Source organism: Lemur catta, chromosome 5 (assembly GCF_020740605.2).
Source record: "Lemur catta isolate mLemCat1 chromosome 5, mLemCat1.pri, whole genome shotgun sequence".
Classification (NCBI taxonomy): domain Eukaryota; kingdom Metazoa; phylum Chordata; class Mammalia; order Primates; family Lemuridae; genus Lemur; species Lemur catta.
Genome location: NC_059132.1, coordinates 107,434,577 through 107,506,665, shown reverse-complemented (window position 1 = coordinate 107,506,665; position 72,089 = coordinate 107,434,577). Strand labels below are relative to the sequence as shown.

Sequence of the window (72,089 nt, the reverse complement as noted above, 5' to 3'; positions counted from 1 at the left end):
CATTTCAACTAACCACATACTTAAAAGGCTACTTAAAGGGAAATCTTTAACTAAAACATCATCTTGACGATCCAAAACATGGGCTACATTAGAAGGAAACTGATGTCACAGTGATCCTTCCAGAACTTCCAGCATGGCAATGTGTTCAGCATTCTTATACACTTTTAGAAATTAATGATTATCATTTCTGCTAAGAAGTAAAACACATCATTTACCTTGGAATGTGGCCAACTGGTTAATAAAATTGGGGTCTGTGAATGACCTTGTTTAGGATCCTAAGACTATGGTTTCTTTAACAACATAGGTACTGCCTTGTGTATTCTCCTTTCAAATCTACATATTTTTAACTCAGATTGTGAATTTTAGAAAAAACATTCATATTGTCAACAGGACATGTTGGCAGAGGGGGCCGGGCGAGGCCTTTAGAAGAACCGATGTAGAAGTCCCAGCTGCTCTAGTTGTGAGCTGTGTGAACTTGGGCAATTTCCATAATCCCTGGGAGCCTGTTTTCTCACTTATAAAAACAGGGTGATAGTTATATCACAGACTGGTAAGGGTGTATGAGAATTGCCCTGCATTTTGTTTAATTTCCTTTTAAAGGCATCTCCTCAACTGAGCGGATTTGATTTGATTGCCCTTTCTAAAATAATAAACAAGGCCCCTGCTCCCCCCCAGTAATAACTCGAGCTCCAGTTTACTGCTCCTAAAGAACCGCAGCCCACAGCTCTGCAAGCCAAGATGGGCTCCTCCATTCTCTCACATTTCCTGAGCACTTCCCGGCCCTGGGCCTGCGGGCCTGAGCAGGCAGATAACCACGGTGCTCTCGGGGTTAAACTCCAGCAGAATCTGTCTGGATTTAGAGCAAGTAAAATATCCAGTTTTTTCAACAATAGATTTTCTCTCAATTTTGCAATTTGTTTTGCTCTTTTCTTTATCTAATGCCCAGAATGTCAAATCAACAAAAGTCAAGAGGAGCCTTCGTCTGACCCCCAACCTCAGCATTTGTTTGGCATTCATGTTCTCTCCTTGTCTTTCTCTCTTGATGTGTGAACAATTCTCAAGCCGCAATTTTTCTTTGCAGTTACCATTCTGACCTTATTTTTTCACAGTAACTGCCTCCAAGCTCAGCTCATCAAACTTTCAAGGCAGTGTCCTTTGGGGAGCTCCCCCACCTGGCCTCGTCTGTAATATCACCAGAGGCAGCTTGGGCTTTGGAAATATTTTGCAACGACAAACAAAGATGAATACGCCCTACACGGAGGCACATGGAACCAAGATCAGGATTTTTCACCAGTGGCCAGGGAAGGCAGACTCCACAAGAACACCGAGGGAATCACAAGTTAAGGGCACCCTTTATCCCCCCACATGTTTGTCTCATGAATTTGACAACTTGTACTCTGCAGAAAATGAAAGATCACTATCTAAGTGAGCAAATGTTAGTGAGGAATTGATTGGGGTCAGTAAGTATCTAAATTGTGTGCTTTCCCCATCTTTTGTGTGTGGTGTGTCCTTTCTGCTTAACAACCTTGCTACTCACGCAAGCACACTTAATATTTGCCTAATATTTGCACAATGGCTTACTGTAAAGAACATCTGCAGCATATTTAATGGGCCTAGTTACTTAGGCTAAGGTCATGTGAGGGTGTGTTGGAGGTGTTCCCTGCTCAGATATGGACATCTCCAGAGCAGTGGCATTGTCTCTGGAACCCGAATCACTGGGTGGGAATCCTGACTCTCCTACTTCTAGTCCTGCGACCCCAGAAAGTTAATAAACCTTTCTGGACTTCCATATCTTCATTTTAAAATGTGAATACTAATAATAACTATCTCAGTGGGTGGTCAGCATTATTAAATAAGTCAACATTTCAAAGTGTTTGGAACACTGTCTAGCACATACTAAGTGCTTTATAAGAATTGGCTAAATAAGTAAAATTTCAAATAACAAAAAAATATGACAACTAAAGCCAACTGATGAAGACTAAGTTGGAGGATGGACCTCGGTGTGTAGCTTGGTGTAAAAAACTCCAATAACAGAGCTATGCCTTCAATTTAAATATGAATGGCCTCTCGTTTCCCATAAAAAATTAAAATTCAAAGGATGAATCCTGAGAATGTTCATAAAGAATATATTCACATGGACCAAAACTAGAAGCAACTCAAATTTCTATCAACGGGAACTGGAGAAATGAACTAACAATGGTATATTCATATAAGGTAGTACCCTTGAACAGTAAAAGGAATAAGCTACTGATATGTGCAAAACACGGATGAATCTCAAATACGTATGTTGAGCAAACTAGTACATGTTATGTGATTTCTTTTATATGAAGTTTAAGGTCAACAATATAAATATATGATGTTAGAAATTAAAAGACTGATTGCTAGGGTTGGGGTGAGATAGAAAGTAGACAGGAAAGGGTAATGAGATAACTTTCCAGGAAGATGGGAACATCACCTATCTTTATTTGAACGATAGTAACATGGGAATATACAGTTTTGGGGAAAAATAAACCTTCATTACATATTCATTTAAATCTGTGCATTTTACTCTATGTGAATTATACCACAATAAAATAAAAATGACACTGAAAAAATAAATCCATCCTAGTTTCTGGCAATGGCAGGCTAGTTAATATAGAACAAACCTCCCATTGTAGACAACAAAAGTTACTGGATGAAATATGAAAACCTTGTTCCCAATGGCCTCAACAAGCTATATAGAAAGTGAGAAATCTCTGGACCAAGAATTCAGGACAAGAGAAAAATCTAGAGAGGAGAGCATGGAATCTGGGACCACTTTTGCCCGGGGAACACTTGCCTATGAGGAAGGCATGATGCAGTCCTTCTAACAGTCTCCTGGGGAAAGGAGAAATGAAAGTTGGAAGACAAGGCCTACCAAGACTGGGACCATGGTAAAATAAAGTGCTGCACACTTCGACTTGACATGCAAAGGAGCTGAGATCTAAGAGTAAGAATGAACCATAAGTAAACTGGCCCCTTTCAATGACTGCAATCTACATGGTCTAGAAAATTTCAGTCTCTGAAGTTGGTTTAAGATGACTGGAGATTGCTGGTACCCAGAGGCACCTTACAGAAACGAACAACGCTATCTGGAGGAAGGTAATACTCTAAGCCTTAAATTATGTCTCCATATATTTTTCAAACATGTCTAACACTCATTCAAAAACAAGGAAACACACAAAAAGATAATCAACTTGAATGTGGACCGGCACAAACAACAAGCAACAGATACAGACCCACAGGTATTCCAGGTAGCCAGATTTTCAGAACAAGGATACATATCAAGTATTTTACTAAGTTCATAAAGATAAAAGCCAAACCTCAACGTTTCAGCAGAAAACTGGAATCTTTTAAAAAGACATCACAGATTTAAAAGCAAAGAATATAAAAAGAAAAAAAGAAAAATCCTAAAACTGAAAAACTGTCTAAAACTAGTAACTCCATGGATGGGTGTATCAGCAGATAGATGTAATTAAAAGTTAGTACCTCTGAGATAAGTCGGGAGAAACTATCCAGGATGAAAGAGACAGAAGAAAGGACAAGAGGAATATAAGACACAATTATAAACTCTAACATATATTTAATTGAGGTCCTAGATAGAAAAGAAAGAATGGTCAGAAGCAAAGTGTAGAAAGACAATGGCTGAGAATTTTCCAAAACTAATGAAAGGTGTCGACCCAAAGTTGTCCAAAGTTCAACAACATCAGGTGCCCATGGATCACAGGGAGCACGGAAGATCCATCGGATCCCTTGTCTAACCACTGACTGTTGAGTGGCTTTTGTGGTAAAAAGCGCACCACTGTCAGACTGAAAATGGTCCAGAAAGCAGAACACGTGTCACAGATTAGTTTCAAGGGCCACAAAGGTTAGCTGATTGGATTGTTCTATGGTTTGAATGCTTGTCCTCTCCAAAACTCATGTCAAAATTTAACTGTCAATGTAACAATATTGTAAGGTGAAACCTTTAAGTGGTGATTAGAATACCAGGGCTCCAACCTCATGGGGAGGGTGTTAATACCTTAACAAAAGGGCTTTCAGGAGGGGGCTCTCTCTCTTGGCTCTTCTGCCATGTGGGAAGCAGCTTTTCTCCCCTCTGGAGGAGGCAGTGTTCAAGTGCGCTGTCTTGGAAGCAGAAACTGGGCCCTTACCAGACACCAAACCTGCCAGCGCCTTGACCTTGAACCTCCCAGCTTCCAGAACTGTGAGAAATAAATTTATGTTCATTATAAATTACCCAGTCTGCATTATTTTGTTATAATGGCAAAAATGGACTAAGACAGATTATAAAAACAATTTCATAAACAGAAAAAAGTGCTAATGGTGGTGAGTCACACCTGATAGCTTCAGGAGAAGGTCAAAGTCTGATGCAGTCAGTCTGCTAGGAGTGGGCAAGGGTCCACCCCATAACCCGCAGCCTTAATCATTGGGAGACATGTCTGAGACAGTGATAGCCTCTGAATCAAAAATGCAGACTCCTATTAGCGGATTAACAAAATGTGGTATATGTATACCATGGAGTACTACTCAGCCATAAAAAGAAATGAATTAATGCTCTTTGCAGCAATATGGATGGAACTGGAGACCATTATCCTAAGTGCAGTATCTCAGGAATGGAAAACCAAACACCACATGTTCTCTCCAATAAGCTGGAAGTAACTGATGGGCATACAAGGGCACAGAGGGAAGTAAAAGTCACTGGAAATCAAGAAGGGGGGAGGGGTAAAAACCTACTTAAAGGGTCCAATGAACGCTATTTGGGTGTTGAGCACACTAATAGCCCTAACTAAAGCAATATAAAAGCTATCCATGTAACAAAAACATTTGAACCCCATTAATATTTTGAAATAAAAAATATGTAGACTCCTTTGCTAGTCCCCAGTCTGTGATGGTGGATATGTTGCCATGTCTGGCGTGATGATGAATTTCAGCAGCCATATTTGCAAACGGGGTGGTGTGGACTCAGTCAACAGCTTGAATCGTCCTCATCTCATTGGTCTCATCAGAATGGCTCTTACCATGGGTGTCTAAATGAGTGACACAGATGGTTCATTTGGTAGTTGTGATTTTGTTGCCATAGTTTGTGGCCCCAAAGAGGAGTGTCTTTAATTTGCCATCTTCAGTTTTCCAAGTGGCAGACCAAACAGCTAGGTCAATGGCAACAGTCCAAGAATCAATACAAATATAACAAGGTTGATCAAAAGGAGCACTGCACTGGCCAGAGCTATGAGATAGTAAATGAACTTCATCCACCGAGTGGAGGGCTCACGTCCATTTTCAGTCTGCACCATTGGCACCGAGGCTGAACTGCCTTAGCATCCCAGCAGACGCCATCTGGCTTCAGCTTAGCCAAACTGTCAGGGAACCAGGCCCAGGCACTTAGATGGTTATGAAAACAAAGTACAGCTATATGTATGACTTTCATAAATATCATGTTGAGGAAATCACTTCCCCATACCCCCCAAAAATTACTATATAATTTAATTTATATAAAGTTCATATATAGCTGTGGTCCCCACCCCTCAGGCCAAGGACCAGTATCAGTCTGTGGCCTGTTAGGAACCAGGCCACACAGCAGGAGGTGAGTGGGAGGTGAGCAAGCGAAACTTCATCTGTATTTATAGGCACCTCCCTTCCCCATCGCTCACATCACCACCTGAGCTCTGCCTCTTCCCCCCACTGCACCACCCCCATCCACCAGTCCGTGGAAAAATTGTCTTCCATGAAACTGGTCCCTGGTGCCCAAAAGGCTGGGAACCACTGATAGAAGGTAAAAGTGACCCAAGTGTTCAGGGATACACGCTTCAGTGGTAAAAGCATAACAGTGCTCACCAGCTTAGTAGTTATCTTTGGGGGGCAAGAGGGACGGGAGAGAGGGGGCCACATCTTATTTCTTGAATTTGGGCAATCATTTTATAATAATTTGCTGAGATATACATTTGTTTTATGAATTTTTCCATATGTTGTTGAATTTCAAATTTTTCAAAAAGGGAAAAAATCCTTTCGCATGTTAATACATAAAGGAGTTGGATTCTAAAATCAAATTCACTTGCTCTTGTGAATTACCAAAGTAAAACAATTCTTAAACTAAATGAAGATCCAAATATGACTTTCCTAATTTCTTATTCCGCTCATCTTCAGTCAGAGGAATTCTCAGGAACTGGATGGAGCTGGGATTCCTATAACAGGGGCAGCCTTGGTTCTCAGTTGAATGACTGTAATATCATCAGGCATTGAAAGCTGCATTAGCTCAATGCCAGGTCTCTGGTGTTCCTCATTTATCAGAGAGTTCAAAGAGCTCATAGGACATATGAGATTATCAGAGCCCTGGCCCTATACCCAACAAATACAGAAAACAAGCCAATTCTCTGCTGCTGGCACTTATCCCAGGAAAAATTACAGTTTTACAACCCAGTATTAGTATTTCCAAAAGCCAAGGCAGAAATTCAATAGCATCTGAGAGTAGGAAGTTGGATACAGAAAAAATGTGGGTTTTATCTTCACCAGATCGTCTGTCAAAAGATGCCAATTGTACACCATCCACAATTTTCAACTTAAAGACAAGAACTTTTGGAGAAAGAGTTCAATTTTGGGGGTGCTATAAATTTACCATATCTGGATAGTAGGGAGCTCACCCGTACCTACTATCTCCTCTCACAGAGTGACATTTTTGACTAACGTCTTTTTACAAAGATCCAAATGCAACGAAGACATTTCCAGTTACCAGGTCTTGTTTAAGTTTCTTTTCTTTCCATCTAGTAAAATACCATAATTTCCATTTCCCTTTTGAGCCTCATATTTCTGACACTTACAGTTTTGTGTGTGATCTCTGTAAGGTGATAGGTCCTCCAGAGTCTCTTGTAAGCAATCATTTTTACTCTTGTGCCGCAGAGGCTGCGGCCACTGCCTTTTCTTATGGAATTGCTTAGGTTTAAGAAACTTGTATTTAGAGAAAGTGTTCACCAAGTTCCAAATATTCATTCTAGCTGGGAAATCACCCCCAATAAACTCCTGAACTAAAGCTGCCTTGGGAATTTTTAATGCCTGCTCCCTGAGACCCCAGGGAGCCCCATGTAAATCTCTCCAGATACTATATTTCCACTACTTTTAATTCTAAAATCTTCTCAAGACAGTTCCCTCAATCTGGGTGGTACAAGTTGACCAGCACTTGGTTCTAGACTTTATTCCCACCATGTCACTTCTAAGTTTACCTATTGATTATTTGAGTATTTTTATATTTGACCCCACAGATAAGCCGCATGAATTCAATGTTATTGTTCCACAGTGCAGTTTGCACCTTAATGTCGAATTTGAGGCATCCCAACTTTAAGGCTGGAAACTTACCGGTGTCTAGTAGGAGCAAAGCAATCAGAAATCCTGCTTTATATTATGTTATTCAGTATGAAATGTCCTATTCCCTTAAGTACTAAGTTTTACAGTTGTTATTTCTTACATTTTACTTTGACACTTCTTGTTTTATTTTTATTTTTAAGGTATCTCCTTAATCTTTCAAACATACATTTTGGTTTGTGATTATCTTTCAAATTTTTTAGAGCAATTTTTGTGAAACCATGGATAAGTCAAAAATTTGTGTGATTTTCGAATATGAGTTCCATCGTGGAACCAATAGAGCGCAGACAGCTCAAAATATCAGCAAAGTGTTTGGGAAGGGTGTGGCTAATGAACGCACAGTACGTTGATGGCTTGAGAAGTTCTGTTCTGGTGATTTTAATCTTGAAAATGAGCCAAATGGGCGACCTGAGACTAAGGTGGATAATGATGAGCTAAAAGCTGTAGTGGAAGCGAATCCAGCTCAACCTGCATGTGAATTAGCAGCAAGGTTTGACGTTACTATTCCAACAATATTGCACCGTTTGAAACACATGGGCAAGGTAAAGAAGCTGGGTAGATGGGTTCCACAGGAATTAAATGAGTATCAGAAGAGAAATCGTCTTGAAGCTTGCCTTTTTTTGCTGTTATGACACAAAGGTGAACCATTTCTACACAGTATTGTTATGTGTGATGAAAAATGGATTCCTTTTTTACAATCGCAAGCATTCAGCACAATGTCTGGATAAAGATGAAGTGCTGAAACAGTCTAAAACTGAATATTCATCCAAAAAAAGCTAATGGTGTCTGGTGGTCCAGTGCCGGTATTATCCATGACAGCTTCATGAAACCTGGTCAATCGTTTACAGCGGATTTCTACTGCAACCAACTGGATGAAATGATGAGGATGCTTGTGATTAAGCAGCAAGCATTAAGAGATTGGTCAACAGAGACGGCCAATCTTCTTGCAAGACAACACTCAACCACATGTCGCACAAACAACGCTGCTCAAACTACAGAGGCTGGACTTGGAAACTATTTATCCACCTTATTCACCAGACCTTGCACCAACTGACTACCACTTCCTCCAGGCTTTGGACCACTTCTTGCAAGGAAAAATATTCAATTCTCAACAAGCTGTGGAAAATGCCTTTCCCGATTTCATTGCCACTTGCTCTCCAGGCTTCTTTGCTGCTGGCATAAACAAGCTACTGCTAAGATGGCAAAACTGTGTCAATAGTTTAGGTGCATACTTTGATTAATTGTACTGCTTCTTGTTTGTGATATAATAAACTACACTTTTGATTTGAAATTGGACATTTTCTATTTAATGACCTAATAAAAGCAACAGATACTTTCTGCCTCCTAATATCTAAAAGGTCTGCATACAGAAAGAACTTTCCGTATAATGAATCTTCACTCTATCCCTCACACTAGTGTCTGTTGAGGTGCCTTACTGTGGAAATGTGTGCCAAGTGTACCTCAGGAAGAGCGTTAGCAACCTGCACCCGGAGACGGCACCTTTGCTGATGCCCTTGTGCTTCTGTTTCAGAACGATGATGCTGCCCAAGCGCTATTTGCCTAGAGCCTCTCACAATTGTAACTCTACCCTCATTAGGAGTAGCCACTCCCCGTGGACAGAACAGCGTGGACGTAAGCCACACGCACCGTCAGATCAGCACCCGCGTGAACACCTTTCCTTAGGTCCGAGCAGCTAAAGGCCAACCGCACCACTGCCAAGGCCGAGCAGCCCAGCGAAAGCCTCTGCAGGCCACGCAGCACAGCTGCAGTTTGCCTTTGGCGGGCCCTGTGCACTTTTGCCTTTAGAGGCTCTTACCATTAAAAATTTAAAGAAGTTATTAAAAATATTAAAAATTACATTTTACAACTGCATTGGTACAAAGACAAATCCAAGTGGGATGCTATGTATTTCTTTTCCTCAGAGCTTAAAGAAATGAAAACATTTTTGTGGTCCCTTAATGGTATCCCGGGCCTTAGGCACTATGCCTGTTGTGACAACAGGTTAAGTCAGCCCTGGCACCAGGTCACCATCCCTGCCCACTCACTAAACTCTAAGCCCCAGGCCCAGGCTTTGATCACTCCATGATGGGTTTTGTTCCTAATAACTTATTTCTCAGGGATCTGGGGTAATGGAACAAAATGGTCACGTTTTCAGGGGGTCCAGTAAATAACACCTTTTATCCTCCCACAGAAAGAAGACAGGAAGATGAGGGTTAAAATATCACCTCTATTACCAATAGAGGCCAGGGTGGAGGATGCATCCATTTGACTCTTACATTTACTGTAACAATTAGGAAACGAATCCCCTCAGTCGCAGGCAGTGCTGGACTGGAGCGGGGGCTCCTGGCCCGGGGAAGAGCTGGCTCCTGAGGGACAGCGGAGGACACCTCCCGGTGAGGCGCTAGCTCCCGCCAGGCGGAACATGGGACACAAAAGCTGAGGTGAGCATGTCCAGATTTTTCTCCAAACATTTGTCAAGCAGATTTGTCGCTTGCTGCCTGGGTTGGAGAGAGGGGAAGTCAATACAGAGGTGGAGAGAGGTAGCAACTGAGTCTCTGCCTAGGAAAATGCTCAGCTCAGAAGATGAGTTCCCCTCACAAGAGGGGATGGTAAGAATGTGCAGGAGCTCCCAAAGGACTGGCAGAATAGGAGAGGAACTATGCTCAGTATCATTTTGACGTTTTAAGTGTATTATACAAGCAGAAGAATGAAGGAATGAAAGCAAAGCTTTCCGGCACACACTCAGTGAACCAACAATCTCATTAACATGGTTCTGCCCAAGTCCTTTAAAAGAAAGCCGGTTAAAAGCACTTGAATCATTTTTTTCAACACATATGATAGAAAAATTGGCATTAATTCTCGATATAGTTTAATAAACAATTATTATATCTATACATATATAAAGAGTAAAAAAATGATTCTTTGCACCTGAGTTTCTGTTGCTAGGTTGAGTAGCATTAAAAACAAACAAAGCAGGAAAAAGAAAAGTCTCTAGATGAAATTTCCCTTTTTTGTTATGGAAGGATTCTGGTCTAACCCCATTCTCAAATCTCTGTGATGTTCATTATCCAATCAAAAAATATTCATTAAGGGCCTTCTGTGCGTTAACTGGGAATACAGTGACAAACAAGACAGTCTCTGTCCTCACGGAAGTTACATTCTTGCATCTTAAACTAGGAGGGACTCAAAAGGCTCAAACACTAAATGGAAATTATGCCATTTGACCCATAGTCAAACAAACAAACAAAATAAATATTATTTGTAAAAAGTTAAGAAGAAAAAGAGTAGCTTTGATTTCTTCGGACCACTGTGACTAGTAAAAATGATATTTATTGGACAGTCACAGATCATAAATATTATTGCCAATCCCTTTTTCTCTCTCACATCTGCATGTAGATGTAAAAATACATCCTCATAAACGGACAGCAAAGAATTACCATAAAATCAAGTCTCAGTGAAAGAGGAGGCAGCTTTGTTTAGTGGCAGTTTAATTGAAATAAATATCTCCAAACATGCCACTTTAGAAGCTTTACATATTAATATCAAATCTAGAGGCTTTTTGCTTACTCAGTTTTATCTCATAACATAGTTTATCAATTCACATCCAGCTTGGCCAAAACAAATTAGTCTTAATGGAGTGTTGATCTGTTTCATCAATAAATGTCTGGGAAGTTTCCTAATCAAATTTATGTTTTGGCCTTTTATAATTGTGTGATATGACCTTGTAAGGTGATTATAATTTAAATTTTCTTCAACCAGATACACTTTCCAGTAACCCCACGCCTCAATATCAGGCTCTCTTTGCAATCCATTTCTTTCGTCTTTTCTATCTTGTCCCTGAAATAACCCATTAGCAGAGATAGCTCCATTTTTTATTTAGTTATTGTTATAATGAATGGTAACAATTTTGTGCTTTTCTAGTAAGACAGTTGCTGTAATAATTTTTGTCATTTTAATAACAACATTAAGGTTGCTCTGATACATCACTAGTGTTAATCATAGTTACTGTCTTACTGATGTGCAATTTGATCAGTCTGAACTGGACAATCATTAAGCTGCCATAACGCAAAAACATGTGCCAAAGATTTATATTCATTCATTCGATAAAAGTTTATCAAGTGCCTACTATGTGCCAGCACCATGTTAGACATCAGCAAGCCACGTGTGAGCAAATCTGGTTTCCATTTTGTCGTGGAGCTTGTATACTTGTGAAGAAGTCATATAATACTAATTTGAAAGATAAATAAAGACTGATGAGTGCAATGCAAGAAATGAATGCAGTGTTGTGATAAAGAATAACAGTGGTGACCCACAATGAGGGAAACAAGGGAGTACTTTTGGGAGGAAGCAATATTTAAGCAGAGACCTGAAGACTGAGAGCAAGTCAGGTTAAGTGCTGGGAAGAGGATTCCAGGCACAGGGGAGAAGGTGCAAGGATCTTGTGGCGGGAAAGGATTTGGGTTTCCAGGTGCCTGACGCATGAGTGATGGAAGTGTGGCTCTGGTGGCACTTGACAAGTGGGTAGGGACCACGTACAGACCCTGCAATGCACCACCTGGATTTCCCCTCCAAACCCAAGCATTTATTCTCCCAACTGCTGGTGGTGCTTCCTGCTGACTGCTCTCTGCTGTCGGTCCTCTTTGGAATTGACTTTGATGCTCCCTAATCATTGTCCTGCATGCTGATCTCTGTGTCAGAGACTTCTAGAGAAACCCAAACTGCAACACTGCAATAAGTACATGGGATTTTACTGTAAGTTAAATGGGAAACTACTGCAAGGCTTTAATAAAAGCAAGAGAGGATCACTTTACCTGGTACATATAGAATTAGAGAGGGCAAGAACAGAATCAGAGGGCCAGTTAGGAGGCTATTACTGTAATACCAGTGAGATGATGATGGCTGGAACTAAGATAATGGGAGTAGAAACTGAGAAAAGCAAGATACATTTAGGGGTAGAATTGACAGAACTTGGTGAATGATTGAAGAGTGAGAGAAAGGAAGTCCTCAATAAACAGCAAAGGATGGCACAAAAAATTTTTGGATGTGCAGCAGCAGAAAATTTGGGCACCTGAATTCAATAGTGCTTTGGAAAGCTTGGATACAACTGTGTAAAAGAAAGTACCAAGAAAAGACCTGCTCTAAACATCTTGTGAAATAATATTTGGGCTTCATTTTAGAAATTATCCCCACAGAAATATGTAATCAGTAGGAATTGAAAAACACAGTCACAGATGATTACGTTACATATTCTAGTTCTGTATATTACATGGTGTTTGCCTAATAAATAATTGCCAATTCATTGCCATCTGGCACACTGTAGCTAATCTGAGCTTGAATGTTGTAAACTGAATTACTGAAAGTAAGAAAACATGGTTCATGTTCATTATAATGTACTAGCACAGGCTCAGAAGTCAATAATAGCTTGATACTCCAGAACACAATTTTATACTGATAAGTCTAATGCCACAAAAAATAATGTTTAAATAGGTATTACACAAGGTCTGCATTTCTGAATGACTGTGGAATAAAAGAGAGTAGAAATTAAACAGCTCCATAAAAATTAGGAGCTATTTTTAGCGTAGGTTTGCAGTAACCTAAAAAATGTTTTCTTAAAAATTTTCATACAAAGCTCTGGCTTAACAATTCTTTTTCACTTAGTTTCCTGATGTCTCATACTGTATACACACTGCCAGCTGCTGCTCCTGGTTACAGACAATAGAATCCATGCCAGCTAGTTTGAGCAGAACGGGCTTTAGTAAGTAAGAGATACTAGAAAGCCCACGCGATCACCGGAAGCACAGGCGGAGCTAACCCATGCTGACTTGGGAACACCTCCCAAGACCACACAATAGAATGGGTATGTTGAGGGAGAGGCTGCCTCATCTGATTTCAGACCTACACGCCTCTACTGTGATCTAGAACTGCCCTCCCCAACCCACAGTTAGGAACCGGCCGCACAGCAGGAAGCGAGTGGTGGTGGAGCCAGCGAAGTTCCATCTGTATTTTCAGCTGCTCCCCATCACTTGCATCACCGCCTAAGCCCCGCCTCCCGTCAGACCAGCAAAGGGGTGGAGGGGGGGCATGAGATTCTCACAAAAGGGCAAACCCTACCTATTCTGCGCATGCCAGGGATCTAGGTTGCGTGCTCCGTATGAGAATCATTTAATGCCTGATGATCTGAGGTGGACTTGAGACAGTGATGCTAGTGCTGGGGAGCAGCTGCAAATACAGATTATCATTAGTAGAGAGGTTTGACTGCACAGAGACCATAATAAATCAATTGTTTGCAGACTCATATCAAAACCCTATCAGTGAGGGGCAAGTGACAATATAATAATAATAGACATAAAATGCACAATAAATGTAATGTGTTTGAATCATCCCAAAACAATTCCCCTCCATCTCTCCCACCTCCCACCCATCCCAGTCCATGGACAAATTGTATTCCAAGAAACCAGTCCCTAGTGCCACAAGGTTGGGAACCACTGATCTAGAACATGCTGCCACCACTAACGACTACCCAAACTGTACTGCTTCTGCTGTGATTCCAGAAGCGCTTCACTTATCCTTAAACTCAGAAACACTCAAGCCTACAAATATGGATGTCAGGTCACTGTTTTCTCATGTAGCCAATCAAATCGAAGGCTCATTTAAGCCACATTTGATTGGTGAAATGCAAGTCACATGCATGTACCCCAGTAGCACGGTGTGCAGGGGGAGAGGTGGGAACATAGTTTTTTCGATTCTGCATTGAGGAGGTAGAATGTACAATGTGGGGAACAACTATCAATCACCATACGGAGAAATCATTGAAAAAATTTTTTCATGAACGATAGACATGAATGACAGATGTCCACCATAATTAACAATATAAAGCATTCACTCTTGTGTAGGCTCTGTTGATAATGTCATCAACGTACTCAGTGTTTCACTGAATAATATATACTGACCAGTGAAATATAATAATAAAAAAGATGTAGGAACCAAAGAATTCCATATGCTTGATTTAGAATGTTCCTTATGAACAGTGATTATTCGAGATCTGCACTATTATCTTTAGTAATAAATCAGCTACTCCCTTTTTAGCAAAACCAGATGTTAAAAAGATTTTCAGGAAAACCATAATTGATTATTTGAGCTCACTGGATAGGGTTGCTGCATAAGAGACTAATTGATAGTGTGTCTGATCTGAAAATGACCCATAGTATTAATGAAATACTTCTTTTATACTTCCACGAGGTTCTCAAATATTAATAACTTAACTCCAAGATAAATTAGAGACAGTGAGAAATCTTTTCATGGGATTTGTTCAGACACTCACTACAGTCAGCAAGCTCTGCATGCTGGCGCTCGGGGCTTTCTGCTTCCTTTGCTTCTACCGTGAATCTCTCAGTATAGGAGTTTCCAGAAGTAGGCTAACTGGCATCGGTCCTTCTGGTATCGTCCAAAGCAACTTTCTGAATAGAGTATCTACTAGAGTTGCCAGTAGAAGGCTCTATCCCTTGAATAGTAATAGAGATTTTGCCCCCGCAATTGTGCAACTTTCTTTTTAACAGGTTCTCTTCTTTGTTACCAAAAATTATTGTGTTAGGCAGCAATAAAACAGATGATGAACAAGTCTTCACCAAAGCAGTCTTCCACAGAGACAAATCCCCTCTGGCGTAACAATCCCAAATCGGATTAGAAAGAAAAACACAGTGGAAACATCACACCAGTGTTTCATGGCCTATAAAACAGATTCCCCATCTTTCATGTGCTTGGCTTAATTGAAAAATTGTTACATTTTGTTTTGCCCAGTCTAATAATATGCTGTTTTCTTTAGGAATAATAATTCTGTTAGCATATATATGATAGTTTCCAAATTATCTTATTTAATTCTCATAACACATTAACTGAACAAAAGCATTGTGTGGGCTGAATGTAGACTACAAATAAAAATGCCAAGTTAGCTACTCTTATACTACATTATCTAAAAAGGTGCCTTAAATCATTTGAAGTCATTAAATGTTTGGGTTTACTTAGGCAACAATGACAGACACTAATACATATTTCTTGTTTTGAGGTCTTTACCAAATAGCTCCACTTAAAATAATAGTAGTGGTTTAGTCAACATCTGAAAGTGCATTATGCAAGTGAGCAGCAGAATGACTCACAAAATGGTAAACATATGAAGTAGCCAAAAACTTTAAAATATCGATAATGGGACACAACAAATTAGAAAGGAAGCATCTCTCCCTACAACCTCCTACCTCAGAGTATTTCTTTGAATCCCAAATGAACATGCTGTACAGATATTGTATAATTCTAAATTGATAAACATGCTTTGATCATGCCTACTACTTTTCATTGTGCCACAAAGCTGTTGAGTGTTTAATTTATATAGAACTTTAATGCATTCGTCCAGCTATAGGTATAAAAACCAGCTATTACAGCATTTCCAGCATTGGTTCAGCTTCCTCTTCTTACCCTTTCCTTAAAGACAATTTTGCTTCTGAGATCTCTCTGCATCATCCCACTTCATTTTCTTTCTTCATATCCTTTGTATAAATGGTAAACAGTTTTTCAGCTAGAAGGAAATATAATAGCAAGAAGGTCTCCTAGGTTTCACCAGTACATGGATCACAGGGAGGTTTATTACCTTTAAGAGCTAGTTCCTAACAATAGCTCCCATCTGCATAGCAGAGGGCCTCGGCCCATCCCATTCCTTGCACTGTAGATATCTCAAAGTAATTAATTGAAACCCTGTTAAGCAATTCTCTCTATGAAAGTTCTGTTAGCCCATTTTCATATGCCAGAACCAGTCCGGGACACTACTTTCTGCCCGTGGCTCAGATCACCCATAGATTGGCACTGATGCCTCTCACTCTGGTACCTTTTTGGCACCTTTTCTCTCTGTGCCTGCACCTGTCACCTCACGCCCTGGCCCCAACTGCCTCTCGCTCTGAGTCTGTATTCACCTCTCTCACCATCAAGTAGAAAAACACTTTTTCTTTCTTAAGTACCATTCCTGGCAAGGCAGGATAGGGGGATGTTTGGTATTTAATATTCATCTTTATTAACTCATCCTGAATGTACACATGGGTGTTCTGAATCTGAGACAGCTTTGTTATTAGTTTATGATAAATAATAAGTACGTTGAACTCCTTTCCCTAGAACTTACCCCTGGAGCAAAGGGATGAAAGCAGATGGAAACATATTCTCCATGAGGGCTGGACACCTCGTAGGACAGAGAACAATAGATTTTCTCCTTTCATATACCTGAGAGAGATGGACGGCCTACTCCTCTCCCAAAAGGGGAGAGAAAAACAAAAACACATCTTTGTTCCTTCAAATTGAATGAAAAGGAGGATGGGTTCTCACCGTAACTGTTGGGAATATAAATATGTCTTTCTGAATAAAACCAGGTCCTGGCTTTTATAATCCAGAGATATCTCTTAGGTTTGGGATTCATCCCCTTTCATACTGTGAATACCCAGGACATCCCGGTCCAGGCATCCTGAGACCTTGGGACTTACCTTGGGGACCTCACCCAAGATACATCTCCATGCCTTAGGAAACCAGGGCTTTGTATAGGAGCACTGCGAAAACCAGCGAAGTTTTATTTCCCCCAGAGGGTCTGTGTCCTGTTCCCAGAGCAGAATTGCTTGAATCTGTAGTAAAGAAGTTTGTTGGCAGTAGTGGGTTTTTTTGTTTGTTTGTTTTTTAGAGGCTTTTCATCCGCGCAACTTCTCTACCTCAGAAGCTGGGGTGGGAAGTGGTGGTAATGTCTTGTGCTCACTGCTTCTTTATTTAAATGCATTTTCTCCTTTGGCAGGTTCCTTTTTCCCCCTTGCTATATTACAACTTTCAGCAACACCATTTGTATCCTCCTCCTACCGTCTACAAACCATCATTGTGGGCAATTCCTGAGGCGTGGAGATGTATCTGATATACAGATAGGAAATGTTTGCTTTGACTCCCCGAGAAACATTTTACTCTTCACATACCAGAATTGGATGTATATCTATTTGGCTAATCAATTGCTCTGATTCAAGTTCTTTTCCATGAATTCTTAGATTTCAGGAAAATCAGGAGTTATGACTAAATACGGTGGGTGTCCCCTAACTCTACCTATAGGTGTTCGTGAGCTGTATAGCTCATGGGCAGTTACTATTTAAATCCTAGAGAAGAAAAATAAGATGAATATAGTTTATAACAAAATAGCAAGACTGAGTACAGCATAACTATGTCAGTTGTGTTGAAATTAAATTTAAAAACTAAATTAAATTAAAAAGCTAAAATTTAAGCTTTTTTTCTTTTCTGAAATGACAGATAATGACAATAATCACACGTTATTGTTTGCATTGGATTATCCTTTCAAATAATACTTAGGATGACTCGTGTCAAAGATACTGGTTTCTTCCCAATTCATTTTGTAATGAATAGGAAGAAATGCCCCGAGTGTCAGGAAGAATGAAATCAAGGGGCAATGGGTCAAAATGTGTGAGAAGCACAGCACCCTCAACAAAGACTGAGTTTATCAATAGGACTTAGGATAAAATAATACTCCTCCTCCCTTTACAGATAGAATGGGGTTGTCTCCGTAGGTTCCATGGGAATCCTTAAGACATTCTGAACATGAAAATTTAAGAAACAGGAGAAAGTCCTTGTGTCCGGGCTCCCCAAGACTAACCCACTGGAAGGACTCCCAGGATTCAGTATGTAGTCACACTCACACTTAGGTTTATTACAGCTAAAGGATATAAAACAAAATCAGCAAAGGAAATGGTGCATGGGGAGAAATTTGGAGAAACCAGATACAAGTTCCAAGAGGTTTTTTCCCAGTCGAGCCACACAGGACATGCTTAATTCCTCCAGCAACGGATTTGTGACAAAATGTGTGAAGTTGTTGTCAACCAGGGAAGCTCATTAGAGACTCAGTGCTCAAGGATTTTTTTTTGAGGAGTGGTCACGCAGGCAACTTCTGCCCCGCACCTTATCAAAATTCCAGACTCCAAGAAGGAAGGCAGGTGTGTGGCATAAATACATTGTTTCTACAAACAGTTGAGGTCCAGTGAGCCATTCTCATCATCTAGGGAAGGTTTCACCTCAGTGCAGAGAACTGTTTACAGTCAAGTTCTCAGACATTGGCCAAGGGCCAACCTTGCAAGCAGATCTTTCTAAGAATAGAAGCCTGAGGCCTGTTATCTTAACTCTTTTCTACACAGTTCCCATAATCATTTCCCCCTTTTATTTCCTTTCCAGATGTAGCTGGCATTGTTTGCCAGTGGGTACCCAGAAGCTTTCTATAATACAGGGAATTCAAATAAGTAAAAGAAGGTAATTAACCTCACCAGGTATGACTTGAATTTCTGCATCTTATTCTAGAGCTTCGGTTGTCTGAATGAATTATAACTGGGGCTGCCTCAACTCCAAGTAGCACATATTCTCCTAAAGCTAGCCTTGATGTTGATAGCTCTTTTGCAGGCCCATTAACCTCAGCTGGGACTAGTTTTCTTGGCACGTATGTGCAGTGACACATATGAGCTCCTGGATTCTCCAGTGACCAAATGTCCACCAAGGCATATTAGAGATATAGTTTCAATAGTGAATTTCTAGGTGAGTCAGAAGAAGGCAGGAAGAGAGAAAAGTTGATTTGGCTTTTCAACTAAAAGAATGCCACAGGCTTTACCAGGAGCCAGGTAAACCCTCTCACTTTCCTGAAAAGGATAGTTGTCCAGATAATATGAACAGTGAAGCTGAATATTAATTGCCTAAGGTATCCAAAGAATCACAATAATTTTTAGATGTCTTTGATTGTCTTGAGAATCTTCTTGTCCGTTTTCCTTGGGAGAGTGAGGTATAGATTCTCAGAAACCAATGGTGTCTGGTATAATTTCTGATACCTCACCTAAGGATACTAAAGAAACTATTCTGACATGTGCATGTGGGGCAGGCAGCTGTGAACACATGAGCTAACTTCTCACGCAAGCTCATGGTCAAGTGCACACAGGTGGGCCAGAGACAGTGGCTCAAATGACTAGGTTCAAAAAGCAAATCTGAGAAAGGAGGGCTGAGATGGGAGTGAAGAATCAGAGCACAAAGCCAAGGTGCAAGAGGGTGACAGTGATGAGAGGACAAGTATGGAAGAGAAGCTGTTTGGAGAAATACTATATGGAGATCTGTGGCTGACAATGGCTTTTACAAGCTTCCCAGGGTCTACTGTGTGGATAAATTAGCTTCCTTTGAAGGGCTCAGGGCCAAACAGGCAATACTGATGTAAGAAAAAAAGGGAAATAAATGAACATACTATAACAAAAGATAAAATATATTCTTAAATTTCTTATGTGCCATAGTAATCACTCTTGAAAAAACTTTCAATAGAAATAAAATGACCTGAAAGCAACAGGTTTTTAAACAACTACAGCAAGCCTGAGCTATCATCTATCCTTAGAATTGCGTGCAAGATTGGCTCTTGGCTGGCATCTGTGAACTTGGCTAGTAAACAGTTACCTGCACTGATAGAAAACTTGCCCTAAGTGATAAGAGTAGCTCACTGCGACTAAACTGCAGAAACAATGTGCTTTATGCCAAACACCTGCTTTTGTCCTGAGAGTCCGGAATTTTGGTATGTGCTAGGCAAAAAATGGTTTTCCTTCTGCTTGTTTTTTTTTTTCTTTCTGTTTTTTGTTTTTCTTTTCAAAGAGATTCACAAACAGAAGACTCCTGGAATTATCACATTAGCATAGTCTATTTACCAATCTTGAGTGATTATGGGTCTTTTTAAAATAATTAACCCAACAAGTTTCACCAAAACAACAGTAACAAAAACCTACTGCAGTAATCTCTCACCTGGTCTACCAGTTGGTAGTCTCATCCCTCCCTAAGAAACTACCTATCCATTTAGAGCCTACATGGTCGTTACACGCAACTGATCTAAAATCCTCAAAGGTTCCTTATGGTCTCCTGAATAATATTCAAACTCATTACCCTGGCATTCAAGCCTTTTAGAATTTGTCCTTGGCCTATGTATCCAATTTAGCTTTACACTTTACCTTTTTACCAATTTACACTTTAAATGTTTGTTACTTATACATGACATGTATTCTTTCCACGGAAACTTCTTTAAAAATATGGTCTATGAATTCAAGGTATCTCAATTCATTAAGAATTTTTTTTAGGATCTGCTATGTCAAGGTTCAGTGTCCTGGGCACTGAAAGAGCTAAAAAAAAAAAAAAAAAAAAAAAAAAAAAAGGAAGTATAAGACATGATCCTGACTCTCCATGATAGACAGTATAATTATGATTCCTTTCTGAAACGATTTGAGTCCGTAATGTGCCATATCTATACCTTATTCCATTGCAGGAACTTCCTTAGGTAGCTTGGTGCTTTGTGAACTCTTTAGATATTCCTAGCAACAACATATTTGATGAGATGCTTATCTCTTTAGGTTTATCCCCCTTTTTAAACAGCTTAACTGTCCACGTTCACACAGCTTTTAAAGTATTTCGTCATAAAATGATTTATTCCTCTTTCCTCTTCTTAGCTGGATGTTACAAAAGAAAAATTATTTACAAATAAGAAGATTGAAACTTGACCTTTAATCTAGGGTTCTTCCTGTCCTTCAGAAATACAGTCAGGCATGTCTTCCCCACTATAAATTGACCACGATTTACTCAAGTGCTGGCAAAGCAAGCCAATCGCTCCTTCATCATGGCCACTAGGTTCTGCATAGAAATTATCAGAGTACAAAATACTCAGTTGGAAAGCCCTAAATTTTAATTTGAGGTCTGCAGCATCATTTTAGATATTTAAGAACCTCAATCTCCTTCTTTGCAATTTTGGTGTTTGACTAACTAGAATTTGCATCAGAAAGCATTAAGAGCAAAAGAAGAATATTTTATAATGCTAAAGACTACCATTCATAATGAAGAGGACAAATAACATAACAACAACTTTTTAAAAGCAGAAACTACAGGAGAAGTGAGGAGAAACACAAGAACATGTTAACATTGGAGACTTGAACGCATCTCTCTCAATCTAAGAAAATCAAGATAACAAAAAATTACTAAGGATATAAAAGACATAAATAACAATCAGTAAGGCAGTTCTCATAGATTCCTAACAAATTATGTATACTTTTTTTTTCTGTCCCCCTGCCATCGTCTTCAGCTCCTCAACTCTCCACATAGAACTGATGAATGGCTGCCTGTTTTGTGATGCTAATCTTGTTTAATATGCAATTTCCTTGATATAAAGTCTTAACTTCTTGACCTGGTTTTCTACAACAATAATTTACCTTTCTAGGCTTATTTTTGCCTAATCCTTTACACATACGTCCCTTGTTTGGACCAGACTACTGGCTATCTCTTAGATATACCCAGACTTGCAGTTTGGATCTTTGGGAATATTCTTCCTGGACATCACCATATAAGCATCATTTCTCTAAGGCATCCTATACTAAGAGTAGTAACTAATGTGTATTGTTTAGGCACTGTGCTAAATATTTTGCATACACTATGTTGTCCCACATCATCACAGATGTGATTTCTTCCTCTTTTGCTCTGTAACTTCCCTTAGTATTTATATGTTGTACATTTCATATTTATGTTTTTATTTTATTAACTCTACTTGATTATAAACTTCTTGAGTGTAGAAAGTGATTAGTACACATCTCTGTTTCACTTGCAGAACAACAGGCATTCAGTCAATATTTGCTTTATTGAATAAACTGTGGCTGCCTGGAAGATAAAAACTAAGATTTCAAACTCAGCTAAGGATTTCTCCTTAGCCTATAGTTTATCCATTTTTCATTATTTGGCTCTATGCCATGTGACCCTTATTAGTGCTGTATTCTCAAGGCTTAGAACTATTCCTGGCACATGAGCCACTTAGTAATAATCCTGCCTGTATGGCTGCATGAAAATTAATAAAATGGTAATCAATAATGCAAAGAAGAAAAGACTCAACAATAGACAACATAAGCCAGCATCAGGGTCAGATATTCATCATCTTCTGGTTTGCATCTACCATATTCTAGGACAGGGGTTCTTAACTTCTTATGGATGCAAAATTTTTAAGAAAATAATTTCAGTGGACCTTCTGAATCCCATGTTTATAATTACAAAAGCCCTTAGCTGTGAAAGGAACAAAGGTTTTGGCAGACAGTATACTCAAGATCAGGAATTGGTACAGGCTGAACCCTCAAGCCTCTCAGGGTACTGGAAATGTGATGAATTAGTTGCATTATTTATTGATGGATTGTTAACTTTAAATTCTTATACATTGTGCTGTTACAGCAATTCCACAGCCGTTATGTCCTTTCATAGGGAGGCTATTCTTTTAGTTATCAGAAAAACATCATGTTAAAATGCAAATATTTAGAATCGGTAGCATCAACTGTTATCCTCTAAGACAGCTTTAGCTATACGTAGACAGCAAAGCATTAGTAAGAATCGGACTGAAGTTGGAAGTGGAAAGCAAAGGGTGAAATGTCGGTACACTTGACTACTTCTAGGGACCTGGGGGGCCTCATTGCCTCCCTTTCCCCAGATCCTCAAAAAAAGCTGAAGTCCTAACTTTGACTAGGGTTTCACAAAGGAGAAGATCACACGTTTTGTAAAGTGCCGCTTCCAAACACGACGTTTCAGGATAGAATCCAAAGAACCGTGCCGTGTTGCTGGTTTCAATTAAAAATGAAGGGCACATAAGCAATCAAAAAGCTGTAGTCCCAGACCTCTAGACCAAAGAACACAAAAAAGAGGGGAAGGGACCCGTGTCCTCATATCCGAACCAAGAGGACAGAGGATGGGAAGCGAGAAGGGGAAGAGGCGGGTCTTCCGCGACGAAACTCCGCCCCTCCCTCGCTCGTCGCTGATTGGCAGCGGCGTCTCCAGGGAGGGCGGGCCCGCGCGCGGCTCCGTCGCTCCCTGTCGGCGCGGTCCCGCCCGCCCGGTGGGTGTGTCCTGGCAGGCGGGGTGCGCGCGCGCTCGCTTCCGAGGACCGGAAGGGGGGCGGGGCCGCGGCGCCGCGCGCTCCCGGAAGGCGCGCACCGCAGGCGGCGCGGAGCGCAGGGAGCCGGTCCGCCGCCGGAACCGGAGCCGGGTGTGCGTGTGTGTGGAGACGGGGCTGGTGGGAGACGGTCGCGATGAACACAGTTCTGTCGCGGGCGAACTCTCTGTTCGCCTTCTCGCTGAGCGTGATGGCGGCGCTCACCTTCGGCTGCTTCATCACCACCGCCTTCAAAGACAGGAGCGTCCCGGTGCGGCTGCACGTCTCGCGGATCATGCTGTGAGTGCGGCCGAGGCCGGGCCAGCGGGGCAGGGCGCCGGGACCGGGCCGGGGCGGGGCGGGGCGGGGCCGGGCCGGGGCCGCGGGCAGGGGGCGTCTCCGCCGCCCGGATCCCCCTCCTGAGCGGCCGTCGGGGCGGACCTCGCGGGCTTTCCCGGACTCTCACCCCCCGCCGTAAATTCCCGGGCTTGCTCTTAAATTTTAATTTCGAGTGTGGCTCAGGTCGGTGCCTCCGCTTCCTTCCTGTTCCGCACTTCCCTCCACCCCCGCCTGGCCAATGAGGGAGCAACACAACAGCAGAGCCGCCCGCGGGCCGCGCGGCCGGGCAGGGCGGGGGTCCCGCCGCCGGCTCGGGGGGCGCTGGCGGCCTCGCTCCGCGGCCCTGCCGTGCTCGGGGCCAGACGAGCGAATCGCTGTTGTGTCATTTATAACAGAGTGTGTCCCGTTTGACATGCCCTTTACAGTTCTTGTCTTTCCACCTTCAGAAGGCGGTAAATAGTTGCAGCTGCTTTGAAGTTGGCACGAGATGTTAGGATGCACTGAAAGAATTCAGCATCTTTGCCTTCTGATACGGGATACAGCGGGGCTTTCTGTTGTTGGGTTTTTTGTTTTTTTTTCTTCAAGAGCCAGCCGTTTGAATAAATCTGTGAAAACGCCAAAAATAGAATTTCGGAACGACAGTACCATTTTCGCTATTGCCTATTTTGTCCTTGATTTTATTTTCTAGCACTTTTGTCTTTGATACGTCACATTTCTTCTTTGTGGTTCTCAAACCCTTCTGCTCTGTTCCATTTTCCAACAAGTTCTTCAACCTTAGTTTATTTCTTTGTCAGAATCACCAACAAGCCAGTCATCAAATGGCAAGCCCCTCCTCTTTTTTTTTTTTTTTTTGTTCTTTTTCCTATATTGATGTTTGTTAGGTACTGTTCGGGGTTCATGTAGACACGGGTGCAAATCATCACTGCCACTGTCAGCTCGGTGAGGGTTAGAAGAGGTAGGCGCATGTTAGATACTGAACAGATGTTATAGCTATTGTCTTGACAGAGCAAGTTTCTTACCATCCTCGGCCTTAATTTCCTTCTGTTTAAGATGGAAACTGGTAGGCTTGTTGTGAGAATTATTTGAAATCATTGTGAAACATACATTGTGAATTTGACACTTAGCAATAAATAGCTGTTTACAGTAGTACCCCTTATGGGGGGGGACACATTCCAAGACCCCCAGTGAATGCAGTTGCAGATAGCACCGAACTGTCTATATACTGTTTTTTCCAATACTGTACATACATACCTGTGATAAAGTTTATAAATTAGGCACAGTAAGAGATTAACAGCAATAACATAAAGTAGAACGATTTTAACAATATATTGTAATAAAAGTTGAGTGTGGTCTCCCTCTCTCTCAAGGTATCTTATTGTACTGTACTCACCTATTTTTGCTCTAGGTTGATCTCAGATAACTGAAACTGGAAAGTGAATGAAACCTCAAATGACAGGACTGCCATATCTTACTATTACATTCCACCTTGCAGTCATATGTAACTTTCTTCTGCCCACTCTGCAAGATTACTTTACACTAAGTATTTACAGTTCCTTTTAGCAGATTTTATCTCCCTCTAGATTTTGTTAAGAGATTCTCTTAAGGTATATGAAAATAGCTGAATACCTAATTTATATTGGATTAGAATGTTTATCCTGTTTTCACATTTGCAGGTTTCTTTGGTTTTTACTTGTTTCTTTGCGGGATTGCTGTTTCACCTGTGCACATAAGATTCTGTTTTTCACTTTAAGGAATTATGTGAATTTTGTATGTTGTATTTGAAGGATGGTAAAACTTTTATCTTTACTTCTAGAAAAAATGTGGAAGACTTCACTGGACCTAGAGAAAGAAGTGACCTGGGATTCATTACATTTGATATAACTGCAGATATCCTTCAAGAAAAGATTTCTTTGCTTTTTCTATAGTTTTATAATGAGATACATGTTGTTTGGTGATTTGGGGGACAGTAGGACTATCCCATTGTATCAGCCAAACCTTGGAAATTACTGTGCCTATGTTTTCCTCAATAAAATAGTGTTAGTATCTCCTCATTCATACTTTGAGAAAATTTTAGATTTATAAGTAGTTGTGTGAACATACTTTAAATTCTTCACCAAAACATTAAATTGATCAAAAGCTAGATAAGAAAATCTAAATCTGTGTTTTGGAAAGAAAAAATAAAATTAGATCATTTGGAAAAGAAGGAAAAATGTTACCAACCAGTGCTTACACTGCCTAGAAATATTTCCTGTAGAGGCCCAAAGAAAATACCCATATTTTATGATAGCAGAGAGAAACATATGTTTAAAAAGTGGATTGTATCTGTTATGGTTTGAAAGGCCATATCAAAATGATTATTGGTAAACCATATTAGCATTTTGCTATTATAGTTCTTTTTATAACGACTTTTTTTTTTTTTTTTTTTTTGAGACAGAGTCTCACTTTGTTGCCCGGGCTAGAGTGAGTGCCGTGGCATCAGCCTAGCTCACAGCAACCTCAAACTCCTGGGCTTAAGCGATCCTACTGCCTCAGCCTCCCGAGTAGCTGGGACTACAGGCATGAGCCACCATGCCCGGCTAATTTTTTTTTTTGTATATATATTTTTAGTTGGCCAGATAATTTCTTTCTATTTTTAGTAGAGACGGGGTCTCGCTCTTGCTCAGGCTGGTCTCGAACTCCTGACCTTGAGCGATCCACCCGCCTCGGCCTCCCAGAGCTAGGATTACAGGCGTGAGCCACCGCGCCCGGCCTATAACGACTTTTAATAGAATGAGAAGATCTTAATTAAGAGTCACTTTAGTGGAAATGATTTGAATATTTCCTCTTTATCTTGAGTTTCCCATCTTTTGACAACTCTGGTCTTTCTGGCCAGGTTAATCTTCTTTGGGGTCTTAGATTAATAACTTGGCAATGTTCTCTGCTGTTTCTAGCTTGATCTTACCTGCCTTTTTTAAGACCCCATGATTAAAAATGGTTGTGGAGATTGATCAGTCTGAACTTGTGTAAAGCAGCTGTATGAACAGTTGAAGCAGATTGTATATTTGGGCGGTTTAACTGATAGGCCTCTCTGCTACCATGGAATTACTTTTAATTTTTTAGAAATTAGTTATTGCATTTAGAAGTAGATTAAGAATTAGTTCTATAGACACCTTTTTTGGAAATAGAGTACACCATCAGAAGAGTTTTATGCTAAACTTCATATGTATACTTTTAAGTCTTCATGTCATTAAAAAAATCTCAGGAAGTTTAGCTGTAGTGTGAAAGTAGTAATTTTGTGTATACAGTGAATTTTCCTGATATTTCTACTGTATTTTTATATTACCAATCTCATTTTTAGTTTTTTTGAATTATCTTAATGCTGCTACTCATACTACTTAAATTGTATCTGTTCTTATAAAGAGCTGTCTTTTTTTTTTTTTTTTTTGAGATAGAGTCTTACTCTGTCTGCCGGGCTGGAGTGCAGTGGCATCATCACAGCTCACTGCAACCTCAAACTTTGGGGCTCAAGCGATCCCCCTGTTTAAGCTTCCCAAGTAGCTGATACTAGAGATAGGTGTGCACCACCACGCCTGGATAATTTTTCTATTTTTTGTAGAGACAGAGTCTCACTCTTGCTCAGACTGGTCTTGAACTCCTGGCCTCAAGCAGTCCTCCTAGACTGCTAGGATTACAGCCGTAAGCCACTGTGCCCAGCCTTGTCCTAGACTTCTAAATTCTAAACAAGTGATTTTTAGTGGTTACGTATTATTAAAAGTAGAATGTAAGAAAGGTGTCTCAACCAATGTATAAACTCATAATAAAATAACGTAACAAATTACACGTAATACTTAATAAAATTCAAATATTAGCTCATTTCTCAGTAGTAGCACCAATTTTACAGTTAATTCTGGTGAAGTCTCTGCCCCACTTTGGGAAGCTGAGTGGAACCAAATGGGCCCCATTTCCATCTTACCAAAGTTTTAACTCAAGTAGTGAGACATCTTGATCTCTCCTTGGGTGTGACCAAAAGCTCCATGTACAATTTATTATACTTGATTAATTATTTGAGCATAGTTCATGTTTACATATTGTTAAATTGAAATAGTTGTGACTGGTTATATACTTTAGAGCTCCATACTGTAGTGTGTGTTTGAAATATTAAGTCCTCCTTCTTTTGGGCATAGTTGATATTACAGAAAACTGAATTTTGGATTTTTTTTTTTTTTTTGGTTTTGGAATGAGTAGATTTTACAGTATATTTATCTTCTATATATTTTATTAAATTTGTTGTTCAGTATGTTTTTGGGTCCTTTTCCTTTTTTTCTATTTTAGTTCAGTACTGTCATGGATAATTAATCTAAGAATAAATTAAGATCTGTTTAAAAGTTGTATGCTGCTTTATGATTTATATGTTCCTTAATTTATTTACATCTGGAGAATATATTTGATTGGAATGTTAAGCAGTTATTTCTTTATTTATCAGCAGAATATTCAACAAAAAATAATGTAAGTATATATATTTAGAAGTATTTTAATAGTTATCTAAAACCTTATTCTTTATGAAAGAATATAAATCTTATATATTTAAAATACCTGACCTGAGTTGGCTTGTAAAAATCCACAAGCCTATGGAGAGGTGACTCTTGAGAAAACTTTATCTCCTTTGGTAGCCTCTCTTTTTTTTTCTTTGTGTTCTATAGTTCTCTAACATTGGGGTCTCCAGAATGGGGTACATGCAAAGTAATCCACAGATATATAAGGAAAACAGTTAAGAGCTTCTATTAATATATTTCTCAATTTCAAATAAAAAGGAAAGAAGTTGAGCTTTACTAATACTTGCTGTATGAACTGATATTATTACTCATGTTCAGCTTTGAGTCAGATGGTCTCATATCTTCTACAGCATGCAGATATTCTGGAGGAAGAGAAGGAATTCTGTAGGTCAAGAGGTTGACCACACTATCTAATATTTATTCATTCATTTTCAGCATTTTGCAAAATATTGTATATACAGTATATAAGTGGATTATATTATCTAGTTTTAAATAATCCTCACCAAATGGAAAAATGGCTTAAAAAGATTCCAGCAAAGAAATCACAGGTTAATGATAATGCTAATGGTCCGAGGGCATATGCAAACGTTAGGAAAATGGCAGAGCTGATACTTCTGTTCTTCTTCTGAGCTTCTGAGTCATATTACAGGATTACAAAAGCAGAAAGACAACTTAAGCAAATCTAATAAGATATTGACTGGAAAAATTCAACATTGGTCAAAACTATTTGAAATGGAAATTTATATTCACTAGCAATGATATTAACTAATAATAGTACATATATTATACATTATACACATACGTATACATAATTTATAAATGAAGATGTATATTTTGGGGATTTGTGCTCAAAAACTCTTGCAGACCACTTCCAGTGGTAAGATCAAAAAGGATGTTGCTGAACTATGAGTTACCTGGGAGATGGGAGGTAGTATTGCTGTTGAGCTGTATACTCTTTAAGCTAAAATACTCTTTTTCCACAACTACAATTAGAGAACTACATGGCAAATAAGTGAGTCAATAGAATTTGGGACCTGTGATTACAATTCTCATTATCAAGATAATATAATCAAAAGCTGTATTTAAGATTAAAAATTTTTTAATCTTCTGAGATTATTTTCAGAATCCATCTCAGTACCAAATATTTATATTTTTCTTTTTTTAATACATGGTGTAAGCTGTTTTGATAGTCTTATCAAGCCATTTACCTACATTAATATCTGCCTCTTGAGAATGATTTTCTTTTGTTCTGGAGTTGTACAGAATTCATTAATCTGAGTAGTTGACTAGTCTTTTTAATCACAAATTATAGTGTATAATGTTTTATAATTAAAAGCTATTAGATTAAAACTTATTAAAACTATTAGTTTATGATTGAAAACTATTAGTCTGGTCTGATTAGAGCTTTTGTTGCAGGTGTGGTAGGGGTTGAGATATTTTATAGACTATTGCTCAAATAAATCTTAGATTCTATTTTAGTGTTGATACTAAAAGTATAAAGTGGTAGACTTAAAATATGAACATGCAATCTGTGGAATTGAAATGACTTTATATGTTTTTAGCTGAGTTACCCTTATGTTTGTTATTAGTGTAGCCTGCAGATAATTTGGAGTTAAAGATAGGTCTACATTCTGTATTTTATTTTATTCTGTATTCATTTTCAAGAGATCATACAGTCAATCTGTTTTAGCTATTTGATGGTTTGATTAGTTAACTAGAATTTTTAGCATTTCAATTCATTATACATTTATTTTGAGCATCTGTTTTATGCCAGGTATTTTGATTTTGTTAAGCACTAGGAATATTGGGATGAATAAGTTTTGATCCCAGTCATTCAAAATCAGCAAAATATTACACAGAAAAAGTTATTCTTGAAGATAAGAGTAACAAGTATAAATACACATATTATTCTATAAGTTTCAACAAGTATTGAAATAAATGGCACCTTTATGATAAGTATACCTAAATTGTACTTATAATTCTGGTTTATCCTAGTATAACTATTAAGTTAATATGAATTTGGAATTTGATAGATTATTGCTTTGGTAAATAATAGATTTACATAAAAAGTTGTTTCACTTCCGCCTATCTTTGATTCTGTGTTCTTCAGTTTTAATGTTTCTGCTTAATGTTAGAAACAGAAACTTCAAGGTGTGGGTTTGAACCCTCTTTTAGAGATAACTACTCCACATTTCTTTTCAGTTAATGTAGTTACCACACAGAGTGACTGGCCTCACAAGCTAATGGGTAATAGCTTAATAAGAACAAATTCCTTGGGATTTAGTAGTGGTCACAAATGTATTCTCTTTCCATATCATGCTTCTAATTTTCTCAGTGGAACTTGTTTGTAATATGTTAAAATAGTGGCTCAGAAGAATTGTCTGACCTCTAGAATTTTGCTGTGATAAAGTAATGCACATTTTTTTTTTAACTTAAAGGGAAAAGTCTTAAGAAGGCTGCATTTTTTAGTAATTCTTTGATAATGTAAAATCTTAGAGATTTATAAGTTTTCATGATATAATTGGGCAGTAGCCTGTATTAACAGTGTAATGGACCAGCGATTAGCTGTCTATTTTCCTTGCACCATCCAGGCTCCACACTGGGTTCGAGGGTCTCAGAAATGGTGTAGGGAAAAGTAGTTTAAAAGAATACTTCCCTGCCAGGGATTCTAATTCTTCTGTTCCCCTAAAGGCCTCACTTACTGGAGAGCATGTGAATCTAAAACCTTACATTAAGCTGTGAGGGTCCTAAGTAATACAGTTAAATTAGCAAAAGGAATGAATTCCTTTAGGGAATTATTATTCTCTCCAAGCAAAGTTTGCCCCCTTCTTATATCTACTACTTGCTATCATTTTGTATGCTTTAAGATTTTAGCAAGTCCTTCAAAGGTGGATTCATTAACATGTCAAACTATTTGCTTGCTAATACTTTTAACTTGAAGTGATAAGATGCTATTTCTGATGAGGTATCTAATGAATTTTCATTGTAATATAGGCTCTGAACCAAGTTGTCCTATGGGACAAGATTGTTCTGAGAGGTGATAATCCGAAGCTGCTGCTGAAAGATATGAAAACAAAATATTTTTTCTTTGACGATGGAAATGGTCTCAAGTGAGCAATTCTTTGTCATTTTTTACTTTTAATAAGATGTGAAAGGGAGAGAAAAATGTAATGTATTTTTATTTTAAAGAAAAATATTAGAGGGTAAAAGGAGAATTGGGAGAGAAGTATTTATGCAACTCTGAACTGGAAGATTGGGTAGAAATACAAATTGGGATCTGAGACAGTTCTCTTGCAGTATGTGAAATCTAACAGTCAAATTAATAAATGCCTACAGCTTCTCCTCTTAAGTGTACGAGGAGCTTGGGCTTGCCCATACGTAGTAGGGCTGTGATTGTCAAATTAAAGGGCTCCTTTCTGGATATGAGTCAGGGAAACCTTAATGAGGAAGCAGCACACTGGGTCTAGGAGTTGATACTGCTTAAGAGAAATATTATGGGTTCTCATTGTAACTTAGCTTTTTTAAACCTTAGTTTACTCTTATATAAAATGCAGGAATCAGAGTGAGTGATCTCTCAGGTCATTTTTACCTCAGATGGTCTATGGATAAACATCAGGAAAAGAGAGTTATCTTGAGAAACCAAACCTCTCTATTTGTAGATGAAAATTTCACACTCTTGAGAGATTTGGGTTGTTCAGGGTTTGCACATCTAGATAATGACAGAATTAGGTTTCAAATCATTGTCGTCTTATTCCTAGCTCAAATCTCTCTTCACTCTTAAACTGCATTTTACTCATTTAAGCTTTTTAGTTGATAGTTCTCTTAACTGCAGCTGTAAGTGAGTTTAGGTTGGTCAATGTGGGATACCTGTAGATGTAATGATGGTGTCTTCCAGCATCCTCCTTGGATTTCAGATGACATGAGAAAATAGTTCTTTTTGCAGATTAGGATTCCTATTAGGAATAGCTGGTTATAAATAAAGTGTTTGACGTCTCAGTGCTTAATTTAAATTTTTTTTTAACAAAAGTGTTTCTGCTAACTATTATTTTATCTTTTTATAGGGGAAACAGGAATGTCACTTTGACCCTGTCTTGGAACGTTGTACCAAATGCTGGAATTCTACCTCTTGTGACAGGATCAGGACACGTATCTGTCCCATTTCCAGATACATATGAAATAACGAAGAGTTATTAAATTATTCTGAATTTGAAACAACATATTTTTATACTTAATGAATTGTATCTCATTTATTTCTTTACGTTTTCATTTGTTTTTGGTTTGTTTGTTTTTTTTGTTGGTTTTTTTTTTTTTTTTTGGTATAAGAACTAACATAAAAAGGCATATTGAAGGGAAAAGTTAATAGGCTACTTAAACTTACTTTTACAAACAAAGCAAAAAACCAAGGCCACCAGAGTGGAGTATTATGAGAATAAGAACTACATAAAAAGGATTTGTAAAAAATATATATTTGAAGTATTCCCTGTATTATTTCCATTATTCTCTATGGGATATAATGTAAGCATGAAGGGTAGTTAAAACTTCCAGGTGCCTGTAGAGTTATAAGAACTCTGTATTTTATGTCTTGCGTTCATGCAAGTTCACATTGGATGTGATTTAGAAGTAGACATTCTCTTTTAACTCTTTTAGGGTATGTTTGATAACTGGAAAAATTAACATGGTTATTTGTTAGAAGCTTGGTTTACAAAAAAGCCAAAAGTGATGGAATTTTATTCCATTTATCTTAGGAATGCCCATAACGCTTGTTTTTCTTACAGGTGACTAGTAACTTCCTCCACTTAAAGACTAAATACCTCTTTATATGCTGTAAATCATACTAACTCATTTTAAAGTCTCTTAAGTCAACCAAATGTGTGTCTTTCAGTGCTTTTCTCTCTAAAAACGTTCCTTTATATTATATCTTTGTATGATTTTGTAGCATTGCCATTGAAAGTTGGAAATGTTTGCATGGTTTACCCTCTAAGTTCTAGTGAGCATGCCTAGTGCCACTAAGTGGTGATTATTTACAATTTTTTATAGGTCCACATTTTAACAATTACTGAGGTGGTAATATTTGTGGTGTGCTTTTCTATTTACAAAGCACTCTTCTATTTTATTGTATGCTGTCCTCAATAATCTAATGAGGTAAGTAGAATAAGTGTTAGCTCTTTGCAGATGAAGAAACTGAAACCCAGAAGTTTCTTGAATTGTTCCAAGGTTACATAGCTAGCAAGGAGTAGAGTTAAAACTTGAACTCAGATCTTCTGATTCTCTAAGCTTATCCTTTTTCTTATACCTCAGATTATAGACTAATCAAAATTCTCTTATAATTTTCATATTTTTTGTTATCTTGGACACCCTTTCTTTCACTCCTACAAGAGGTTTCCTATTGTGTGTGGAAGTGACTAATTTTCGAGCTGCCAACAACTTATGTAGAGGTAATATTTCATTCTCTGCATAAGTTAATTTAACTTATGTTAAAAGTATGAGAAAATCTAAATGTATGTAAAAATAATTTAGAGATTCAATACACAATATGTGATTGAATATATGACCATATTTAACATGATTTTTTTTTTCTGCAGTGGGCAAATAAACATCCTTAAAAGTAGCAACTGCAAGTCAGTTACCCTTGAAGCAAGACCAAACACTGTAGTTAAACTATCAACAGTAACCAAAAAGGGCTAATATTTTCTACAAATTGTTTAAGTTAATAACTAACATTTCTTATATTTACCTCATATGAAATATGTCACTATTTAATTACATTGATTTTAACAGCTCTTGTATGTAGTTGTGCGGTACATGTAAAAGCATGTGAATATGAGTTTTTCAAACAAGCAGAAAAGTCAGAGGGAGGTATGGTATCATGAATACTAGACTGGGTTTGGCTCCCAGCTTTTTCATTAAACTTTTTAGGTTCTTGGTTTCTTTATCTGTAAAATGACAAGGTGGAATGGTTAACTTAAATGGTGGTTCTTTTACACCACACGTCTATAAAATCTATCTGTTCAGCAAAGAGATTGAATAGAAAAGCACCTTAGTAATGTGAAGACAGGAACATGATTCAAAGACTAACACATACTTCATACTGATCTGATTTTATTTCTGTTAGATTTTACACCCAGAAAATTTAATTTTATTTACTTTGTACAAATACTAGACATGAAAGCTTAAAATCTGCAGGTGTGAAAGCTTAAAAATTGGGTATGTTCAGGCATGTACAAGAAGCCTGCTGTCTTAACCAGAGCCAGTTACCAGTTTAAGTTCACTATACTTCTGTGACAAGTGGATCTGTTAGTCTGGTAGACATTAATGTTGAAATTTACTTGAGTTTGTAATTGTTTGAAAAGCCCCCTTTCTTGTTTGGTAAGGAAGAGAAGTAGAAAGGCCCAATTAGCACAACGTGCATAAAGTTTTTTGTTTTTACTTAACTAAGGGAAACCGCTCAGGAGAAAAATGCTCCAACATGGGAATAAGGAACCTCTGTCTCAGGAACTCATTTTTGAGTATGTGCAGTTTACCATCATTCTACATTATAAAAAATTGATGTTTAATTTGATAACCATGTCATCTACTTAAGTCTCCATGTTTTGAAGAAGTCTTCTGAAGTCTCTACAAAGACAAAAGGCTTCAGACTTATAAAAAACTAAGTATGATTAGAAAAGTCTGTGCCCAGAAATGACTCTGAGAAAAGATAAAAATTGCAAGACACTAAAAGTAATTATGGTTCAAAATGAATTTTAAAAGGTAGTGCTCACATGTCTTTTTCTATGAGAGTTTAACCTAGACAAACATGTATATCAGTGTTTTTTATTCCCCTAATTGATTACATTTTATTTCTTTTCACTGAAAGGAAAATAACAAAAAACTTCAGAAATTCCTAAGAATGTAATAGGAAAGTGGCTATTTTGAATGTCTTTTCCTGGAATTATGCTGTAGTTCTTTGGTGGGTCTGGTCAGCCAATTAAATAGCTGGGTTTTAAGGTGACAGTGAACATTTTTCACTATTGTTTTCTATCTAAAGCTTAGAGATGTGAAGCTTTAGGTATTCGAGGTATAGATCAATGGAGGTGTTATTTTATAATACTTTGTATTGACATGCAGTGGGTTTATGGGGGAGAAACTCATAAACTGTGAACTTTGGTAGTAAACAAATACATCCGCATTTCAAAAGCTTTCCTTGCTTTTAGCAGAGAGCCTGTGTATATCACATGTGACTACCAGTAGTTTAAAAAGATCCGTTTCAAAAAGTTGTTGCATATTTTTGATGCAACTTGGGAAAGTGTTTACTTCACAGATACACATTCATAAGAAAAATTCATGAAAATACTGAATATATGTTTAAGGATTTTCTTAATTGCAATAAATATTCAGCATTTTTTCTAATGAAAATGAATTTTGTTTACGAGTGAAATTATGCATTTTAAAAGACTTTCAGATTTATGCTTTTTATGTGAAGCTGCTGAACTAAAAGGAAATGGAAGAAACAAGTCTAGTAAACTTGAGGGTTTTTTTGTTTTTGCTAGGGGGGAGATTAATTACACTTAAAATGTCTTCTACAGAGACTGTGTGCTCGTATACTAGACTGTAAGCTCTTTGAGGGCAGTCTTTCAGATTTATCTTTGTATCTTCCCTAGCGCCTAGCATAGTGCCTTGCACATAATAGGCGCCCAATAAATACTGATGAGTGAAGTCATTGTGTTTCTAATGTAACCAAACCTTGGGGACTGTAATTAACACTCTCCCTTTTTGTAAGTGCTGCTTTTTTTTCATTCTTGAGCTCTTGATGACATGAGATCTGACTGTCCTTACTCTCCTTTCAAGCTCAGTTGGGCAGTCCAGTAAAGGTAAATGCTGTTCTTGCCCTAGTGTCTGTGACCTCTGTTGTTCCAGACTTTTGATAAGAGAGCCAAATGATAGTGACTAGTGATACGATATTAATTGCTTTACTTTAAAATAGCACTAGAAAACCCTAACATAGGCCTGATTTAAAAAAAAAAAAATCTCAGGATGCATGTTATAAGAAATGGGTTAAAATATACAGCTGACTGTATTTGAAAGCCCAGTGTGTTTGTTGAGACTCTACCAGCTTCTTGGGCCCAGAGCTGGTTTGGCTCACTGCTACAGCACATCTGGCTCGTAGGCCTGCTCTGAACCTACTGAGTTGTGGAAATTCTACTCTTCTTGTTTCAGAAGAGATAGGAGTTTCTCAAAAAGGACATTTACTTACCAGTGAACTCAGACAACGAAAACAACAAATACTCTCTCAAAACAGTAGAAAATCATTGAATTTAGAAGATAAGTTTCTTTAACCTAAGTTTATTGTATGAAAGATGATATAAGAAGTAAGCTAGATTTTGTTTTTGTTTTCTCCCAACTTGGGAAACCCTGTGCCAGAACTTTAATCCTTTGTCCTTTTCCCTCTCTCCAAGTGACTTGCCTGATTAGTATTGCAGCAGAAAGAAAACTTACTGCTTCAATAGGTGTACCTTAGTATTTCCAAATAAACTTCAAGCTTGAAGGAGCTTTGAAGCATTTGCTTTTCTGTGTGTAATTTATACACATCCCACTTGTGTATCTGTTGAGTGTGGTTGGAAATAGGCAGCTGGGAGTTGAGAAGTAAAAGAGTTGATGGCACCGTATATTTGAGACAGAAGAACCTCTGTTCCTTTCTTCTAAAGGCTAACGCTTCTGCTTGTTAGGGGCTTGGAATGGCTACAGCCTCCCTGGTGAGTGAGTACAAGGGATGGGAAGGTTCTAATGGATGTGAATGGAGAGGAGGAAGGTTCTGAGATATGCTGAGGGATCTGAAACGAAATCATCTTCAACTTAGAGGGAATGGGATCTCAGAAGTCTTCTCAAAGTTGTGTGGGTATCTCCCAGATTTCTTTGAGAAATCTGGGGCTTGCCCCACTGCTGCAGCCTCTGCTTCTGCTGTAAGAACCCCTAAGTCCTGTTAATACTCTGCATATGCAGAGACAACCAAGGACTATTAACACATTAACTGCCATGTGAGTTACACTCGTGCTAGTTTTGAGCCCTGGGACTCTTGAAGCAAAACCTGGGCAAAACCCTGCAGTTAGTTCGTAAAAATCTTGTTGATCTTATTGTTACAATTACTATTGACAAATTAATTGTAAAAACATGGGTTAAATAAATAGAAGTCAATAAATTTGTTCTTCATTAAAATTAGGATCCTTTTGTTTTCAAAGTTTTTATTCTATTTTCATAATAAAACACCATGGACCCAAGGAAAAAAAAATTTTTTTCTAGTGTGGCGGTCAATATGTTAATAGTCTAATTGGGAATCATACTTTCAATACAAAGTTTGTAAATGCTATCTTATGAGAGGCTGATTGCTACCTGACTTGCTCTCAGCTCAACATTTGAGAGCCCAACTAAGTACTCTGTATTAGTCAAAATAACGCTAAGTGCTATAAAAGGTAACATCAAAATTTCAGTAGCTTAGGAAAACAAAAGTATTTCTTGCTTATACAAGGAACCAATACGGGCAATCAGGCAGCTTTCCACATGGTGTGACCTAAGACAGGTGCCTTCTGTCTTGTGACTGCCACCCCAGGGTTGACAACCCTTCATTTCAAGCTGGCTGAGTGGGGTTAGAGAGAAAGGGCTCACCTGCTTAATTACCTGGGCCCAGAGTATTGTACCACCAACTCATATTCCAGGGGTGACAGCCAATTGCACATCCCTGCATAGATGCAAGAGGCATCTGGGAAATACAATCTTCAGTTGGGCTCTGCCTTCTCAGAAACAGGTATGTGGTGGGTGGGAAGAAAGAATCTTTCTTGCATAGCTAGTCACTTGTCAGTTACTGCTTATGCTTACCAACTTAAGCTGGCCAGCCCTCTGCTATATCCCAGCGGGGAATACTAGCTGAGTAGTGTCAACATTTTGTATATATTTTTCTATATCTTCTCTGTAGTGCATGAAGGATTTTCTGAAGGTGAGTATATTGGATTTTAAGGGTTAGGTTTTAAAGCACCTGTCAGGAGAGAACCTGATCTGATCTTTCTAGCCTAGTACTCCATCCAGAATTTATTAATTAATTTATTTGACGTTCTATAATGGGACAACCAGTTTATATCTTGTTCTTCTCCTCCACCCCCTGTTGCTATTTACATCACTTAATGCAATTCAGATATGCAAAAGATTTCTCTTGATGAATGATGCTCAAAGCATTTGCCCAACTGTCATCCAGAGTTGTCCATAATATTTGGACTTGACAGAGATACTTGAGAGTAAGACTTTGTTACATGCAGGTAATTTTAAACATTTGACGTCCCATCAAAATTGCTGGGATCCCCATAGCTTTGATACAAGGAGCATAAAATTTGTTTCACTGGAAGCACATCACCATATAACACACACACGCACCCCTTAGTCACTGTTGACTTCCTTGCTTATCCTCAAATTTGCCAAACAGATTCCTGCTACAGCATCTTTGCACTTTTTATTTCCTCTTCCTGCAATATTATTTCCTTACTTTACATCATAATTTATAGCTTTTTTTGCCATATACACACACACACACACGTTGACTGTCAGTTTTATGAGAGAAGGCTATGTTTATTTTGTTTGCTGTTTTATTACAGGACACTTGATATATGTTTGCTGAGTGACTTGAATTAATAAAAAAGTGAGAGTGTGATTAATAAATTTCAGTTACATTGGTTTACACAGGTGTTTTGTCTTAAGGTAAGGCATTTCAGAACATTCCTTGACAAATTTTCCAAGGATAAGTGAACTGAGTTTTTGACTGTAAAAGTGAGCTCATAGTATGTCAGTGATAAATGCTTAACATTAAATAATGGAAGGAGAGGTATATGGAGTAATTTATATTTGAAATGGATTAGCAAGACAATCAAATCCTTATGAATTTAGATCTTTTGCTTCTTTTATGTTTTTAATGGGGAAAAGGAAATACAGAAAAGTGCATGAGCTATTTATATATAATGAATAATTATAAAGCATGTACCTTTGCCACTACTACTCAAATCAACAGAACGATACCATCCCCCATCCACCCTCTGCATTCCTCTTCTAGGTCACAACCTCATCCCTCTCCACTGTCTTCACTGTCCTGGTAGTTACAGTCTTGCTTTTCTTGAAAGTTTGCCACCTATGTCAGCTTTGCTGCCATTAGGAATAGTAGGGACATCTCAGTGGCTTATAAAAACAAACATGCATTTCTTGCATCGGTGAGAGCTTATGGCTGGCTTAGGATATACTCCACATGTCTCTTCGTTCCAGAATCCAGGGTGAAAGAACAGTTCCTTTTGGCACACCAAAGAGCAGTAGAATGGATGGAAACTCTTGGACCGACTCTCTGAACATGCAAAGCGTCACATCTGCTCACTTAATTGGCTCAAGCACGTCACATGGCAATGCCAAAAGTAGAAGAATTGGGGATATAAATTCCACAGGGAAGTAGTACAAGGCATGTGGCACTGGGTAATCCTCTTACGGGGAAGGGGAAGTGTGATAATTTATCACACATTCCTAAGCAATATAGTTTAGTTTTGCTTGGTTATGAGCGCGAGTGGAATCTTACCATAGGAATTTTTTGTCTTGTTGCTTTGGGCTCAGCTTTAAATTTAAGAGACTCACTTATGTTTTTGTGTGAAGCTATAATTTGTTCATTTTCATTGTTGTGCACTAATCCATTGTTATATAGTCATCCATAGCAATCCACATTAGGTGTAAGTTATTTACCTGTTTTTGTATTGGTGGACATTTGCTGTGAATGTGAATATTCTTGTACAGGATAGCCTGGTGTGTGTGTTTAAGTGTTTCTCTAGGAAAGGAATCTTCACCTTTTTTTGCTTGCATAGCACGTAAGTGATTTTTGAAAAAAATATGTCTTTAACATCATTAAACATTGAAAAATTTTCATCTTGTTAAAATAATAAAGGATGTAATTTTTGGCATATTGTAAATATTAACATTTCAAAGCACAGACTGCTGCATTCATTACTTTTTTTTTGCATTACTTTAAAAAATGTATCCAAATGTACCCAATGGAATATAAATAGCATAATAATTTGGTACAATCATTTTCTAATGAACAAAAAAATTTTCATAATTTCTTTTTCTCCTTCAAATCATGTTTACGTTCCCCTCCTTTAACAAAATTTTATCCTTATGGGTGATAGTTCAGAGAGTGCTGTTTTATAATCTTTTATTGATAATTCTACCGCATTTCTTTGCAACAAATATGTGTACATAAATTGAAACTGATCATTTAAACAGTTCTGTAACCCTAATGTTCTAAGTGTTTAAGAATTATTCTGGAGTAAGTTATTTGTGTAATTATCAATAGTACACAATTCATCAAAATAATAAGTATATTAGAAATTTGAATAAATGTAACTCTTGATGAGCTGGAATTAGACTTGTGGGGGGATAATTTATGATGCTTTTGTTAAGGGAATTATCAAATGATCTCTTTGTCCCCAAGGTTTCACTGATTGATTGAGACAGGGCCTCAGTCTGTTGTCCAGGCTAAAGTGCAGTGGCGTCATGGTTCACTGTAACCTCAAACTCCTGGGCTCAGCAATCCTCCTGCCTCAGCCTCCCGAGTAGCTGGGCCTATAGGCGAGTGCCACCACGCATGACTTGCTAAGTGGGCTTGCTAAGTTGTTCAGGCTGGTCTTGAACTTCTGTCCTCAAGTGGTCTTCCTGCCTTGGCCTCCAAAAGTGCTAGGAGTAAACATGTGAGCCACTGTGCCTGGCTGTCCCCAAGGTTTTATACGTTGTGGCCATGCACGGTAGCAAGATTCTGGATGAGATATGCCTTTCTTTTGTGAAAGGGAAAAATGGAGGAGGACGACCTCAAGCCTGGGCACAGAATTGACCAGATCAATTTAGAAGAGTGCACATGAGAGCAGAGCTGATTTCCACAAAACAGTCTGTCCCCGTGTATAAAGTATCATGGCACTCTCAATTGACGACCACTGCTGTAGCTTATATACCTAACATTGCATATTTCTACGTCTTGGGGAATTCATATCACCATCTTTACATATCGCCAAACTTTACCAAAGTGGTTTTTCCACATGTGAGTTCTCTTTCCTTATACTTTACCTACATTTGGGTTTGTAGACTTTAGTTTTTGCCAAACTGGGGTGAATGCCCGATGGTATCTTATTCTGGTTGTAATTTACATTTGCCTGATTACTAAAATTTTAGACTTCTGTTCATATGTTTATTGCTCATTTGGGTTTCTTTTGTAAAATGTGCCTGTTTTTTTTGCCCATTTTGTATTTGTCTTATTGATCCGTAGGATTTCTTTATATACTTTCAGTTTGAGTTCTCTAACTTAATCCTTTCACTCTTTTCATGGTGCATTTTGATATCAAAGTCAATAATCAAATTTATTAGATTTTTTTTCTTTATTGGTTAATACTCTTAACTGATCTCCCTGCTTATGTGGTCTTAGATAACAGAAAAGATATCAGCTTTGAAGTCAGAAATATCTGGGTTTGGATTCTGGTACTGCTACTTTCTAGCTATGTGGACTTGAGTAAGTTATACTGAGTTTCATAGTAGAGAGTGAGTTGCCCAAGCATTAGGTGTGATACTGAGTTGTATGGGCCTGACTTTATTACATGTACTTTGCATATATTTAATTCATTTAATGCTCCCACCAATCCTATGAGGTGGGCACTATTACCATTCTTATGTTTCTGAGGAAACAGCAGACTGGACAGAGGACAGTTCAGGCTCTGCTGCGGATGCCAGATTTTGAGTTTTCCTCTGTACAGACTGTGCTGTTTCCAAAGAAACACAGGAATAATCATACCTTTCTTTCAGAATTGCTTTGAGAAATAAATATGTTTGGGAAAAGACTTCCCAGCATTCTTGGTACATAGCAGGTTTTATTTCTGTGAAATACAGAGCATGTAGGGGAGTGGAGGAAACGGCTGAACAGAACATAAAGCCTCTTGGCAAAGGCAATTTTTTTTTCCTTTTACAGATAATTGTAGAACAAATTGTATAGTTGTTTCACCTGATGCAAAACAATGAGTGTCTTTAAACTAATGCCAGAGACAGATGTTCTCTGAACAACATACTTAGTAAAAATAGTTCTATTCCGGTAAAAATGGAAAATTCCATTTCTTAGCTAAATCATAATTTATTAATGATCATGAAAAGTATGGAAAAATTTACCCTTATTTTAACCATCTGGCATAAGAAAGGCCAGAGAAAAACAATAAACGTTTGAATGGAATTTGGTGTGAAAGACAGAATGCACCAGACAATGAAAGAGATGATTTTATTCTGGCTATTGCAATAGGGAGGACGTTCATTTGCACAGAAGAATGTCTCAAAGGAAGGAGGGAGGTTGGGTTCATGGAGGCAGGTGAACGAGAGAGTCTTGAGGAACGGTGGGGGGGTTAGTGCTCCTGTATGCCAGGGGAGACAGTCCCTTGAAGTGAGCTGCTTCTCAGAATATAAAAGGGGCAGGTTTCTTTTTTTTTTTAACCATTGCTTTTTCCTGGGAGCACAGGGCTCAGAAAATGTTCAACATTGTCACTGATACTAGGAGAACTAAGAAAAATGCAGAATCCTCTAGTGTTATAGCAACGCTATGGGGTCAGTGTCCAGGAGGTTACAGTTATCAAGTCATAGTCACAAACCTAATCAGAAGACTAAACACCCCAAAGAGATGAGGAGCCTGAAATCTCAAATGATTTATAACTTCAAGATTGTTAGTTCACTGACCATCAGCTCTCTACACTTGATTACAAACCAAGAAAGTCAAACAAATATTTACTCAGCATCCTTTTTTCCTACCAAGTTTTAAATATTTATTTTATTTAAAAATCATGGCATTATATTTTTATTTATTTCTCTCCATTTGTCATTAGTCTGTTTAACAATCCTTAATAACCTTTCCAGTAATGAAATATTCCTATAAGACTATTAGCAGTTCCTAAAATTTCCTTTCTCTACCCATTCCTACTGATTAGAAATACATTTCAGGGAAGCAATTTAACAATAATTTCAGTTTTGAAAAGGGTGGTGGATAGGAAGGAGACTAAATACATTGTTTAAAGACTTTTATTGCTCCTTTACAAATTATAGGTTCACTAGAAATTGCAAAAACAGCACCAAGAGGTCCCATGTACCCTTACCTAGTTTTCTCTCATAGTCACATCTTACATACTATGGCTGGCACAAAACCTGGAAATGTACATTGGTACAGTCCATGGACTTTATTCAGGTTCCATCAGTTTTATGTTACTTACTTCTGTGTGTTATTCAGCATCTTTAATGGTCCAGACACTGTGCTTATACTCCGGGATGGGTTGAAGTAATACAGAGGGCTCTTTGAAACACTTTACGCTTTCTTGGGAGGTTTCATTTTGTTTTGTTTTGTACTGAAGTGGGGAGTTCTCAGACCTGCTTTTAAAATGGGAGAGTTTGTCTTGGAGAGTCAAAAATTAAAGTATTGCAAATGCAGTGGTTATCAATTAAAAAATAAACATTAACCTGGGTGGAGGCGGGGGTAACATGTCACTTGTCACATTAAATCATGTAGCCAAAGTTCTCCTGACAGGTGCAGTGGGCTAGCAAGTGTAAGTCCCTAGATGGTGGAGAACCCTTGTCCTAAGTGAAAATTCTAAGGAACTTCACCCGCCTCTGCAACTTGCCTCCTGTTTTAGGCTTAGGGCTGCTGGCTGTAGTGGAATGCTGTTGGCCATTGTGTGACCTGTGAACTTGCAGTTGCTCAAACTTCAAAAGAAAACTTAAAAGCCATTCACAGTGTGGCTGCTATAAGAGATGATATTATCCAACAGATGATCTTACCGTCTCTTTCTGTAAAGTATTTTTTAGGCTGCATTAAGCGCTATGTCTTGGAGGATGTCAGCAAAATGCTTACAGAATGAGACAGGTGAGCTGCCTTACATGGCTGAGTTTGCTAACTGAGGCCAGAGAGACTAATCCTTCCAAATCTAAGTCTTTCTGTGCTGGTCAGTTCCCTTTCAGCAAAGGAGACCCGTTCTGTAAGAGGTGAAAGATCTCCAGGAGAACCTATGAAAGATACTAGATTTATATCAGCATCTTTTGAGCTTTCCGTGACACAATTCATACCACACACCTAAAATTGCAGTTAAGGTTTCACAGAATAACACTTAGATTCTGTGGATAAGAAATGTCAGTTTGAACAATAAGAGCAATCGAGAAATTAAGAACCTAACAAAAATTTCTAACAGCTACAATTCACTGGCTACCTATATTATGTGGTAGATGATTTACAAACATGATCAGTCATAACATTCCTGGGATTCATTCATTATTCAACACGCATTTAATGCTCTCCTTCTTGGTAGGCACTGTTCCAGTTGCTAGAGACGGAGCAATGACCAAAGAAGAAGAAAAAAATTTCTGCTCTCATGGAACATTAGTAGGGAGAATCTCTAAAAAACACACGAGAAAGTAAAGTATATTTCATGTCATAATGTTGTCTAAAGTGTACTGTGGAGAAAAATAATCAGGGAAGGGAGACAGGAAGTATTTGGGTGCGAGTTTAAATAAGGTGGCCGAGGAAGGCTTCTTTCGCGAGGTGATACCTGGAGGAGATGAGAGAGGGAGCCCTATGGAGATTGGGTAGAAGACAAATCCTGGCCCAGGGAATAGCAAGAGCCAGATCTGCAGGCAAGAGAATTCTTGGAGCATTCAAGGGGCAGGACGGAGGTGTGATACGGATGCAAAAACACAGGCTCAGGACATTTCACTCAAGGTCAGAGTGTGAGGGGTCCGCAACTCCGGTCCAGCTGACTCCAAAGTCAGTGCTTTCTCCATTACACACAACGACATGGACTAGTCATCACCCACCTGCTCTGTGTCATCATCCGGACTCCTGCTCTAAATATTTGGGGGCCACCTATTTTCTGGTGAACTGAAGAAGTCAGATCGCCCTGGTTAGATATCACATAATTAAAGGAAATTGTCAACAAAAGAAAGACACTCGGGCCCAACTAACTTTTCAAAGATTAATAGGAGAAAGAGGCAAATATACCCAGTGCGTTGCCATTTCAGTCAATTAAATGGTTAGTAGACTAGCACAGGAGAATCATTTTCTCTATAAATGAAATATTTTTTAATCCAGCGTAATCAATTAAGTCACTAGAGAGGAAAGTAGTGTCCAGCAATACGATTTTCCTAGTTTCATGATTTTAAAATTTATTTTTTTACAATAAAAAGTGATAGCACCAAAGAGCCTGTGGTATGGCCCTCTACACTGTGCAGACTCTGTACATTGAGCCCTTGTATTAATATTTAATTTTACCTTTATAAAGCGGAAATTCTTCAGGCTGGCCAGATGCATTCTTGTGAAAAGGCTTTGGAAATAACAGTACGATCTCTGTGACCGTCTTTTTCTCAAACGCTTGTTGTCTTTTGCTAATAATCGGTCCTTTGGTGCCCTCTGGTGCTTTTAGCTGGTAAAAACAAGTTCTAGTGCTCTGTGTATTACTAGTTCCCTCGCGCGCGCTATGTAGTACTGCCATCTACCGTATACAATTTACACTGAAAGCATAAAGAAAAATTACCAACAAGAATAACTGTACACTTGTCAGTTCCTTTAGTCTTGCCTCGCATAAAATTTCTAAAAGCTTTGACAGCAGTAAGGTAAGAGAAAGCAATGTTTAATTTCATAAACTGAGAGAAGGCTTAAAAACCAGTGTCATACAAAAAAATTACAAATCTTTAAGAATGAGGCTAACAGAAAGAAATCAGTCTTATCACTTCTGTGTGCACACTGCCAATAAGTCCCCTTTCACTAAAACGAGACAAGTAAATTTAAAAGAGTCAGTAACCCACTAGCAGAAAGAATCATATTTTTTCTGGACAATCTGAACTTCAAGCTGGTGGACAGCAGTAGACAGGCCCTACATAGCATACGGTTTCCACCATTTGTACTTGCATCTTTTCCTTATGTTTTAGGTATGTCTATTTTAAATAGCATAAAGCTGGATTTTTAAAATCCAATCTGATGAATTCTGTTCTTAAATAGGTGGTTATAGTGATTATCAATGTATTTGGACTTGTTTCTCCCCTCTTACTTTGTACTTTATATATAATGTATTTCTATGGGTTTTTTTGTTTGTTTCATTTTGAATTAATTGAACTTTTTGTTTATTTGCTTTTATTATTTTTTCATTTGTTGCTTTAAAAATTAGTGTTAACCTTGAAATCCGGTCATACATGTGTAACAGATTCTGAAGTTAATGATCCTTTAATATCTAACAATGTAAAGTATTAAAATTTAAGCTCCATGGAGCTGAGATTTTTTTTCTTTTTCCACTGCCGTATTCCCAGCAGCTAGAAAAGTTCCAGGCATAACACGGACCAGAGAACAGCTTTAACCATATTCATCTGCTCATGACCTACATACTTCTGTTGTCCATTACTTTAGTTTTTTTTTTAACTTAACACAATTGGACATTATCCTCCTCATCATCACTACAAACACATTTTTTAGCTTTACTTACATATTTAACATTTTCTTGACTCACCATTACTTTTTGCTTTCCACAGTTTTTTTGAAGTCCACCCATTAGATGTTTCTCTGATGAAGGACTGATGGTGGTAATGCTCTTAGCTTTTGTTTATTAAAAAATATATTTTGTCCATGTTTTAAAAAGTTTTGCTGGGCACTTGATCCTCGATTGACTGTTATTTTTTCTCACCACTCTAAAGATACTATTTCTCTATCTTCTGCCTTATGCTTTAGCTTCTAAGAATTTATCATTGTACCTTACTCTGCATGTTCTTTGTGACTGCTTACAAGGTCTCTTCTTTCCTTTCTGGTATAAGTTGTATTTTCTGTGTCCATGGATTCATTTCTTTTGTGGAGTCTGGAAAATTCTCACTAATTATCTCTTTAAATATTGCCTCTCTTCTATCCTTTTTTTTTTTCTCTCCTTGTTAGATTCGGATTGGATATATGTTACACCTCGCTCTTATCTTACATGGCTCTAATTTTTCTTTCAGATTTTGTCCTTTTGTTCTCTGCTGGTACATTCTGTACATTTTCTAAAGATCTATATTCCAGGCCACTGTTTCTCTTTTCAGCTGGGTCTAATCTGCTATTTAATGCACCCACAGAATTATTATTTTTATTTCTTAAAAGTCTCCTTTGTTCTTTTAAAATTCCCATGACCCTCTTTTGACTCTCCTGGTCCTTGCTCATTTATTTCATTCCATCTTTTATTTTTGAACATTTGATATATTGTCATTTTTAATTTTTTTCTGAATATTCTAATATCTGAAGAACTTTTTTTAATGGTAGTTTATTCCTTGTGTATCAGTGAATATTTTTTAAAAAATTATGAGCCCATATCTGGTAGAGCTTACTCTTAAAAATGTCAAGTGCCTAAATTGGTGACTTTTCTCCAGTGAGAATTTGCATTTGCTTCTGCCTGGGCCCAGTTTATTGTTCTGACCTGGAAATTTATTTGATGTTTCCAAGAACCGTGACTTAACATGGGAGTTCCGGGTCTCCCCTCCCCACACCTTTCTGTGGGCCCCTTTGACTGAGGATATTTGTCCTAATTATCAAGGAGAATTATGGCTACAGATACATGGTAGAACTAGGGAGGAAGACGTCTGGAAACCAGGAGACTGTCTGAGGTGCCTCCCTCCAAGCACTTGTGGTAAAAGTCAACAAATGAATATAGAAACTTCACACAGGCAGGGCCAGCTGAGACACTATGGAATGAGGCCTCGGTTCACCCTGGCAGGTGAAGAACCCCAACCAGTTAAGGTGCGAATGGACAGTGGAGGAAGGAAATTATAAATTCCAGCTAAGCCTTCACGACTGGTCATAGAAATAAGAATTGTAGTAGCTGCCAATATTTTCTTCTTTATATGATCAGTTATATGTTTGCCTAATTTCCCTTTCCTACTAGGGTTGCTTTTTGTTAATTTTACTCTGAGTCCATAATTTACAGAATATTAAAGTGAGAGCATAACTACATTGGAGGATGAATGATGAATGTGATTACTGATGAGACTTTGGGTCTCTCTTTTCAGGAACAGTGAGCATATTTTTGTTTGTACGAGGGATAGTCACATTATGTCGGGGAAAATATGTTGTCTTGTGAGTGTAAATGTTGGAAGAATGATGCGTATGGATGTTGTGTTATAAAAGGTGTGGACTGCCAAGGAAACTGTGGATTGACGATGTCAACACCCATTCTTACAACTTCCTGGTGTGCAGAGACTACAGAAGTAACATTACATTTCTCGGACTTGCCTGGAGCTAGTGTTCACTGCAGCTCGTGATTTAGGTTCTACGAAGCAGATGCTCTCATGTGAGAGTGATTCAGAATTGAATCACAAGAGAAAGGCAAAATGTAGGGCACCTATTTGCTGACACAAATTATATCAACAAATTAAGATGTCTTTCTGCGTTAACTGCTATACAATGATGTTCTGACCATGGCAGAGACAACTACTTTCTCTACCCAGCTTTATGGTACAATTTGGGAAATTGTTTCTGCAAACTTAGCCTGAAGACTGTTTCTTCAGCTTTTCTCCCAGTTCTGTGAACTATCTAGATAGCCATTTATAATCCCTTTCTGTCTAAACCACAGCAGATTATATTGTTTGGAATTAAAAACACTGGCCAACATTGTGTACATGCGTGCACACACACTGACAGATACTCTAATTCAAAATTGTCAAGGGAGTGAAAGACTGAGTTCTAAGGGTAAAGGAGATCCCTTTCATATACTTGGAAACCTTGTTTTAGAAGTAACCACATTCCATGAGGTCCAGGTAATAACCAGAAATAAAGGAAGTGGTAGCTCCATGCCACCTGGAAGAGCAATAGTCCAAGGTTGATCCTGAGTAGGCATGATATGGCTGCATCCCATTCCCAAAATGACTGTCACAAGAGAGAATTTGTCATTTGGATACACACATATACATACACATATGCACACTTATAATATATATAATAGTTTGCACTTATATAAAATGCAAATTTAAAGTTATATATAAATATAAAATATTTATAAAAATATGATATAAATTGTATATATTTTTAAAAATTTAATATTTTCCAACCTATATTTCATTTGTTATATAATGAAAGTTTTACTATGTTGTTAAATATTCTTCTGCAGCATTAATTTATATGGATTACCAATATAAACTAAGTCTATTGACATTTAGGATTTTTGAAGTCCAATATTAAAAACACTTCAATGAGTATCCTAGCCTGTAAGTATTTGCATATGGTTGCATATATATATAATTATTTCTCTAGGATAAATCCTTAGACAGGAAATAGCCGGATTAGGAGATTAAAAATATTTTTGGAATTTTTTGTATTACGTATTACCACGTTGCCTTCCAGAGAGGTTGTGGCAATTTTTAAGTCACCTGAATCTTTATTCATTTCTTTGCACCCTTGCCAATGCTAGATTTTATTATTTTTTTGAAAATTCCCAATCTATTGGTGGAAAAATTCACCTAATTTTTAAATTTATACATATTTTGTGAAATTGCAATAATTAATTTCTTTTCTACTTGTATTTCTTCTTTGGTGAATTGCTTTATAATGTCATCTGCTAATATTGCCCCATGATTTTAAAAAAAATAAATTAAAAAATATTCAGTTGTTCCTTCTGTCATATAGTGGAAAATATGGTGGGCTATTGCACCTACTACTTGTGCATTAATTATTCTTAGCTTCAGTTTTCCTATGTTTACAATAATACCCACTATATAATGTCATTGTGGAGATCAAGTGAAATAATATATTTAAATTTTCTATCAGAGTGTCCCTTCCATAACAGCAATTCAACTAATGTTTCCTTTTTTCCCTTTATACTTTGATTCCCTATATCCAGGACTTTAGCTGCACAGTTGGGAAACTCTGTAGTGAGTTACCACTCGGGTCTGGGGGCCTGCAGAGTTGGAATCTGGCGAAGTGAAGAAAGAAGAAAGAAGAGGGCTACCAAGGCACTTAAGAGAAAGTCACTGATAAGATTGGAATTAAATGGTTCTCTCCTACCAACAGTTTAGAACAATCAAACCAGGATTTAACCCCAGCACCCCATTTCTTTAGCCATTGAGTCTCCAGATGGTTTTGTCTTCTTGGGAACCCACTTTATGTGCATTCTGTCACAGAGAAACAACTCCACACATGGTGGTGCATTAACATTGGGGATGTTTACCTACCATTTTGTCTACAGAATCATAAATTTTATGATTGGAAGGGACCTCAGTGGTCATTAAGCCTACTTTTAGGCAGGCAAGGGGTAATATTAGCATCATTTTACGGATGAAGCAGTTGGGGTCAGAGAGGGTAACTCTCTATTGACTCTGGCACCTTTGCTCGGTCAATGTGTCAGCAAGTCAGACATCACATAAAACATATGCGGTATCTCCGGGAATCGACAACAGAGAGGTACTGGGGGATACTGTCACTTATTTGCTTTCAGCATATGAAAATGTAGTTCTGTTTACCCAGCTAAATGGATTTATGAGTTGCCTCATATATTTTACATTTAACTAATCATTTTTTGGCATCAGGCTTGGCTGGCTTATGCTGCAAATGCAAACAGTCCCAATTTCAGTGGCTTAATAACCATACATGTTTATTTTTCACTCATCATGCATGTCTAGGAGGGTGGCAGGGGCTCCGATCTTTGTCATCAGAGCCCCTGACCTTGGCAGCTGGAGACTCAATCTCAGCACAAACTTCAGGGATTTCTGAGGCTGGAAAATAAATTTAAAAATTTTAAAAAAGAATATGGTGAATTAGGCGATGCCAGCCTGTCAGACTATCTTTGAGTAGGGAACTTATTTATATATAAGCTGTACAACGAGAACACTACGGAGTTATCAGCGGAAACCCCCGAAGGCCTGTATCCTCTTTCATCTTGATGACGGTCACTGTCAGGTGTAAATAACAAGCTGTTTCTTCCTGGAAGGCTGTTCTTTCTGGTGACACTTTATCAAAAAGCCAGTCTGTTCACCTTCACTGACGTGGCCTTCCCACTACCCAGAATTAACTTAGAAGAGAGTTCAGAACTACACTGTGCAAAAAGGCGTATCTTTTTAATACAGCAGTAAGAATGGACCCATATAGAAGTGAGTACAGCATGAGCCTAGGATAATTTAGGAAGCATCAGTAATAGAGACAGAAAGAAAGAAAAGTTGGTGTAAAGTCGGGCTTTAGTTTAGTGTCTGTCAGCAGAAGATTAAGCAGACTATGGAGTTTATGCAAGTCTACTGTGGCTAAACACACAGCAGCAGAAGTGAAAAATAAAAGAAACCATGAGAATAAGAACAATTGCTAATAAATGAGTGAATGTGTGAGTGATACACACACACACACACACACGATTTAATCCCTTACAAATCCCCCCAAATTAAGTACTATTTCGTATTTCAATGAGAGAATTGAAACCCAGTATTCCTTGGCTAGTTAGTGATGGTACACATATGTTAATCCAGGTCCATTTCATTATATAGCTCATGATTTTTCTATTTTTCAATGAGAGGTATTATTTCACCTGGGCCACTTCTTAGCTAAACAATGTATATCAATGTCTTATATAATGAGAGGTTGGTTGTCAATAATAAGCTCATGGTTAGATACTTTATGTGTTTATAATCAGTTAGATTGTATAGTATATCCTATAGGTGTGTTTACATCGTAAAGAAAATAACATTTTTGTTGCAAATGAATACTTATCTCAGAGAGGTTCTCACCAGTCCTTTGAGCACTGATTAGTTATTGCTAGGCACTGGGAAAATAGCAGTGTTGTACTCGTAAAAGAAAATTAGCATTACCTGTAGCATTTCTGGTTGATTTCCACTAGATGGTACTATTGAGCTTAAAATTCAACTGGCTGTATATTTTAATATCAGAATTTGACTAATTATAGAAGACATATTGTGTTACTTTTCCCTTCTATGTTAATATTTGAAACAATATCAGACTACTTTTATTCATTTTGAAAGTAAAATAAGCAAAATTTATAACCTCTGGAAATTTGAAAACACTGTCCACTTAAGGAAATGGTATGATCTCTGATATTTTGTATTGTAATTCACAGAAATGATCTTTTATTATAAAACATTTTTTTGGTTTTTTTGTATGTGTTTTAGGTTCTGATGATAGCCATTTTCCTTTGCAAAGTATAGATTTCATATTCAGACTTTTGAAAGAGTAGGAGAAAATGACATGAAGCTAAATTTCTTCAAATAGTTATCAGACAAGATAACATCTTGAGTGGGAGTGTTTGCGTGTAAAAACAGACTACCTTTGAGTACATATTTTCACTTCAATATCCATGAGGTATTATAAACCGGAACAAAAATTCTACAAAATAACACTTCTTTCCATTAATGACTCATGAGTACAATATGGAGCTAATTACAGTGATTCCGTGAGTATGTTGTTGCAGAATAGTAATGAACTGAACCACCCGGTCTGTTTTTCTTTGCTGTAGGCCTAACTAGATGCACAGCTGGAAGAGATCTCAGGAGTTAACAAATCCATCACCATCATTGCCCTTAAGGAGAAACTGAGGACCGAGTTTCAAACTGTGCTTGAGAAAGAAAGGAAAGATGGGTTCTCTTGAGTGTGTCCAGCTGGTCTCCGGGTCTTTATCTCTCTCAGACACCTGCTTACCGAATGGCCCAGTCAGTGTTTGTGGACAGTCCCTATCCTCTGTAATGAAAGTTACACAGTTGAAAAGTGGAGTAAAATGGTATTGACACCGGAAGATAGAAAACTGCCACGTCCCTGGAATCAGCGTGGATAGTGACAGGCACCAACCCTGGAATCAGGTAGAACTAAACAATGAATTACGGCCCGGTCCCTTACTATCTGTATAACCTTTGGCAAGTTTCTGCACTTCTGATGCTCAGTCTTCTCATCTATAAAAGGGAGTTAAAAATACCTGCCTCATGGAATTGTAGCGAAGCTAAATGAAGTAACAGTAGGTCTCCATTAACACTGCTCCTCTCACTGCATTAAGAAGTCATTTTAAAAATGGGAACTATGTCAAAGCCCAATTTCAGGCATGGATCTGTCCCGTTTGGGGGCTAAACTGTATTCTGACTCCTAATGATCAATGCTGATTACTTTTTTGGCTCTACATTTGTAAAGCCCGTTTGATTGATTGCACAGACCTGGCCGGAATCAAGCTAATGGAAACCCACAGACTACAGAAATCAGTCAGATGTAGAAAATTCACAGGCAATGGAAATGCACTATTTATAGAAGTCGTATAGCTGCTCTAGGGTGAAGTCACCTTGATTGGACTCACCACGGTGCAGCTGTGCAGAATTCCACGTGGTTCTCCTTGACCCTTCTATTCCTGAGGATTTATACTAACATCATTATGTTACAGATTGCAGACACCGGTGGATTCTGAAACCGTGAGCATTTATATGTGTTCGTTTCTTTTCATTTCTCTCACTGTCCAGCAGATGTCAGTCATTCTCTTTAGATAATCTACATTTACTCTCACCTGCCTACAACCAGCTGAAGAGAACTCACCCTCCGTTATGTCGAAGTGACATGTTTGTTGAACTGTAACAATAATAATGCTCTCCATTAACCTATCGGGGACTTGAGCCACTCAAGCAGTGATGAATTTTTATTTTCTCATTTAATCTTTCAAAAAAAAAAAATCTCCATCTCAGTTTCCAAAATGTGTAACTGGGAAATAAATGAGAAAACAGGAAAGATATGCAGGGAATTTAAATTTGCATTTGTGGTAAAATGATCTGTACTTGCATGACAGAAGAAAAACCCCTCCTTGATGTCAATGTAAGGTGATGATTTCATTCTATAGTTTAGAATTTAAAATGTCATGGGGTGTGTGGTATCTGTGCAGGCTGATAGGAAACAATGTGATTTTTAATTATTAATATTCCTCCTATGATAGCAAACAGTCATTATATCCAACCGTTGATCCTAGAATAGGGCTTGGCAGGTAAGAACAGATTTTATAAAACCAAGGTAAAATAAGCTTAATTGATGAGGTAAGTTTTGTTCAGTTTCTAAAAGTGAGGAAGTGCCTCTTTAAAAGAAAATATAGTAAGTGCAAAAGTCAGTGAATCCTTAGATGTTTCTCAAACTATCTTTGTGTTCTAAATCTACTTTCTCCTTTTAATAGGGATTAGTAGTTTACGCTCAAAGAGTATGTTCATTGAAAGTGAGAAATATTGCTAGTCTTTCTTTCTCAGCAAATCCTGAATGTATTATGGGAAAACTGATAATAGCTCTGCCAGCCTGTTTAGTGATTCTTGCACTTCAAATGTATTGCAACAGCTTGGCTGAATGCTGTATTTCAGTCTAGGAATATACCTGGTGGCTCTTCCTGAAGGAGGGACATTGAGCTAAAATGCTTCTCAGGGATCTCACTTCAACCTGCTCTTGCCCCCTTCATAGATTCTCATTGTCCATGGGCCATTTGCAACCAGACAAAATAAAAATCACTAAGTTTCTCTTCATTTTATTTATTGAGAATTTTTTGGCTTCTGACATAATTTACATAGCTTGTAAGTACCACAGCTGGTTTTAAGGGATATATATTAAACAGTAGCTATTCATCAGGAAGCACATAGATATAATCGGTGACAAAAAGATGTCCTGCTGGGGAATAATCAGGAAAAGAATTCCATACCAAACAGCTATTCGTACTTTATGAAAAATGGTACAATTTAATAGTTGAGTAGAAAATACGCTATCATTACATTTTGAAAAATCTCATATGCAAAGAGTTTTATAACACAACAGTAGTATCTAGAATAGATTTTAAAACTTTTTTATACTAGGCCTTTTCCTCAGTGACTCCTATAATCCCTTAAATATTACATTATCCATGCATACTTCAGAATTTATAAGATAAAAGAAGAGAACAGCACTCTTGTGCCTCATTGCTTCACACTTTGTCCACTTTGGAAGTGACTGAGGACCCAGTTACCTAAATGACCAAGCACTCAGTTATCCAACTTTCAGGGCAGGTGGGAAAGTGAGCAGATGATAACAGAAAGGAAGGGGAGGAGAAAGACTGTACAAATAGTCACGACGGTCCAGGGACATGACACAAATTGCAGCGTGAGGCAGAGGAGGGAACCAGATTTTCCCTGGGAGGAAGGTGTCCTAGTGAGCGGCTGGCATTTGAGAAACACTGATGGACAAGTGTCTCTGGCAGCTGCTGTGCAGAGATATTCCCCTAAGAAGTCACGACAGTTATCGCAGTATCCATGCACAGTAAAATAAACACACTGCTTTCTCCATGAACTTGAATATTTAATGTTAGAGATGAATACAATGGGGCTCAATAAATCTTCTTCCTCCCATTTGCCCACATCCCTACTTTTAAGGAGTTGTCAGGTGTTCAATCATTGTCATAGTTGTACAAGACTTTAGGTCCCCGTAGTTCATTACTTTTCAGTAATGTTTTTGAAATACGGTAATGTAGAGATCTCTTGACTCTCAAACTTACATTACAAATGCTAGTGATAGGAAAGTTTCATTCAAATCAGTCTACACCATGAAGGATGGGCTTTTAGTATGTCGTATATAAATTTGGACTTGAAACACTGCCATGATCTTTGTTTAAAGAGTTTAAAACTAGTTTTTAAATATTAATTCTCTCCTGCAAATGAACTAAGGTCTCTTCTACATGCAATATTTTTAAAATTTCCTCTGCCACCTGCCAAGAGCTGAGCTGAGCTGGGCTGGAGAGGGCTGAGCAGTCAGTATGCGGAGTGGTCAATTAGGACAACATGCCAGAAGGAAACCAACAGCAAAGCCTTTCATGACTTTCGGAGCTAGTGGTATGAGCAAGAAGAGGAAGCTCCAACTCCCTTAATGTTCCGTTTTCTGCGGGACACCGGGTGAGGTCAGCGGTATCAGTGCACACACAGACACCACGGGAGCCCCGGCCCAGGGGAGGGGACTTGGGCTCAGCTAGAGAGGGGAAAGACTACATTTGGAAAAGTACGAATACTGAGTCAGAGTGCAAACAAGTGTCTTCCAGGTTCTTCCCCAGTAAGGAGGCTTTGGCAGAGAGCCCTGGATGAAGACACCTCCTCTGAATGGAGGCTGCAGATGCAGATATGCACAAGGACATGGCCTTGAGGAGGGCGTGGAGGGGTCGGGGGAGCCGGGCTGGGAGCCCTTGGGTGCAGCTCCCTTCAGAGGCTTTAGGGCACTGGCTGTGAACCCAGCTGGGTGTGCAGAGGGCACCTTGCCCCCCATGGCCTGCCAGGTAAAGCCTTTAAAATTGCCTATGGTCAGGCTTGAAAGATCACTCGTAGGTTTTTGGTCAGGAGCGGGACTGCTCGTCACGGCCCAATCAGCCTTGCATCACCTCGTCCTGGGATTATGGGGTTGCCTTGACCCAGGCTCTCTACTTGCCTAAAGATTTTTTTCTTCCTGACATGATCCATCGTACCCTTGATTGACAGACTGCTCACTTCTCAATCACTACTTTTACCTGATGATCCCATTGCCCTGAGATCTAGTGCATATTCTTGTTACAGCAAACCCCAGCCACTGAGGCTGGCAATCAAGGCCTTTGATGGGCTTCAATTTGTTGACCCATATTTTCCTACTCAGATTGTCCCAAGCCTGTGAGGTTCTGTATGTTTCGTACACAGCTGTTCCTTCTCAGCTCTAGTCTACTGTGCTTAGAATACCCATGCCTGTCAACTCCACCAGACAAGCTACTCTTTCTTTTAAAACTCATCTCAAGACATCTTCTCCAAGCCAGCGCCTTGACCCCACGTGGATTCTTTTTGTTGTTGCTGCTTCATGAATTCTTCAGCCCCTATTCACATCACTTTTATGTATGGCCCCACTAAAAGGTAAATATTTGTTTAACAAGCAGCTTTGAACTACTCTCTAGTCTTTTTTTTTTAAAGATTAAATTATATTCCTATCTAAATTTTAGATATTATGGCGCCCTCTTAGTCAGGTATTACATTTGTGTGTCTCCCACATGGCAGGCACCATGCTCGATATTTTCATTCATGCCATATAATGTAATTGTCACAAAGACCTATAAGTCATGTGATCTTTCTCATGACTTCATACAAGATAAAACTGAATCCCAGAAGGTTGGAGTAATTTTGTCCTGTGTCAAAACGGGCACACTGGCAGGCCTGAGATCCTTTTCGTGCCGATGTCCGTGGTTTTTCTTCCACAAGATGCTGCCATTGCACTGAAAGCACAATAGTCATATTAACAGGATGACTGAATGACATACAGTGCTGATTTATGTTTATATATTCTCTACCTTAAGAAAAAGTGTATTTATTCAGCATCATTGATAAAGTTATTAAACCTAAGTTTGTATTATTTACAAAATGATATTTAATGGAGGTGTTATTAACATTAAAGGCAGGGAGTCACAGGGACACAGACCTCTCATCACGAATCCAAAGTCTTGACACTTCATCCAAGCTGCGCTCTTTGGGTATGACACTGCCTGTGATGCCACAACCCTTGGGCCTTGGCTTCCTTGTTTGTCAGATGAGACTGTCCCATTATTGATTTCTGAAGTCATTCTATGGGTGAGATTCTATACTATTGTTTTGTCACTGTACTCTGAGTTTGTTTTATAAAAAGTACACAATCCTCCCTCCCCAGTATACCCTCTAGAGAGCTGTGTCCCACCATGATGCTCTTCTGTTAGAAAGATTTTGATCTGATAACTAGAATATGACACTTTTCTTCCATCTTCTGTCCCATGACTTAAAATGCCACATCTTTGCCAGTGAATTTCTTTTAAAAGATGCCATTAAAAATATTAGTATCTTTATTTAAAAATCTAAGCCTCGGTGTTTATGGATCATTCCTAAAGTCAAAGCTGTCATAATCTGTGGAGTCAAACAAGGTCTGTGGAGCTTCCCATCTCTTCAAGCTCTGGACACAGTTTTTAATATATCGATGCTGTCTAATATTGCCATTGTTACTCACAACGTGTTAAAACATTATCTATTGAGCAGATATCATACAGGAATACTCAAGGACGTACATTCTGTAGTAGTAGAAATACGAAGAAACTTATAGCCTTTTTCCCCCAGTTCAACAAGAGGGGGAAGGAAATAAAAATTTACTAATTATGGTACCATGTGAGTAACGTCATTCTGTGCTAGAACCTGTGTTGCGTATGAACTTCAAAGTATGCCCCAGTGGAAAGTCAAAGCAAGATCCATGGAGTCATCCTAGCACAGGGCTCCCTGTACGTCCAGCGCACGGTTGCAAACACTGACTTTCCTCATTGCTGACTTTTGGTCCTGAGAAAGGGGAAATGCTGCAGGAGGAGATGGTGAGAAAAGTTAAAGGGAACAATACCAATGAGTCACAGTGCGAGTCTGTGTTTCATAGATTCCCATGTTTAGCAAAAATGCTTGTAGAGGGAGATGGGAGATGAGAGAAAAAAAAAAAAATTCCAAGCTGTTTTTAAAAATATTATAGTAGCCAAGGAGAAAGTTCAAATTTTAAAAAGCAAAATGAATGTCCACGTCATTACATACGGCCCCATTTCCTTGAATTATGGCCGTGTGAAATTGATTTCTGTGTAGATTGGATTCACTGGCAGTTTCCTTTCCTACAAAGTCCCACGGTTCCTTTTCCTTTCCTTAAAAAGCAAAGGTACCCCTCAGATTTATTATAAATCAGGTTTATTATAAATGCCCATCCTCCTACGGAGAACCAGTGCGATACAGCATTTGATTTGCTGAGCAGGAGTGGGCCTTTGAGACCACCCCACTCTCTTTGCGGACTTGCACACTTCTGATAAGAGAGGCAGCTGCTGCTCTAAAACAATGCGGCCCGAGTTTACCCTGGCAAGTGGCTTTTCCTCACTGGTGTGGAGACACAGCTGCACCCTCTGTTTACCAGGGTTCCCCACCAGCGAACCTCTGATACTGCTGTCCGGCTAACCAGCATTTCTACTGATGATAAAGTGAAAACTTCCCTGTGCTATAAAATGGAAACAGCCTTTCTTTTTGGGTATCTGGACCTTGACAAATAGATTTCTTTTTTCTGTTGCTAACCTTCTCTCCTTTCTGCATATGGACTGCATTAGGGAAAAGCATAGCACTGGGGACATTTATTTTGTAATAAATATGGTAACTGTCATGCTAAAAAGTAGACTTAAGAAAAATCTCACGTGAGTCATTTCGTAGGGATTCCAAAGGCTTACAAGCAGGGCTGCCTATCCACATTGGTTAGATCTACCAGCTAGAAGGATACAGATCTCCCCAGCCACTTTCCCATTATTATGTCCCTGCTTTCTCACTAAGCGCCTATGTTCCTCCTAGGAAGAGAAAGAAATGACTCTAGTCTTAACTGTAAGTATGTTATTGTTTGCAAGCCCGCCTCTAACATTAGCAAGGTTAGGGGCAAAAGTACAAATGTAGGACCCCATAATATTTGGCTAAATATCTAACGATTACAAATAACAAGAAAGGTAAATAAAATTGGTCCTATTTTCCTACCTTGACAAACTTACCTTCCTTATGACTTGGAAATGCAGATTTGAGTCCCACTTCCTGGGCCACTGCAAGTTGAGAGCTTGGAAGTGATGGCGGGGTAGGAGCTGGCATCTGGCTGATGACCTGCCCTTGCACCTCCCGCCCTCAGCTCCGCCCCCACCACGAGAGGCCTCACGTGCACAGGTGTGGACGCCCCAGCCCAGGTGCTTTTCTGAGCTCCATCCATCCCACCCCGTCCCACACGCAGCTGCCCCTTGACTCCTAGGGCCTGGGAGTGCAGACACCTAGTCATCTCCACTCTTGTGGGGATCTGCAACTCGTGAATATGGGGACCAGTTAATTCCAAACGCTGAGGGTAGTGTTTGCAGTCTAGAAGCCAACCTTCCACTACTAGCAGGAAAACAAAAAAAGGCTTCAGCTGATAGGGCGGTTGCATCTCCTCTGATCCAGGAGCTGTAAAGAAAGTGTGCCATGTATTTGCTGCCACGGAGTTATCCTTAATGCCCAGCTTCTTTGGATTGGCACCCCCAGATTTAGATGGCATCCCAAGGATGAACTTCCACTTTTCTGCCGGTTTGGACTTTTATCTTTTCCCATATTGAAATACACTAAAAACAAATTTCATATCATTCTTAAAATGGACTTGTTTTAGGAATGCAATTCTTGTTATAACATTGTCCTCAAATAGTTTTGAGGGTCCTGTAAGCGCAAGTTAGCGTACTAAGTATTGTGCAGGAGGAAAAGAGATAAAGATAAAAGACTAAGTTAATTAACAAGTTGATGTAATTATGCAATTTATAATTCAAATGGGTCCCGTGTACTCGATCTCTATTTCTGCCTAGCTCAGGCTTTCCTTCTTGTTGCAATAACCCTGGTAAATAGCTTCCCGGTCTTTCAAAGTATCTATTACCTCCCCCATCTCCCATGTCTAATGTAAAGCTAAATTGTTTGTTTAACAATTGTTTCTAAATTCAATGGATTAATATAACTGTGTCAAGCTAGTCCAGCTATTTCCCAGAGGGTATGTATCACAACATGAACTTTTTGGCAGTGTGTGTAGTGCTACTGTTTTTAAAAACCATGTTTTGATTTTTGGAACACTATAGTTCCCAAATCTTGATATATCATAGGACTTTTTAAAATTTTGACATGTCAAATTTCTTACTAAAATTGACTGAATTAAAAGTCTAAACTTATGTGCTTCAAATATTAAACATATGTAGCTCTAATAGATTTGTACACTATGCATTTGTGTGTGTGGCTATAATAGTATTGGGGTGAAAAACTGGTTCAGCCATTTTGCGTGAATTGGCCTGTTAAGCATCTGGATTGACTGATTATTCTTCATGAAGTCCATTATTTCTTTGACTAGATTAATTTAATTGGCTAATTATTGCAGTGTGAATAAACGGTTACAGAGTATTTTTGTATTCCATGCTCAAAGTGAAAACAATGAAAGCCTTAATTACAAGCATCCTACATATCCATGTTCTATTACACCTTTTCAATTTCCTTCTGCCAGACAGATTACTGGGCATCTTTTTTCTTGTAAGTGCTATAGATGTGACTTAAATCTAGTTATTATGTGAGATAATTTCTTAGTAATCCCCTGAGTTATCATATCCCATTACTATTCTCGCAAGATCAATTTTCTAGGGTCTTGGTTTCAGGTACTGTTTACTCTCTTCTGGGTATGTGACTTACATAAAACTTAAGGAGGCCCTGATCACTGTAGAGCATAGAATTAGCCAGTGGGTTCCATATCAAAAGCAGTTGATCATGCTGATGATTTTTTTCTGATACTCTGGTGGTAATTATCCTAGCACCACTACTATTACTATTATTTTTTGAGAACTTACTGTGTTCCAGTTTCCACATGAGGTACTGTATTCTCTCATTCGATCCCCACCACAATCCTATGAACTAAGTACCATTATCATCCCCATTTTAAAAATGAGGAAAATGAGGGTTAGAAAGATTAAATGTCATGTTCAAAGTCACATAGCCAGGAAATGGCAGAGTCAGCCTTTGAACTTGGACTGTTTTACTGAAGAGCAATTGGGATTTTAACAATGAAGCTAAAATCCCATGCACGTCAATGGATCCGTTTGTCCTTATGTCTGTGTCATTTCTTTTGGCCAACATTGACAGCATACTTCCTGTGTGCTGGGTACTGATCTTAGCACTTGACATGTATTAACTCATTGCATCTGCACAATTCATGAGCTAGGTACAATTTTACATAGGAGACAACTGACACAGAGGTTAATTAACATGACTGATGGCCACTGAGTCACCCTAAAAAATGCCCACGTGCCATGCTACTTCTGTTAGTAGTAGTTTATATACCCCTATGAAGGCAGGTTGATTAGTCATAGCTCTAGAGATCTAATTTATCATTATTTCCATAGAGCAAGAATAAGCTATATTTTCACCTTTGGATATTGTAACATTATGTAAAATCCAAAGATCAAATGCAGACTGTAGTTAGCATACATAAAAGGCAATGCAGAGCTTGCAGGGAGTCACTTCTTAATTTTGATTATTTAATTGAAAATAAAGTGATACCTTTGATCAAAACTATGCTGAAAACTGTCATTGCAAAGGCTTTAAAGTTTAGATTATACGTTGTTTTAAGCTGTTTGTGAAATTTAGCAGTCTTGAGGGTTTGTAATCTTCAAGTCTGCTTTAATTAATTCAGCAAATCCTTTTAGCAGCATGTGTTTCAGTGTTTCTGTGCACTTATCAAAAACAGAGCCCTATTAGTTTTAGGTAATCTTTAAATTAGTCTCACTCATGTGACCTAATACTCTGGATATATGGTCTACTTTACAGATACCCACCCCCAAAAGGGGAACTATCAATCCTTTATTTTAATTTCGTATGTGATCTGTCCCCTCTGGAACATGTTATATCCATATACATTTTCCTCCACTGGCAAAAACAAAACCACAGATGCCGTAAATTTATGTGAATAACATAAGATATAACCCACAAATATGCCAAGATTAAGATTTGATTGCTGTATTCAACCTAAGGACGTGCCCAATAAACACCGATAAAAGCTGACACTTTTGTGTTAAAATGGATTCCAGTTAGAATTATTTTAGTTTTCATATCTCAGATTAATCTATCTGACCATAAGGTTAGGTTTATTATGAATTTTAAAAGTCTCTGTTTTAATTCTGTGATTATTCTGATCGATTCTTATATCATATGAAAACATGGAGAATACAGGACTATACTTACACTTAAGCCCCACCAAGGAGTTCTTTCTTCAAGTTTCAGGGTTCTTTACAAAGAGAAATAAGTAAGAAGAAATATCGCTATTCTGGGTTCTCGATTATAAATTTTATTTTCTTGAATGCATTCTCCATGTTAAAAAAATTAGGAAAAAACAATAAATCCAAAGGCTTACTTGACTGTCTTTAATAGCTCACACAGATAACAATGCTTTTTAGTTGGATGTATATCTTGCTTGTCCTTATCTATGGATTTTTTCTCTTTTTGCACATAGCTTTGCTGTTTATGTGCCTGTACACATGTTTATTCTTCTGCTGCAACTTGCTTTTTCTTTAAAAAAAACCAAAAAACTATTAACAGTCTTTGAGATATTTCAATACTGGTACAGATCAAGAATAAGAATTTCAGGGGCAATAGAGGATATTCATTTTAAATTTCAATAGATCTTGTCATCACCCTCCAAGTGATTGTACTAAATTCTATTCTTATCAGCATTATAGATTAATACTACTTTCTCCATGCCCTAGGAAATACTAGACATTATCACACCTGAAAATTTTTGTCAATCTGTTGTATACAATAATATTCCATTTAATCATTTTAATTTTCATTTACCCAACTCTCAGAGTATGCTTATCTTTTTTAAAAATTTTTTAAATTTTTAATTATTATGGGTACGTAATAGTTGTATATCTTTATAGGGTACATGTGATGTTTTGATACAGGCATACAATGTAGATTAATCAAATCAAAGTAATTGGGGTATCCATCATCTCAGGCATTTATCATTTCTTTCTGTTAGGAACATTCCAATTCCAGTATCTTTTTTGTTTTATTTGTAGGATTTCTGTACATGTTATAATTGTCATCTTTAAAGTTATATATGTTGCAAATATTTTCTTCCAGTACATTGTTTGTCCTTTAATTTATGGAGTCTTTTGTCATACAAGATCAATTATAAGGTAACCTTGAGGGGAAGTCCTGAGCCCAGGTAGATGTAGGTACAGAGAGCTGTTTGAGGGTGTCTAGATCATAGTGTTAAGTAAAGTGCACATCAGGAAAGTTAGACACAAAAGAATTATACAGTTGACCATTGAACAACGTGGAGGTTAGGGAAGTCTATTATTTTCATGTCTATTTCTATAATCCTATAGCATTTAAAAAATCTAGAGTAGAGATTTTGTTGTTTAAATATTACATAAGTTTCTACCTTTATTGAATTGTATCTGATGATGAAGCCTGTGTCAGTTCTGAATTTGGGACTTATTTATTTGGTGCCATATGATATAATAATGTTTTTAATAAATTTAATGAAAGCACCCACTCCTACTAAGAAAATTTTTTATTGGAAAAACAGATAGAGCTATTTTTCTTTTCCCCTAACGCTGATTGTAAGTCATTTTTTCTCATTCCTTGACATTAATGTCATCAATCTTTAGCATCTACTCTTTTGCCACCCTCCAGATGCTGCCTTTTTTTTTTATAAACAGACTTGTCCTTTTAAGAAATTAAGAAGGAAAAATATTCTTTTATATTTACTCCCTAATTTACCATTTCTTGTGATTGTCACTCCTTTCTTTAGCGTGTAGACCCAAGCTTCCATCTGGTGTCATCTCCCCGCAGCCTGAAAAACATCCTTTGGCATATCTCGTAGTACAGGTAGGTTGGCAAAAAGTTCTCTCAAGTTTTGATTATCTGTAAATGATTTTTTGTTTTTAATTTCACCTTGGATTTGAAAGTAGTTTTGCTTAATCCAAAATTTGAAGTTGACAGTTTTAATTTTCAGCACCGTAAGGATGTTGTACCATTGTCTTCTGTCCTCCATTGTTTCTGAAGAGAAATTAGCCTTGATTTAAACCCTTTTGTTATTTCCAATGCACCCCTCCCCAGGACACTGCCCCTCCATTTGGGTGCTTTTGAAATTTCTCTGTATCCTTTGCCTTTTTTTTTTTTGACAAGCTCCTGCTCTGTTGCTTGGGCGAGTGCAGTGGCATCATCACAGCTCATTGCAGCCTCAAACTTTCAAACTCCTGGGCTCAAGTGATGCTCCTGCCTCAGCCTCCTGAGTAGCTGGGACTACAGACATGAGCCACCACACCTGGCTTATCTTTTGCTTACAGTCACTTCACAGTAATGCACGTAGGTGTGCTTTTCTTTGTATTTATCAGTTGGGTTTTACTGACCTCTGATTAGTAAGTCATATTTTTTGCTCAAATTTGGAAAATTTTGACCATTATTTTCTTAAATATTTTTTCTTCTCCATTCTTACTCCCCTCTCCATCTGGGATTTCAATTCCACATCTGTTAGACAGTTTGATATCGTCTCCCATATCACTGAGGCTATGTCCATTTTTCATTATTGGGTTTCTCCTCTGTTTTCCCAATTAGATAACTTTTATTTATACATCTTCAGATTTACTTGACCCTGTCTTCTCTCATCACCAGTTTTCTGTTAATCCTGTTCAGAACATTTTTCACTTCAGTTATTTTACTTTTCAGTTCTAGAATTTCCATTTGGTTTTTTCTTTCTTCTTCTTTTTTCTTTTTCTTTTTTTAAATGCTTTCCCTCTCTTCTCAGATTCCCTGTTCATTCATTAAGACCATATTGTGCTTTATGCCTTTCAACATATTTATAGAAGCTGCTTTGAAGTCTATCTGATAAACACAACATCTGGACCACTGCAGGATTAGTTTCTATGGATTGCCATTTTTTCCTGACAGTAAGTCGTGCTTCACTGTTTCTTTTCCTTTCTGGGAGTTTTTGATTATATACTGAACACTTTAGATGATACGTTGTAGGGACTGAGTTTTGTTATTTACCTTTGAAGTACTGATTTTTGTTCTATCAGGCAGTTCAATCACTGGCTCATCACCTTAAAATTTCGTAGGCTTGATTTTATACTTTTTAAGGGCAGAGGTGTGGAGTGCCTGAAGCCTCACTACCTTGGCATTACCCAGCTTCTGACTCCCTGAGGATCTTGTTAACGTATGGCTTTAGGTTTTGTTATAGTAGTCCTAACATAGGTCTCACTCTCAAACATGGTTCTTACTCCTAAAAGGCATGGGTTTGCGTGTTTTCTTTCCTTTTTTTTTTTTAGCTGAATGCCTATGGTGTTAACAAGGTCTCTCCACTCTGTCTGACCAGAAATCCAAAATCCTCAGCCCTGCTCAATCTTTGGTATCTTTGCTCTACTTTCAACTCTGAGGCAGCCACGAATCTTGCATATACTTTGTGTGTGTGCGAGCCGGCCCTCGGCAGACTGCTGTGGACCCTTTGTGCAGTTCTCTCCTCACCAGTGCTCTTCCCCGCAAACCCCAGCGGGTGCAGCAGCCACAAACACTGATCTCTCTCTGCCTTCTCGGTTCTGTGGGACGACCATGCTCTTCTTGTTCTTGAATCTGTGCATTATGGTTGGGAAGTTGTCCCCAGGCAAAGAGTAGGGGTAATTGTGGGGCTACCTCATGGAGTTCCTTTCTCTCAACAATACAGTTTTGCATGCCTTTTGGTCAATGACTGAAACACAGTTGCCTCATATGTTAAGTTTGGTATCAAAATTCTGGATGGCCGGAGGGCTAGTGTGGCATGCGTTACTCCATCATGGCCAAAGTCTCTGGCACTGTCTTTTACAATTTTGTAAATCTTTCTTTAAATACATCTTATAAGTAACTGTAGATCTTTTATAACTTTATACTCTTTCAAAACCTTAATATCTGGCTCATCCTTTCTTGTCACCAGCTTCTGTCATCATTGGTATCCTCAACATCCTTGCATGTTATTCACCCTACCCTCCTAGTGCCTTGATCGTCTCAACACTCATGATTTTCTCCTCCATGCTGCCTTAGGGACTCATTTCCATAGTTCTATCATGGACATTGTCAACACCAACAATTGTGTACCTCCAGACTCTCAATTTTAAACATTTCATTCCCTATTAATTCCTATCCCTCCCATTCATTTATCCTGACAATGTAAATTAGCTGTTCTTCAACCCTACAAGGATCTCCAATTCTTTGTTCCAACCACTGTTTTACTCTATCTCAGTTCCACGATATCATCTCCCTGCCTCTTTTATATTTTTAGATTCCATAGCTCAGTACTTAACTTGCTTCCATCTGTCCCTCTCTTCATTGTTCTTGTCACCAAACCACCTGGTTACAGATTTGTCTATGCTGTTCCAGCACTGAAGTCACTCACCTTCTAATCTTCCCTTTCCTTCCTCTGCTTCAGCCACACTGACCACCACGCTGTTCTTTGAACACCCCAGACTTATTCCTACCCAGTGGTCTCTGCACTGACTCTGCCCACTTCCAGGGCTGCACTTCCCCACTGTCCACGTGACGCTCTCACCTTCAAGTGTCTGCTCAGATGACACCTTCTAAATGAGGCCCGGTCTGCTCACCCTGCTAATAGTTATATACATTGTCTCCACCATGAAACCCTTTATCTCCCCTACCCTGACTCATTTTTCTCCTTATCACCTACATACTTCTTATATACTATATCATCTACTTATTTATTCTGCTTGCTGTTTCTCTTTTCCCACTGTAGTCAAAGCTCTGTGGAACAAGGATTACTATCTGTTTTGTTCATTGCTATATTTCCAGGTCTTAGAATAGTCCCTGGAACGTAGGAGATAATGAGCAGTAGTTATTTGCGGAATGAAAGTACACTGAAGGAAACTGTACATTTGCAGATATTCCAAAATCCAGAAAAATCTGAAACACTTCCAGTCCTGAGCATTTTGGATAAGGGATATTCACCTGTATTCTACTTCCTGTCTCTACCAATTTCCCTATTTTAGATACTTCATATAAGGTGAATCATGTAATATTTATCCTTTTGTGTCTGCCTTATTTTACTTAGCATATTTTGCAAGGTTCTTGCAGTTACAGTATGTATCAGAACTCCATTCCTTTTTATGATTGAATACTATTTTATTATAATTTATATGTATGTGTCACATTTTGTGTATCTGCCTGCTCAAATCTGCCATTGAATCCTTCTAGCGAATTTTCCCTTTATTATCCTTTTCAGCTCCAGAATTTCTGTTTGGTTCTTTTGTATAATTTCTAGCTCTTCATTGGTATTCTCATTTTGTTCATTCCTTTTGTTTCCCTGATTCTTTGTGAATGGTTTCCTTTAGCTCATTGAGCATATTCAAGACAGTTGATTTAATATCTTTGACTACTAATTCCAATATCTGGGCTTCTTCAGAGGTGGTTCCTGCCAAATTTTTCCTGTGAACAGGCTACACTTTCCTGTGTCTTTGTATGTGCTGGCTTTTTGTCAAGAGCCTGTCATTCTGTGTACTCCAATGCAGTAACTCTAGGAATATGCTCCTTTTAACCCTCAAGGATTGCTTATTTTTGCTTTTTGAGAGCTGGAGCCATCCATTTGTGACTTTTGCAAACTATTTTTGCAAAGTGTATATTCCTTGTTGTGTGTGGTCACTGAAATTTCTGTTCCATTATCTCTGCAGTCAGCTAGTGACCTGACAAAGATCTCCTTAAAATGTCTGGCTCCAAAGAGGGGGAGAAAGGGTCCTTTCTCTTTAAATTGTTGAACAGAAGCTACTGCTCCTGAGAGGACTGAAACCAAGGCAAGCATGCAAGCCAGTCCCTCAGGCGCTGCCAGACCAACAAATCACATTACACAAAACTTTTAGAAAACAGGGTCCCCACTGCTCACCCTGGTGCCAGACATCTGTTCCAGGAACGTGGGCGTCTATCCCCATAGCTGTGGTGGGGCTGAGGAATGGTAGGTGGCAGTTATTTTGCACGTGCAGCTCCCTTAGAAAATGTCAGCAGCCTCTGCCTTCATCAAGCATTCCCCTGGTTGTTATAAGTGTCTGATTAGGTTTTAGTGTTCCAAATTAATTGATTTCAATTGCTCTTTCCAGCTGAATGGTCACTTTGGTGGAGAATATGACCCCTAGAGCTTCCTACTCTGCCATCTTGCATCTAACCCCAGTATTTCCTGTTAATTGGAAATTAGATCTGGAAGCTTAATTAGATTCAGGTTAAGCATTTCTGACAAGAATACTTTCTATTGAACATATCATTAGACACATAATATCAGGATGTCCCACAACACAATGATCGGTCCCTTTGTTAAGGTACAACCATTAAGTCTCTTGCATATAAAGGTTTATTTTTTCTCTTTTGAGTTAGTAAGTAATCTGTAGTGACACTTGGCATTTTGCAAATATCCTGTTTCCCAACACCTAATGATCTTAACATGCATTGCTTGAATAAATTTATTATTTTATTTACATTTTCTTATCTTTTTAGTCTGAATGTTGCTATTAAAGTGAGAGAATAGGTAAATGAAATAAAAATCTAGGAGGTGTTTTTATTTCTTTCCATTATCCATTAATATTCAAAAATCCATTTCAAGCAGGGTCCATCCCTTTCTGGCTTGTGTGTTTGGTTTTTCTGTAGCAGTTATTAGTCTTATATATACGCCCTCAGCTGACCTGAGGATTTCACCTTCATGATTCATCCACGCCAGCGCCTTACGCCTGTCCTTGGCTGTGTGCTCGTTCTTCCTGCTGCTGTACACGCCTATTACCATCAAAATTCACTGAAATCACGCTGTTGAACTCATTTATTTCTTAATTTATGCTTCATTTTTCTACCTCGTTGGAATAATTAGTTATTGCTTAGATAATTACATTTTTAGGGCTTTCAAACTCCCTTAATCCATCTTTCTTAAGAGAGTTCCAGGACATAGAATCAAATCCCTTCCTTTGTATTGAGAGTCTTCCTCAGAGAATTACATAAACAAAGCTTTCTCCCGTTCTGATACGATGGACTTATTTTTTCTCATGATAATTTTCCCATTGCCAATGTATTCCTCCCTGTTGATTGGAATTAATTCTGGTGTGACAGTCTCCCTCTATGCTTCTAACTTTAGATCAGTGAAAATGTCTGCAAGGTCAAACCTTGACAGGTGTTCTCCTCTGAGCTAATGAGTTTCTGTGAGCTGTTTGAATGGATGAGGTTTCCCGTCCCCGCTACGTATTAATTTTGTGTCAGCTTCATTGTCCGCTTCTCCCCTCTTTCAGCTTTACCCAAATGATCTCTAAATGTTTTGCTGTCTCACATAACTTATTACTTTCTAATGGATATATAATTATTGACATCCTTTAACTTCCCACTCAGCATATATGTTTTATTCTTTCATTGAAGTTCTATACTCTTAAAACCATGAGCTATCTTGTAAATTTATATTTGGTGTTGGTAAGGGTATATCAAAATAGGGAAGAGATATTCCCTATGTATTGCCGATGAGATGTTGTTAATGCTACAATCTGATTGGAAAGCAAATTTAACTATATATATATGTGTGTGTGTATATATATACATATACACACACACATATATATATATATATATATATAGAGAGAGAGAGAGAGAGAGAGAGAGAGAGAGAGAGAGACCCCATTAACATGGTTAATACATTTTCCTTCCAGAATTGATCCATAACAAATTATGAGAGATACGGACACCCACTTACATAAATATATTTCTCTACTCAATATCATTTATACTTACAAAATTATAACTTAAATACTCTATGACAAGAGAATTGATTATGTCTGTGGTAGTATTTCCAAATTATAACATACCATAAGAATTAAAATTATATATTTGCAAGTTATTTAGCTTTAACAAAACAACTTGTGGCATAATGCTAAGTAAATACAGGAAGATATGAAAGACATTCACCATGATCTCAGTTTTAACTTTGAACTAAGTTTCCTACCCTGTGAGCCGGTTGCACAGGAGAAACTTCTCACGCCTATTCCGCAGTGCGTAGAGCACAACGTTGCTGAGCAATCAACAACAACATGTGGTGTTTGTTTTTCCATTCTTGTGATACTTCACTTAGAAGTATCTAAGTTAAGTACCTTCACGTAGAAGAATCTTCACTTAGAAGAATGGTCTCCAGTTCCATCCAGGTTGTCACAAAGGATATTAGCCATTGAAATGCTGCATTTCCCCCCATTTCATCCCAGCTCCTTTTGGAGTTCTGGAAATCAGGGCCTACAGAACTGAATGAACATGGGACTGACTTTATTTTCCTAAAAGGGACGAGGGAAGTAACCTACCAGGAAGTATAAGGGAATGTTGACCCCCTTCTGAGGCTATTGTGTGTTTTGGATCATGATGCATGCCATGGTTCTTCCCTGAGAAAGGACGACAAAGAAGTCAGAGTAGACAATCTTTTGGGCCATCTTTAGAGTAAAAAAATGTCATATAATTAGGATACAGTGTATTTTTCTGATTTTACTGTAGATTTACTGCCACTATTCTAGCTGCCAGGATGCGTCCACAGGGTTCCATGTGTGAAATCCTCAGCTGATGTGACTGAAAAGGAGCCCCTCATAACAGCACTCTCTGCGGGTCTTCCTATGATTAGCAGGATGGACAAAGGAGTCCACAGATTCCTCTCACTTCTGGTGACATCTTCTCTCTGCCAGCTGTGGCACTGCCCTGTGTATCATGGAAGAGAATTGGAGTCTCAGTCCCTTGATCTTCAACCCTCCCTCAGTCATGGTCACACCCTAGGATTTGTTATTACCAACATCCCTGTCACCCTCCTTAATCTCCTTCGCATTCTATGAAAACTACATCTTATCTTTCCCATTCATTTCCCCTAAATGTCTAAGACACCAACAACTCTTTGACCTCACAGACACTTCTAATTCATTGACTCTACCACCTCTATAGTGCACTCCCAGAAAACCCTCAGCACTTCTCTAAATCTTACCTTTTGAATACCCTTGTACCTAGGAAGCCGACCATGGTTGGAGGAAAGTACACAATCATGACTCCTTAAAAATATATGTACTAATGACCACTAATCTCCAGTGGGCTCAATGTTGCCAGAAAAAATATTACATTTCCCTAATTCCTTTGTTCTCCCATTATGTTAAGCCATTATTCCACAAGTTATCTCCCTCAAACTCCCAAACCTCCTTCCCAATTAGTCTCAACTGACAATCTTGCTCCCTACTTCCCCAAGAAAATTGAAGCTATCAGAAGGGACCTTCCACATGTTCTCGCCACATCTACCAACCTATCTCTGTTAGTACCTTATCTTCCTTATTACC

The 72,089-nt window shown here is 38.4% G+C and overlaps 1 protein-coding gene across 1 annotated transcript; it reads left to right on the top strand.

The window, feature by feature from the left end:
- The first annotated feature begins 23,359 nt into the window (after window positions 1-23,359).
- Window positions 23,360-35,901, top strand: SPCS3 (signal peptidase complex subunit 3). Its single transcript, XM_045552469.1, has 5 exons — window positions 23,360-23,638; window positions 25,491-25,564; window positions 28,086-28,162; window positions 31,204-31,319; window positions 32,271-35,901. Exons 1-5 carry the CDS (start codon window positions 23,496-23,498, stop codon window positions 32,401-32,403), a joined length of 543 nt encoding a protein of 180 aa, XP_045408425.1. The 5' UTR covers window positions 23,360-23,495; the 3' UTR covers window positions 32,404-35,901.
- The last annotated feature ends 36,188 nt before the right edge of the window (window positions 35,902-72,089 follow it).

Coding starts and splice junctions, on each gene's coding strand:
- SPCS3 (XM_045552469.1), top strand. CDS start 23,496: ATGAACACAGTTCTGTCGCGGGCGAACTCTCTGTTCGCCTTCTCGCTG. Junction 28,163..31,203: donor AATATTCAACAAAAAATAAT/GTAAGTATATAT, acceptor ATTGTAATATAG/GCTCTGAACCAAGTTGTCCT. Junction 31,320..32,270: donor GACGATGGAAATGGTCTCAA/GTGAGCAATTCT, acceptor ATCTTTTTATAG/GGGAAACAGGAATGTCACTT.